We start from the raw sequence: 72,089 nt of genomic DNA, 5'->3' as shown, positions 1-72,089 counted from the left end.
AAGCAGGAAGGCCTCCGACATGTCCTGTGCGCTCTTCTCCCCACCCAGGGACCAATAATGATCAATGACCTGAAGCACTCTTCGCAAGTTTACCACAGAGGTACGCTTGAAAACAAAGCCTGTTTGGTCTGGGTGCAACAGATCTGGGAGTATCGACCTCAACCTATTCGCCATAATCTTAGTGAATAACTTGTAATCAGTGTTTACCAACAATATAGGTCTATAGGACTCCGGCATGGAATGATCCTTGCCAGGCTTGGGGATAAGGGTGATGTGCGCTGATGTGAAACTCTCCGAGGGGGTCGTTTCTGTGATAAGTAAGGCATTGTACAGTCAAGTGAGTGAATTAATGATCTGTGGTTGTAATGCTCTATAAAATTTGGCGGGTAAGCCGTCAGGGCCTGGAGCTTTAGCAGCAGGTAGGCTCTGCAGAGTGTATGCTAGTTCTTCTGAGGTTATAGGAGTGTTTAGTTTACTCAGTTGATCTGTAGAGACTTGAGGTAGATCTACCGCATGCCAGAATTTGGTCTGAGTGTCGTTGTGCATCTGGGCCTGTCGTGTGTACAGTTGAGCATAATATTGGGCAAATCCCTTCGCAATATCTTCAGGGTTAGTATGGGTCTTATTTTTCCATCTTAATGCCACAATTTTTGTTTTAAGCATCTGAGGTTTTGTCAGGGTTGCCAGCATTTTGCCAGCTCTATCACCATATCTATAAAATTTACCTGCAGATTTCAACAAACCCACCAAGGCCTGTTGTTTCGCAAATGCCTCTAGCTCCATTTTAATGGCTAGATAAGTGTCATATGAGGGTTTCAATCTATTCAATAGATACAGCTGATAAGCCTCTCCCAATTGCCTTTGCAGTGTTCTCTGTTTGTGTTGCGTATTGTGTTTAACCCTGGCAGCGTATGAGATTATGTGCCCTGCTAACACTGTTTTTGCCGTTTCCCAAAAGAGTTGAGTGTTGTCCGTGTGAGCTGCATTGTCTGTCATGTAGTCTGTCCATGAATGTTGTAAGAACTTAACAAAAGCTTCTGATTTAATAAGATGTGTAGGGAACCAGAGTATGTTTCTATTCATGCGTGGGCCAACTGCTCCTACAACTAGTTCAACTGGAGAATGATCTGATATCAATACAGGGAGTGCAGAATTATTAGGCAAATGAGTATTTTGACCACATCATCCTCTTTATGCATGTTGTCTTACTCCAAGCTGTATAGGCTCGAAAGCCTACTACCAATTAAGCATATTAGGTGATGTGCATCTCTGTAATGAGAAGGGGTGTGGTCTAATGACATCAACACCCTATATCAGGTGTGCATAATTATTAGGCAACTTCCTTTCCTTTGGCAAAATGGGTCAAAAGAAGGACTTGACAGGCTCAGAAAAGTCAAAAATAGTGAGATATCTTGCAGAGGGATGCAGCACTCTTAAAATTGCAAAGCTTCTGAAGCATGATCATCGAACAATCAAGCGTTTCATTCAAAATAGTCAACAGGGTCGCAAGAAGCGTGTGGAAAAACCAAGGCGCAAAATAACTGCCCATGAACTGAGAAAAGTCAAGCGTGCAGCTGCCAAGATGCCACTTGCCACCAGTTTGGCCATATTTCAGAGCTGCAACATCACTGGAGTGCCCAAAAGCACAAGGTGTGCAATACTCAGAGACATGGCCAAGGTAAGAAAGGCTGAAAGACGACCACCACTGAACAAGACACACAAGCTGAAACGTCAAGACTGGGCCAAGAAATATCTCAAGACTGATTTTTCTAAGGTTTTATGGACTGATGAAATGAGAGTGAGTCTTGATGGGCCAGATGGATGGGCCCGTGGCTGGATTGGTAAAGGGCAGAGAGCTCCAGTCCGACTCAGACGCCAGCAAGGTGGAGGTGGAGTACTGGTTTGGGCTGGTATCATCAAAGATGAGCTTGTGGGGCCTTTTCGGGTTGAGGATGGAGTCAAGCTCAACTCCCAGTCCTACTGCCAGTTTCTGGAAGACACCTTCTTCAAGCAGTGGTACAGGAAGAAGTCTGCATCCTTCAAGAAAAACTTGATTTTCATGCAGGACAATGCTCAATCACACGCATCCAAGTACTCCACAGCGTGGCTGGCAAGAAAGGGTATAAAAGAAGAAAATCTAATGACATGGCCTCCTTGTTCACCTGATCTGAACCCCATTGAGAACCTGTGGTCCATCATCAAATGTGAGATTTACAAGGAGGGAAAACAGTACACCTCTCTGAACAGTGTCTGGGAGGCTGTGGTTGCTGCTGCATGCAATGCTGATGGTGAACAGATCAAAACACTGACAGAATCCATGGATGGCAGGCTTTTGAATGTCCTTGCAAAGAAAGGTGGCTATATTGGTCACTGATTTGTTTTTGTTTTGTTTTTGAATGTCAGAAATGTATATTTGTGAATGTTGAGATGTTATATTGGTTTCACTGGTAAAAATAAATAATTGAAATGGGTATATATTTGTTTTTTGTTAAGTTGCCTAATAATTATGCACAGTAATAGTCACCTGCACACACAGATATCCCCCTAAAATAGCTATAACTAAAAACAAACTAAAAACTACTTCCAAAATTATTCAGCTTTGATATTAATTAGTTTTTTTGGGTTCATTGAGAACATGGTTGTTGTTCAATAATAAAATTAATCCTCAAAAATACAACTTGCCTAATAATTCTGCACTCCCTGTATGTCATGTATTTTACAATGGCTGACCTGATCCACAAGATTATTAGCTATCAGAAACAGATCTATTCTGGACAACGTGTGTTTAGCTTTAGATAGGCAGGCATAATCCCTGCCTTCAGGATGGAGAAGTCTCCAGATGTCGCATGCGCCCAAATCACTACTAAACAAGTCATATATTTTTGTTTCATATCTGGCTTTATAGTTTCATCTGGGGTCTTTAATGCTAAAAGTCTCCAACCATTGTCTGTCTAAATGGTGTGTGGGGGAAATGTTGAAGTCACCTCCTATTATTAACTTGGAGCCTATATATGGGGCTAGGTTTTTTATCAAGTCCTTCCAAAACCCTAGATTTCTATGGTTAGGGGCATATAGGTTGCAGAATACGTAATCAGTCGAGTTTACTCTAGCACAAACTATCATGCATCTATGGTTGGGGTCCAAGTGCGTGTGACCTATAGTGACCGAAATTCTCTTTCCAAATGCTATAGCCAACACACGACTAGCACTCGTGTGTGATAAGTAAATCACCTGACCTACCCAGTCCCTTTGTAATTTCTGGTGCTCGGTGTCAACTAGGTGTGTCTCTTGAAGTAGAGCAACGTCTGTACCCAGTTTTCTTAGATGAGTGAGGACAGTCTTACGTTTTATGGGGGAGTTAAGCCCTCCCACATTCCACGTCACTACCTTTAGCGCCATGTCTGCATTGTATAATCTAGATGAAAAATAGTATTAAAAAAAAAAGGGGGGGAAGAAGGGGTTAAGGGAGACATGGGGGTTAGGGTTGGGTACAGCTGAATATAGTTTGTAATGCAATCATTAAAACCACAAAAGGGATCCATCATGTGTAGCTCCCAGACTGCAAGGCAATATATAATTCCCCTTTCCTTAGTTCATCCCTGGTTTTCTGCTTTGCATTACGAGTGTATGCTACTCTCCCCTTTAGTGTAGAAACAATCATAGATTTCCTCCTCTCCTTCTCTTTGTTTAGCTTAAGTCCAGTGTAGCTGTGGCCTAACCCGCCAACAGAGGCCGTCCACCCAGTGAGGGTTTTATATGAAATGTTTTTAATCCCTATTTCTAGCATGTGGAATACACTAAGGATGAACAGTGATGCTGACTGCACCATTCTGCTAAACAACATGAGTCTAGTAGTCTCGGCTCCATTCTTAGCCTGGAAAATTACTGTACCCCTCACCCCATAGTAAAGTGGTTTTTCTCTCCAACCTAGTATTCTGATAATGTTGAAATTGAAACATAACTTTGGCATTGTGCAACCTCTGTGGGAAATTATTCTTTTGGTTTTTTTGAATCAACCCTTGATGTGAAAATTGTTCTACCAACAGTAACCTAAAGACAGTAAAGTGCAATAACCAAATCTTATTAACAAACAATACAATTAACATAACCTTGCATGTTATCTGTAGCCATACATCTTTGGATAAGTGAAGCAGCAGTAAAAACATATAACATTTCAAAATATAACATTTCAACATATAACATTTTAACATTACCCTGGAGGTCTGGACTGACCTCCACCTCCAGTCTCTCCACTTTGAAGTCCAGATATTTCTAACGTCCTCAAGGGTGTCCTTAAACATATAGCACCCAGCCATTTGTTGTGACATTTGGTGGTTCAATAACTAAAGATCCAAGAGTGAAGTCTGCTGACTCCAAACAAAGAGAAGGTGCATCCTCTCATGCTGGGTGTTGTTGCTGTTCCGTAGCCAGGTAGCTTTTTAGCGCTTGTGGTGAATGAAAAAATTTGACTCCATGGGGTGTTTGTAACCTAAGCTTCGCTGGATATAATAAGGCAACTTGTCTTCCCTGTTCATGCAACTGGGAACACATTGGGGCAAACTCTTTCCTTTGCTTTGATATCTCCATGGAAAACTCTTGGAAAAGAAGAAGCTTTGCATGACTTGTCTGGGTCTAGCCCTAGCCTGTTCCAGATCTCTTTCGGGTCCCACACGGTACGCCCTCTCAACATCAATTTGAAGAATGTCAGGGTGCAGCCCCAAGAGTTTGGGGAATGTCAGCACAGTAAATTCTAACAGATCCTTGCCTTTGATGGTCTCAGGCACTCCTACTATGCGCAGATTGTTGCGACGACTTCTGTTCTCCAAGTCGTCGATCCTGGAGAGTTTGTGTCTTGTTGACCAGCTGCTTGATTGTAGTGTCCGTGGCAGATTGCCTGTCTTCTACCTCTGAAATGCGATTTTCTGCTGTAGTCATTCTTGAAGAAAACTGTCTGACCTCGCAGGTCAGGGTATCTACTCCAGCCTGGAGTGAGTCCATCTTAGGAAGGAAGAAGGACTTCAATTCATGCAGTAGAGCTGAATGGTCCAGACCCTGAACCAATATCTGTTCAGGGGGGATGAGGGTTCTGTGTGCATCTCAGCTGAGTGTTTTTGCTGTTTTTTATTATCTGCATTTTTTTATCTATGTGACATGTCTGCAGCAGTGGCAGGAGAGAGTTTGTTAAAGAATTTGTCAACTTTCATCAGCCTTGATAGGGCAAGCCCTCTTATTATAATGCTTTCTAGGGCAGCGGTCAATGTAGAAGTTCAAGGTGGTAACCGGGGGGGGGGGGTGGGCGAGCTTCAGAGTGTGCAACCAGAACCGGCAAGACTGGTTGTCAGTGGGAAGAATTGTGCGGTTTAAATATTGTGATCGGACTTAGTGGGGTATTTTTCTGAATAGGTTAGGCTGTGGAAAGGCCGTAATAATGTAAAGTCAATGTAGAGAGGACTTAAGCATCTGCAGTTATAATTCACGCACCTGTACCCCCTATATCCAGGGGAGCAAAAAAAAAAAAAAACAACTGCACTGCCCAGGTGTGACCACAAACGTCACTTCTGTAGTGCCTCTATTTGTCTCTGTATCCCCTGATATAGGATGGGGTTATTTAGCGATTGTATCTTTGGGGATTAGGCTTAACCCACGTGGCTTTCCGTGACAAAAAATAATTCAGAAAAACCCAGAACTGTCTATTGTGTGTAGCAGACTAGAAGATTGTCCATTTTTCTGGCACCTGCAGTCCCTTTAACAGCAATGGGGACAGTGTAGTATGCGTGGGGAAATTAATTGTGGCTTACGTTTTTTCCTCTTTGCGGCCTTCCCGGTGTCAGTCTGATGGTCTCTCTTTCCGGAGCTCCGCTCCTCGATCTGCGATCAGAACTAGGGAGCCCAACCCCTCCACTCGAGTCTCTCACCCACTGTGAGTATGGCCTGCTTTTGTAGGTTCTGCCACTCCGGATATGTTATGAGGCTGTTAGGTATCTCGCCTGAGGGATAGTCTAAGATGGCGGCGTGGCGTAATGTAATATTTCCTTTGCTTGGAGCTCCCGGCTGCCAGATTGGATGGAGCAATCTGCACCCTGTTGTTAGAGGCCGGCGTTGGTATGTTCAACCCAGCAGGTTTTCAGAGTGGGGTTAGGCAGGAAAAGTATAATTTATGAGGTTTTTCTTAGCTCCGATATACAGAGCGCTTCAGAGATGTGACTGCCTAGGGAGACCCGCCCACCGGAAGTCTCTTAGTTATGAGTTTTATGTTACGGCGTTGTACCATAAAACTCTTAACTACTGACTTTTAAATGCGTTAGGACTCTTGACGGGGTAGGGTGTACGCTCACTTTTTGGCCTCCCAGGACAGACTCGTAATACCGGCGCTATGGAAGTCCCATAGAAAAAAAAGAATTTACAAAGTTTACGTAAGTTGTCTTGTGGTAAGGCCAAAAAAGTGTGCGGTAACCCTAAACCTTCAAGACTTGTAATACCAGCGGGCGTAAAAAAGCAGTGTTAGGACCTGTTAACGCTGCTTTTTTTACCCTAACGCACAACTCGTAATCTAGCCACAAGAAATTAAGCTTGTGAGAAGGTATCCATATTATAGATTCTAATGTGATATATGTTGGCAGAAATGCTTGTTCAACCTCTCTCAAACAAGCAAATTAAATGCAGACCCCATTAAGGGTTAGAGTACAAGTGAAGTGGTGTGCTAATGCTTGTATGCAAGCAATATAAGAATATTGCAGGCATTTTAATTAAATATCTATACATGAGTTGTAAAGACATAGCAACAAGAAAGAGTGCTAACCCCCTAGAAATAATAGAGAGTAATGATCTGTCCCCTCTGAGGAAGCATGACAGTGAAACACTGGGGTGATTGTGGATCTCGGCTATCATACCTAGATCTGTATCTGTGTTTAAGAAACAGGGAAAGATAATTGTAAAATAACTTCCGCTATAGAAGGAGTTTAGTTGAGAAAAATATATTATGGTTTCTGAATGTGTGTCATTTCAAAGATCAGAAGAATATTAACGGAAAATTATGATACAATCAGACCCTAGTTTTCAACTCGACTGTATCTTTACCTAACCTGTAGTATTATTCTCAGAGACTAATTACACCGTATTGACTATTACCCTACTAGTGGATATCAGGCTGCAGAGTTTAAGTGTTTTTAAATGTTGTGTCTGCATTTTGTATAATAAAGTAAGGATCTGAATAGTAATATTCAATTCACCTGGCTTTTATATAAGTCTTCATTAGTTCTTACTCTATTATTATTATTTCTAGGGGGTTAGCACCCTTTCTTGTTGCTGTCTCTTAGCAACTCATGTATAGATGAGTCTCCTCAATACAATCACCCCCCTATAGGTGCATACAGTAATTTGAAATATTATATTGTACCTACAGTAATAATTATTATTAATTCTGCTTCATTACCCCCTTTATTCTAATTTTAATTGACATGCCTATTACAAGTTGAAAGTAAATTTGTTTACTTGAGGGCAATCTAATTTAATGCAAGATGGGTTAGCAAGACTGAAAACTTTGCATAAATCGTTAGGAATAGAAAAAAAATTGCAAAAAAACACAACATAAATACATAAAAAAAATGGTTACACTCATATAAACACTATCTGATAAAAATTATTTATATAAATATTAATACATTTTTTAAAAGGGTTAAAAGGAATATGGTATATGAGCATGTATTTAACTGAAAAGGGCTATAATATATATATATATATATATATATATATATATATATATATATATATATATATATATATATATATGTCTAAATATAAATTCTATAATAATATTTAATTAGGTCTTTTACTGTGTATTTACTGTACATTTTTCACATGTTAATGTTGTTGTATACATACAGGAAAATTGTATTTTTATTTGAAATGCATATTTCTCTATATTCCTAATCCTATAGATATAGTGATATAGATATATATTTGACATTAGCATCACATATATATATATATATATATATATCAAAATGTATATTTAATAATAAAAAAAATATTTTTTTTTGTGAAGAACAAATACATGTAAAATAAGCATAACTAAATATTAGTACTAAAAAATTCAAAATAATTCATATATATATATATATATATATATATATATATATATTACATTATCTATAATTATTTTTAATATAGTGTGCCACTTCTAATATTCATAAATGTAGAATGCTGAAATATAAATTAAGGGGAGAGCCCCTCTTCTATTACTGACAAAATTTTTCAATAATCTAAGGGCCATTCTAGGAGTCCCAGATCTCCAAATAACCGGCTAGATTACGAGTCTTGTGTTAGAGTAAAAAAGCAGCGTTAAGCCTCATAACGCTGCTTTTTTACTACAGCTGGTATTACGAGTCTTGCAGATTAAGGGGCACCGCACACTTTTTTGGCCTTACCGCAAATCAACTTACGCAATTTGTGTATAGTCTATTTTCAATGGGACTTCCATAGCGCCGGTATTACAAGCTTGTCCTGGGAGGCCAAAAAGTGAGTGGTACAGCCTATACCATCAAGATTTGTAATGCATTCTAAAGTCAGTAGTTATGAGTTTTACAATACAACGCTGTAGCATAAAACTCATAACTAAAGTGCTAAAAAGTACACTAACACCCATAAACTACCTATTAACCACTAAATCGAGGCCCTCCCGCATCGCAAACACTAAAATAAAATTATTAACCCCTAATCTGCCACTCCAGACATCGCTGCCACCTACCTTCATTTATTAACCCCTAATCTGCCACCCCCAACATCGCCGCCACTATACTAAATTTATTAACCCCTAAACCTAAGTCTATCCCTAACCCTAACACCCCCTAACTTAAATATAAATAAAATAAATCTAAAACTAAAACTTACTATTAATAACTAAATAATTCCTATTAACAACTAAATACCTGTAAAATAAACCCTAAGCTAGCTACAATATAACTTATAGTTACATTGTATCAAGCTTAGGTTTTATTTGTATTTTACAGGCAAGTTTGTATTTATTTTAACTAGGTAGAATAGTTACTAAATAGTTATTAACTATTTAATAACTACCTAGCCAAAATAAATACAAATTGAGCTGTCAAATAAAACCTAACCTGTCTTACACTAACACCTAACCCTACAATTAAATACATTCCCTAAATTAAATACAATTAACTAAATTCAATACAATTACCTAAATTACAAAAAAAAAAACTAAATTACCGAAAATAAAGATAAATTACAAGATCTTTAAACTAATTACACCTAATCTAATAGCCCTATCAAAATACCCCCCCCCCAAAAACAAAAAAACAAACCCTAGCCTAAACTAAACTACCAATAGCCCTTAAAAGGGCCTTTTGCGGGGCATTGCCCCAAAGAAATCAGCTCTTTTACCTAAAAAAAAATACAAACAACCCCCCCAACAGTAAAACTCACCACCCACACAACAAACCCCCCAAATAAAACCCTAACTAAAAAAACCTAAGCTCCCCATTGCCCTGAAAAGGACATTTGGATGGGCATTGCCCTTAAAAGGGCATTTAGCTCTATTTCAGCCCAAACCCTAACCTAAAAATAAAACCCACCCAATAAACCCTTTAAAAAACCTAACACTAAACCCTGAAGATCCACTTACAGTTTTGAAGATCCGACATCCATCCTCAATGAAGCCGGGAGAATTCCTCATCGAAGTGGCAAGAAGTCCTTAACAAAGCTGGGAGAAGATTCGCCGATTCAGCCAATAGGATTTTTTTAACCTTAATTCCGATTGGCTAATAGTATTCTATCAGCCAATAGGAATCTTAGGGATGCCATCTTGGATGACGTCATTTAAAGAGAAATTCATTGTAGATAAAGCCGTCGATTGAAGAGGATGCTCCGCGCCGGATGTCTTGAAGATGGAGCCGCTCCACGCCTGAAGGATAAAGATAGAAGATGCCGTCTGGATGAAGACTTCTGCCCGTCTGGAGGACCACTTCTCCTGGCTTGGATGAAGACTTCTCCCGGCTTCATTGAGGACTTCTTGCCACTTCAAGGAGGACTTCTCCTGGCTTCGTTGAGGATGGATTTTGGATCTTCAAAACTGTAAGTGGATCTTCAGGGGTTAGTGTTAGGTTTTTTTAAGGGTTTATTGGGTGGGTTTTATTTTTAGGTTAGGGTTTGAGCTGCAATAGAGCTAAATGCCCTTTTAAGGGCAATGCCCATCCAAATGCCCTTTACAGGGCAATGGGGAGCTTAGGTTTTTTAGTTAGGGTTTTATTTGGGGAGTTGGTTCTGTGGGTGGTGGGTTTTACTGTTGGGGGGGTTGTTTGTATTTTTTTCAGGTAAAAGAGCTGATTTCTGATTTCTTTGGGGCAATGCCCCGCAAAAGGCCCTTTTAAGGGCTATTGGTAGTTTAGTTTAGGCTAGAGGTTTTTTTTATTTGGGGGGGGGCATTTTTATTTTGATAGGGCTATTAGATTAGGTGTAATTAGTTTAAAGATCTTGTAATTTGTTTTTTATTTACTGTAATTTAGTGTTTGTTTGTTTGTTTTTTGTAATTTAGCTAATTGTATTGAATTTAGTTAATTGTATTTAATTTAGGGAATGTATTTAATTGTAGTGTAAGATTATATGTTAGTGTAAAACAGGTAAGGTTTTATTTTACATGTCAATTTGTATTGATTTTAGCTAGGTAGTTATTAAATAGTTAATAAATATTTAATAACTATTCTACCTAGTTAAAATAAATACAAAATTGCCTGTAAAATAAAAATAAAACCTAAGCTACTGTAGATACAATGTAACTATTAGTTATACTGTAGCTAGCTTAGGGTTTATTTTACAGGTAAGTATTTAGTTTTAAATAGGAATTATTTAGTTATTAATAGTAAGTTTTATTTAGATTTATTTTCATTATATTTAAGTTAAGGGGTGTTAGGGTTAGTGTTAGACTTAGGTTTAGGGGTTAATAAATTTAGTATAGTGGTGGCGACGTTGGGGGCAGCAGATTAGGGGTTAATATATTAAGGTAGGTGGCAGCGATGTTAGGGGCAGGAGATTAGGGGTTAATAATATTTAACTAGTGTTTGCAATGCAGGAGTGCAGCGGTTTAGGGGTTAATATGTTTATTATAGTGGCGGCGATGTCGGGAGCGGCAGATTAGGGGTTAATAAGTATACTGTAGGTGTCAGCGATGTCTGGGACGGCAGATTAGGGGTTAATAATTGTAAGATTAGGGGTGTTTAGACTTGGGGTTCATGTTAGGGTGTTAGGTGTAAACATAAAATGTGTTTCCCCATAGGAATCAATGGGGCTGCGTTACTGAGTTTTAAGATGCTTTTTTGCAAGTGTTAGACTTTTTCTCAGCCAGCTCTCCCCATTGATGTCTATGGGGAAATCGTGCACGAGCACGTACAATCAGCTTACCACTTACTTAAGCAGCGCTGGTATTGGAGTGTGGTATGGAGCACAATTTTGCTCTACGCTCACTTCTTGCCTTTTAACGTTTGTAAAAACCTGTAATACCAGCGCTGTAGGAAAGTGAGCGGTGACAACAACGTGTAAATTAGTACCGCACCCCTCATAACGCAAAACTTTTAATCTAGCCAAATGTTAATAATTAGTATCTGTATCTTTTCCAGGATAGGAGCTGGGAGCCAGATTGGGAAAGCAACAAAATATAGTATTGTAATTTTAATAGCTGCCTGAAGTTGGCTTTTATTTAGAATGGGTGACAGCTCCTTCCCAAAGTTTCATGTTCAGTTACCTGCAAGTCATATAATAGGATAACAGACATTTAGGGCTAGATTTATTAAGCCCCTATGGCAGCAAGTTCTCTCAAGATCAATGAGCCAAACCTTGAGGTCACCAGACCGCTGCTTCCCTAACATCTACGCCACCTCTATTGTGGCGAAATTCAATCTCCTCGGTCGAGTTCGACCGAGGAGATTGACAGCTCCTGCCCGCGTGTGATTGGCTGTGCGCGGGCAGGGGGTGGGATTGCACGCGAGCGCAAAATTGCGCTTGTGTGCAATGTTAATTACTTGCGGGTAATTTCGCCCCGCAACAGGCGAGCTGAGGCATACAGGGGCACGTATACGCGCCCCTGTACACCTAAGTGTTGATAAATCTAGCCCTTAGGCTACTTTGGGTTGCTTAGATAGTTGTTGTTTAAATAGTTTTACTTATTGATGGCTTCACAATTGGAGGCCTACTTGTTAGTGGTAAGATAAATAATATTGTAATTAGAGTTGGATAGTAATTAGGAATGTCTAGTCATAGTTCATATTTAATAAAAAATAATCACTTTCTGTCTTTTTTTTTTATTCCAAAAAAGGGCAATAAAACATTATTAAAACTGTAAAGTCTTCTAAACTAGTGTAAGAGTACATCACTGGTTCTTTTTTTTTTTTAATTATAATTCTTTATTTTAAGTGTCAGGATAACATGTGTACATACAATCATTTAGCATTAGATATAATACACATCTGAACATTTGAAGTCAGGAGAAGGGAGAAAGAAACAAAGCAACATCAGAAAAACAAAAGAAAATGTATATCGACCTATTGATCTCTTTTCAATGCACAGATTACAAAAGATATTTTCCCTATCCTGACATTTTATAAATTATATTTTACATAAAATAGAAGCGGAACATCCAGCAATACTCATTATATTAAGGTCAGAGTATATATGAATTACAAAAAAAGAGTATATATGAATTACCAAAAACTCTCTCCTCAGCCTCTGCCCCGCGCCCCTGGTCACCCGACCTTGAGTGACAGGGAGGTATGATGCCAGAAGGCAGTGTGTAACTCTTCTAAGCCCTTCGGTACCCTGACTTTTCTATTGATCCAACCAATAGTAAGTAGCTCATTACCAAGTTACAGGGAATATCTCCCTTAGGATCAGGCTCTCAAAACATTCAGCTTTGTGAAACGATTTAGTAAGGATGTATTGTATAGAGATAGAGTATGACTGAATAATTTGTATCCATTTATTGAAAATGCGTTGTACTTGCTTGTTATGTATATTTGAAATGTTTTGTTGCTCGAAGATAATCTGTTGTTTCACTGCTTCCAAAAATAAACTAAAGGGTGGAAGTTTCCTGTGCTTCCAGTTTCTTAATATCAAGTTGCGGGCAACTAAAATGATAGTATTAATCAGGTCATAGTTCTGGTCCTCTGTATTAAGAAAAAAAATAGTTCTTGGCTCAAAAATGAAACAATGTTCTGGGATACACTTCCTTAACCAAAAATTTACCTTCTGCCAGAATTGGCTTATTTTTGGACAATACCAGAAACAATGGAGCAAATCTTCCCCAGTCCTGGAACATTTATAACAAAGACCTAACTGTCCAGATGTCCATATGGCTAGCCTGTTTGGGGAAATATAAGCATTATTTAGCAATTTTAAGTGAGATTCATGCCAGGAGGGACGGAGGGGAGCTTCAATCAACCATTTAATACCTTTACTAATGTGTTCGTAGTTGATTTCTTCAAAATGCTTCGACCAATGCAATACATACTGTTCAAGATTTAACTGGCCTTGTTTTGCCAATAGGATCTTATACAGTAATGAAATCGATTGATTTCCTTGCCTGTATAGGTTAATGTAGTCTCCGATTGTTTCGAAACATTCCGACCAAGTTCCTAACTGTAATTTCTTGTTTATGAAATGTCGTAACTGCAGGTAAGCGAAGAAACTTTTATTAGATAGATTATATTCAGCTGCAATACTCTCAAATGTTCTCATATTAAAGCTTTCATCAAGAAATTGTGCTATCTTAGTTAGACCTTTTTCAGCCCATCCCTAAATATCCTATACTGGCACCCAGGTAAAAATTCAAGGTTTCCTCTGACTGGTAAGAAGGCTGACATATGAAAATTAATCTTCAAACGATTACATAGTTGTTGCCATGCTTTGACCACATTATATAAGCTAATAATTGACTTGATATTAACTGGGAGCAATGAATATGTACAGTGTAGGATTGCTTTAATTAAAATCGGTTGTATAAGATTCTTTTCTATTCTTATATTAGTTAAATAGTCAGAGGATAAGAGCCAATCAACACCATAACGTGCTAGAATAGCAATATTGTATAGCTTTATATCGGGAAATGCTAACCCACCAAATTCCTTATGTTGGGCTAATTTTGTTATAGCGAGCATCTGCCTAGTCTTGTTCCAAAAAAATTTGGCAGATGCTTGGTTAAAAGTTCTAATATCTTTATCATTAATAAATAAGGGGAAATTATTCATGATATAGATTATCTGGGGGGACAAAATAGTTTTTATCATCATCACTTTCGCTGATAATGAAATTGGAAAAAGTGTCCAACGTTGTAACTTAGATGTTGTATGTGCGGAAAAAAAACTAAATATAGTATAGCAATTTTAATAGCTGCCTGAAGTTGGCTTTTATTTAGAATGGGTGACAGCAAGTTCCCAAAGTTTCATGTATAGTTACCTGCAAGTCATATAATAGGATAACAGACATTTGGGCTACATTGGGTTGCTTAGATGTGTTTAAATAGTTCTACTTATTGATGGCTTCACAATTGGGGGCCTACTTGTTAGTGGTAAGATAAATAATATTGTAATTAGAGTTGGATAGTAATTAGGAATGTCTAGTCATAGTTCATATTTAATAAAAAATAATCACTTTCTGTCTTTTTTATATTCCAAAAAAGGGCAATAAAACATTATTAAAACTGTAAAGTCTTCTAAACTAGTGTTAGAGTACATCACTGGTGCTTATATTTACTACATATAAACATAATTTTAGATATAAAGGGTTAAAAGGCACAGATGTTGCTAATTGTTCTCATTATAGAAAATATATGGCAGTGAGTAAACATACCAGTCATTTATCAGCAAACTAGTTCTTTAGATGCTGAAGATAATTGAAGATTTGATGTTTGTTGTAGATTTTTGATGAAGAATAAGAGAACAATTAGAATATACATAAGAGATATTTTGATCCAGGGTGGTAGATATTTATCAAATTAATCACTTGTGCAGGACACAACATCGAATTGATTGAACATTTGGTTGTCCATTATAATGTTGGGTTTATGATTGCATTAGTGAGATCAGGCATGTTTGGCACAAGTGACATACCTAAGCTGACACCATAGACATGTGGGTTCCTGATTAACATTTGTACTAATGGGTTAATAATTATCCTGAGACCTGTTAGTAGTATTAGTATTGTGATTTTAGGTTATTTTTTGCTAAATTCTATTCTGGGAGTTAAGTTGTTAGTCTGTTTTTTTTTTCTTAGGATTTCCCATAAATAAATCGTAAGCGGTGGCAGCTTATTTAGTTTGATTGGCAGTAAAGGGGAGTTTTGGGCAGACTGGAAAGTGTTGTTAACCCTTGCACCCACTGAACTAAGTCACAGGCTTGCCTGGAGTGACTAGACTGTGACAAATTAGTGAAAGTAGGAAGGGTTGATTAACTCTTTCTGTGCCAAACAAGTGACTGGCACAGGGTTGGTTAACCCTGGTCATCACAAATTGGTGGGCAGCGGTGTAGATATTTTTTTTTATTAGATTTTAGTGTTTTGTGGATTTGCTATTGTTAAAATCTCAGTACTAACAGAAATTGTGACTCTCACAATTTCCAAAGGCTAAAACTCAATGCATTATATAGTCACACATTGCAAACAGTCCCCTTCCCTTTTCTTTTCTATTTTATTTTTTACTATGGAGGCATACCAGCAGCAGACCAAGGGAATGATGGCACTGTTATGACAATAGAGAGAGATTTCCTCCGGTGGGAAAACAAAAGAGGGATTGATACAAGCTCTTTTGGACTATGTCAGCAGCCAGACTGCACAAGCTGAAGCCACAGGAGAGGTGTCTGCAGTTGTAGGCAGTGATTCATCAAGATCAGGAGATCCCTTGGACTGTTATTTGCAAACTGTTTTAAAGCATATGGGCTCAGCGAATCCAAGTTTGCGCTACTTGCCCAGGGAGAATGGAACTATCTATCTGTCTATCTATCTGTCTATCTATCTATCTATCTATCTATCTATCTATCTATCTATCTATCTATCCACACAGATACAGTATTTCGGGGCTGTACTGACCTTGTTAGGCGGGATCAAACTGATATACTTCAGGAAAGTTCTTCTCTGTGAAAAGCATTATTGGGCTAAAAGAAGCTACTCCCAGGTAGTAAAGGTGGTTATTGAGCTGTTGTTCGTTCCTGAGAGAGTGCTTCTCTTTCTGTATGTATTTAGGGAAAGATTACAAATATGGTGTGCTATTGTAAGTGTGAGGATTTTTTTGGGGCGTGAATCCACATTACAAGTGACACAGTGTTTAAATTACTGCAAATTTGTTTTCTGCAAACTCGCGGTAATTTACGCTTCACATATTTTGTATGGCCATTATAGAGCATCAATGTGTGCTCCTATTACAAGTAAATGTGATTGGTCAAAAACAATTGTATTTTACACTCAAATTTTTTGTGTGAACTCAAAAGTTAATGAAAAGGGTTTGGGTGGAGAATAAAAATTCACTAAGCATACCCCCCCAAATATTAAACGGACAGATTACGAGTTTTGCGTTAGGAGCTATGCAGTGCTAACGAGCAGTTTTTGTTTCTCACCGCTCACATACCTACAGCGCTGGCATTGCAGGTTTTTACAAACCAGGCGTTAAAAGGCAAGAAGTGAGAGTAGAGCAAAATTTAGCTCCATACCGCATTTCAATACCAGCGCTGCTTAAGTGAGCGGTGAGCTGGTTGTACGTGCTCGTGCACGATTTCCCCATAGACATCAATGGGGAGAGCCGGCTGAGAAAAAGTCTAACACCTGCAAAAAAGCAGCGTAAAACTCAGTAACGCAGCCCCATTGATTCCTATGGGGAAACACATTTTATGTTTACACCTAACATCCTGACATGAACCCCGAGTCTAAACACCCCTAATCTTACACTTATTAACCCCTAATCTGCCACCACTGACATCGCAGACACCTACATTATACTGATTAACCCTTAATCTGCCGCTCCGGGCATCCCCGCAACCTACATTATACTTATGAACCCCTAATCTGCTGCCCCCAACATCGCCGCCACCTACATTATATTTATTAACCCCTGATCTGCCAACCCCAATGTCGCCGCAACCTACGTCTAACCCTAACCCTAACACCCCCTAATTGAAATATAATTATAATAAATCTAAATAAAATTTCTATCATTAACTAAATTATTCCTATTTAAAATGAAATACTTACCTATAAAATAAACCCTAAGGTAGCTACAATATAACTAATAGTTACATTGTAGCTAGCTTAGGGTTTATTTTTATTTTACAGGCAAGTTTGTATTTATTTTAACTAGGAAGAATAGTTATTAAATAGTTATTAACTATTTAATTACTACCTAGCTAAAATAAATACAAATTGACCTGTTAAATAAAACCTAACCTAAGTTACAATAACACCTAACACTACACTACAATTAAATAAATTAACTAAATTAAATACAATTGAATAAATTAAATTAGCTAAATCACAAAAAACCCACTAAATTACAGAAAATAAAAACAAATTACAGATCTTTAAACTAATTACACATAATCTAATAGCCCTAACAAAATAAAAAAAGCCCCCCCCCAAAATAAAAAAACCCTAGCCTAAACTAAACTATCAATAGCCCTTAAAAGGGCCTTTTGCGGGGCATTGCCCAAAGTAATCAGCTCTTTTACCTGTAAAAAAAAAATACAAACAACCCCCCCAACAGTAAAACCCACCACCCACACAACCAAATCCACAAATAAAATACTAACTAAAAAAACCTAAGCTCCCCATTGCCCTGAAAAGTATAATGTAGGTGGCAGCAATGTTAAGGAGGGCAGATTGGGGGTTAATAATATTTAACTAGTGTTTGCGAGGCAGGAGAGCAGCGGTTTAGGGGTTTATATGTTTATTATAGTGGCGGCGATGTCTGGAGCGGCATATTAAGGGTTAAAAATTTTATTATAGTGTTTGCAATGCGGGAGGGCCTTGGTTTAGGGGTTAATAGGTAGTTTATGGGTGTTAGTGTACTTTTTAGCACTTTAGTTATGAGTTTTATGCTACAGCATTGTAGTGTAAAACTCATAACTACTGACTTCAGAATGTGTTACAAATCTTGGAGGTAGAGGGTGTACCGCTCACTTTTTGGCCTCCCAGGACAGACTCGTAATACCGGCTATGGAAGTCCCATAGAAAAAAGGGTTTACGAAGTTTAAGTAAGTCGTTTTGCGGTAAGGCCAAAGAAGTGTGCGGTGCCCCTAAACCTGCAAGACTCGTAATAGCAACGGTAGTGAAAAAGCAGCATTAGGACCTGTTAACGTTGCTTTTTCAGCTTAACCCAAAACTCGTAATCTAGCCGAATGTTTGTCCACCTACACTATCCACTACCTACACTGTTAAAACCTAAACCACCACAACCCTCCTACACTATTAACCCCTAAACCCCCACACCCCATCACAATTTACCCTGCTACACTATCAACCCCATAAACTGCCACACCTCCTATTGCAAATTACCTGCTAACCTATTTACCGCCTAACTGCCACAACCCCTTCCCAAACTACCCTCTAACCACCTATCGGCTCACTCCCCCCTAACCTGAGAAACCCTAATTTGGCGATTTAGTGGTTAATAAAGTAGGGGGCTTATTGTGATGGGGTTATTGCACGAGTGTAGGTGTTAGTTTTTTTTTAACATCGCTTCTCAATCGATTTCAATGGGTTTACTGTGATATCACAAATGCAATATCATCCAGTTAACTTTTTGTGGATGTCGGGTTACATGCAAGTGCAAATTTTTTACTTTTAACTTATAATAAATGACGCATGCAAAATTTTAACCTCTAGCAATATTAATGCTCAAGAGGGAGTGGTAATTACAGATCCACTTGTAATCTAATCTTAGTCTCCCTAATGGAAAAAGGGGATATATATATATTTCCCTCTCCACCACACGTTGCCCCACCCTCTACAGTAAAAATATATGCCCATTTTTTTAGTGATTGCTACAGTATTATGTAAATAAAAATTATGTGAATAAAAATAACACTGAATACCCCCTATTCTAGTTAATTATACACTCAATTTGGTTTGGATGTAGAAATTTAAGACATTAGTGTTGTTAGCAACAGAGGCAGAACTAATGCAGGAACCTAATTGCTGGAGGCCCATAGCAGCTGGGGGAGTAGAGAGAGCTAAAATGTAAACCTTTACTTGTATGCAATTCTTTTTTCCTGGTTCCTTGTTGGCTTTTTATTTTACTACTGGAAAGAGAAATATCAGACCTAATAGATGGGGTACTGCAGTCGCTGCACTATAAACCCCCAATAAGCAGACAGAATTATCTATCCACGTGTTAGCTGCATGCACCATTCAAGGATAGGCATGGTGTCCGTACATGGACACTGGTGTCCATGACTGGCCCTTGTAGTGTCTGCCACCCAATTTGCAGCATGGAGGGAGGAGTAGGACAGATGAATGCTGGTCCTGACTCCTCCTTGACGTATGCGGCACCACGTTTTGTGGGGATGGGTCCACGCCTGTGTGATGCAGCTATTTAGTGGAAAAGTAAGCAAGAGAGAGGCAAGAAGCAAGCTGCCTACAGTGCACCTGTGTCAACCACCCATGAGTCGTGACCCATCCAGATTCCATGATCTGTGAGGCAGCGTAGCTCTGGTGTCTGTGTGTAGAATACCCCTGCCTACTCTGACAAACCTTACCTAACCAACAGCTAGATTACAAGTTTGTGCGTTCATCTTTTAATGCTGAAAATATGGTATTTTCCGCGTTAAAACAGCACCGCAGCCATTACGAGTCTTGTCGATATAGATGTACCGCAAGCCTTTTAGCCTGTAAAGCAAACATCATTACCGCACTCGTAAAAATGACGTTTTATCATGGGTTTCCCATAGCGCTGGTATTACGAGTTTTGCGGTCAGGCTAAAATCTAAAGTCAGTAGTTATGAGTTTTACTCTACAAATCTGTAACATAAAACTCATAACTAAACTGCTACAAAGTACACTAAACACCCATAAACTACCTATTAACCCCTAAACCGAGGCCCTCCCGCATTGCAAATACTATAATAAATGTATTAACCCCTAATCTACTGCATACGACATCGCCGCCACTAAGAAAATATATTAACCCCTATTCCGCTGCTCCCCGACATCGTCACCACTATACTAAAGTTATTAACCCCTAAAACGCCACACTACATTACGGAAAATAACAAATTACATTTCCAAAAATAAAAAAGAATTACACCTAATCTAATAGCCCTATCAAAATAAAAAAGCCCACCCAAAATAAAAAAAACATAGCCTACAATAAACTACCAATGGCCCTTAAAGGGCCTTTTTGTAGGGCATTGCCCTAAGTTAAACAGCTCTTTTACCTTTTACCATCCCCCCAAAATAAAAAACCTAAATCTAAATAAATCTAAGCTACCCATTGCCCTGAAAAGGGCATTTGGATGGGCATTTCCCTTAAAAGGGCATTTAGCTCTTTTACATGCCCAAACCCTAATCTAAAAATAAAACCCACCCAAAAAAAAACTAACACTAACCCCCGATGTTTTTGTTTTTGAAGTCTCGCTTGAACGATCTTCATCCCGGAGGAGAATTCCTCATCCAGGCGACGAGAAGTCTTAATCCGGATGGCCTCTTCAATCTTCATCCCGGCGGTGAAGTCCACCTCCAAGCAGCTAGAAGTCTTCATCCAGGTGGCCTCGTCAATCTTCATCCAGACGGCATCTTCTATCTTGATCCTAGTGGCACAGAGTGGGTCTATCCTGAAGAAATCCGTCACGGAGCATCCTCCTCATACGGTCGCTGCCGTAGACTGAATCTTCAAAGCAAGGTACGTGATCCAAGATGGCGTCCCTTGCATTCCTATTGGCTGAAAAATTTGAATCAACCAATAGGAATTAGAGCTTCTAAAATCATATTGGGTGTTTAAATCAGCCAATTGGATTTAAGCTAATTCTATTGGATGATGAATCAATAGGAATGAGAGCTGTTTAAATCCTATTGGCTGTTCAAATCAGCCAATAGGATATAAGCAGCTCTCATTCTATTGGCTGATTCATCATCCAATAGAATTAGAGATGCTTAAATCCTATTGGCTGATTTGAACAGCCAATAGGATTTTAGCAGCTCTCATTCCTATTGGATGATTCAAAATTTTTAGCCAATAGGAATGCAAGGGACGCTATCTTGGATCTTGTACCTTGCATTCAAGATTTAGTATACGGTGGCAACCGTATGAAGAGGATGTTCCTCGCCGGATGTCTTCAGGATTGACCCACTCTGCTGCACCAGGATCAAGATAGAAGATGCTGCCTGGATGAAGATTGAAGAGGCCGTCTGGATGAAGACTTCTAACCACTTGGATGAGGACTTCTCCGCCGGAATGAAGATTGAAGAGGCCACCTGGATGAAGACTTCCCCGCTGGTATGAAGATCGTTCAAGCAGGACTTCAAAAACTGTAAGTAGATTGTCTTGGGGTTAGTGTTAGTTTTTTTTAAGGTTTTTTGCGTGGGTTTTATTTTTAGATTAGGGTTTGGGCAGTAAAAGAGCTAAATGCTCTTTTAAGGGCAATGCCCATTCAAATGCCCTTTCCAGGGCAATTGTTACCTTAGGTGTTTTAGATAGCTTTTTTATTTTGTGGGTTGGGGGGGGTGGGGTTTTTTAATATTAGTGGGTATTTGTATTTTTTTTTCACCAAAAGAGCTAATATCTTTAGGGCAATGCCCTACAAAAGACTCTTTTAAGGGCCATTGGTAATTTATTCTAGATTAGGTTTTTTATGTTGGAGTGTTTTTTTTTAATGGGTATTAGAATAGGAATACTTTTTATTATTTTTGATAATTTGTTTGTTATTTTGTGTAATGTATTTTTTTAGGGGGTGTTTGTTTTTCTTTTGTAGGAAAAGAGCCATTATCTTTAGGGCCATGCCCTACAAAAGGCCCTTTTAAGGCCCCCCAATGGGCCCTTAAAGGGCCCTTGGTAGTTTGGGGGGTGGGGGTTTGTAAACTGTTAGGGGGTGTTTTTTTTTTTAGTAAAATAGCTGTTTAACTTAGGGCAATGCCCTACAAAAGGCCCTTTTAAAGGCCCTGCAAAAGGCCCTTTTAAGGGCCCTTGATACTTTGGGGGGTGGGGGTTTGTATACTGTTAGGGGGTGTTTGTTTGTTTTTATAGCAAAAGAGCTGTTTAATGGCCCTTGATAGTTTATTTTAGATTAGGCTTTTTTATTTTTGGGTGGCTTTTTTTTTTAAAGGGTATTAGAATATGAATAATTTTAATTTTTTTGGATAATTTCATGTTTTTTTTTGTAATGGTAGTTTGGTAGTTTTTTTTATTTTTTGTAATGGTAGTTTTTTCTATTTTTTTACAATTTTAGGTTTTAGTCTCAGGTAGCTTAGGTTTTATTCCACAGGTAAGTTTGTATTTTTTTTAACTAGGTAGTTAGTAAATAGTTAATAACTATTTACTAACTAGTCTACCTAGATAAAATAAATACAAACTTACCTGTGAAATAAAACCTAAGCTACCTTACAGAAAAAAAAAACCCTACAATATAACTATTAGCTACATGTAACAAATATCTGAGAGTATCCTTTTAAGGCCACTACTGCAATGTTGTGTGCAAACCCAAGGGAACAAGGTTATGTCTTCTTGTTACTTTTCAAAAGGAAAATGCTAAGTCCATAAGCTGGTAGCAAACAGGTTGAATTTATGACGTATACAATCTGTGTTGGAGTAAACACTGTTGCTAAAATCCACAGACTAACATTTGTAAAGAGCTTGACAAAGTGTACGTTAGCTAATTCAAGCAAAATAGCTTAGAACTGTCAAAGACAAAAAGTTAGTAGAAACACTCATTCACCATTGGTCCTTAGAGTACAAAAGCGGAGAGTTATCAATCCACGAATCTCAGTCTTTAAACACATTCCGAAATTACATAAAGATCTTAAGTCTCCACCTGGAAGACCAATTATTTTGGGCATAGAAACCTTGGGAAAAAAATTGGGTGCCTTTATTGATGAGCATCTACAACCCATTGTATCCATTACTCCAGGACATGTTAGGGATACCAAACATCTTTTTAATATGTTGAAAGAAGTACCAATTAATAATAAATGTAACCTGGTCTCAATTGATGTCTCATCTCCCTATTCGTGCATCCCACACAATCAAGGACTTTTTGTCCTGTATCAAATGCTGAAAATGCTAACTAATTATGATGCTGAATATATGGGATTCTTAATTGAGACAACAGGATACCTTTTGGCACACAATTATTTTTTATTTATGGGTCAATTTTATTTACAGAAATGTGGCACGGCTATGCCCCCTCATATGCCAATTTATATTTAAGTTTTTTTAAACTGATAAAAGTTTACGCAGACACAAATCCATTTAAAACTTGTATACCTATTTCAGATATATAGACAACCTTCTACTAGTCTGGAGAGGCAGCACTACACAGTTACAAGAGTTCATGGATTACATACACAGTAATGATATGAATTTAAAATTCACACATAGTTACTCAAATACAGAATTGGCTTTTTTAGATGTATTACTTAAGATATCTACCAATAACTTTGAGACAGAAACATATCGCAAATTAAAAGCAGGAAATTCCATCCTAAGGGCCAATTCTCATCATCCTGAACATTTAAAAAGAGGAATCCCTAAGGTCCAATATATGCGTTTGCACAGAAATCATACCAATATTACTTACTTATAGACTGTTAGCAAGGGGGTATAAAAAGGATATCATCAATACCATATCATTGGAATTGTCACTTATGGATAGACATGACTTATTAAAAGATAAACCCCAAAACAAATCTAATTTCTCACAGGCCTCAGTTGTTTTTTCAACCACATATAGTAGACAATATCAACAAATATGCTCGATTGTGAGGAAGAATCTAGCTATACTTAAAAAAAGATAAACTCCTTGAAACAGACATGTTGAAAAATGTCAAATTTGTATCAAGAAAAGCCAATACATTTGGGGATGGTCTGAAAAGGCATTTTGATAAAAAAAAAACAGCTGATTCAAGTAGGACCTGGCTGGAACCAAAACTGGGCTTTTTCAAATGTGAACAAGACCATGTAAGTCTTGTGAATATGCTGATGTTGAAACCACTTTTTCTTCCAGCCAAACAGGAGATATTTTCAACATAAGACATAATTTAACGTGTAATTCTACTTTTGTAGTTTACTTGATAACTTGCAAAATTTGCAAAAAACAATACACAGGCCACACCTCCCGAATGCTCAAGGATAGAATAAGGGAAAATCTCTTATCATTCTCAGATGAGAAACCGAAAACACCAGTTGCTTAACATTTCAAATCTCATAATGCTAATCCATTGCAACATTTTTCTTTTAAAGCTATAGACCATATACCCAAATTGATAACAGGTGGCAATAGACATAGTGAACTTAATAAATGTAAAACCGATTGGATATTTACTTTACAGACAGGGGGCCCCTATGGGTATCAATGAAAAATCGAATATATAAAATTATTCACTGTTTAATTTGATGTATACATAAACCCAATATAGTAGTTAACCAACAACAAAGAGTCACATCAGTATCAATTCCTTATGAGTGTAGACTTTCTGAATTTGACTTGCTAAATGGTGGTACTTACACAAAGTAGCAACCTTGCAGAAATGGAAAAGTTGACATTTCTGTTGTGTAATGTCCCTTATGTATTGAGTTTTGATAAAAATAAAAATAAATGCGATCACACTAATGCACCATCTAGTGGGAGATTCAACATGGCATTTGGATCTCTCTGTGCCCATCGGTTTATTTTAAGATTGATAGTTTCCTTAGGGATTTACTAGTTGGCAAATATTTATGTCAACCAGTTTATGTAATTTTTTCTATATACAAGTAGCACAATACACTGATGTAATGAAAGTTATCTTCTGAATAAATATAGCAAGCTAAAGCTTCTTAAATTGACTATTGACACTAATTACATTTTTTGCACATTTTTTGCAATTTTTTTTATCTATATACAACAGTTTTATATTAAGTATAATGCCATAATGCCATACTTATGGCTGTGTTTTTATGATATGTAATTTTAAGTAAATTGCTGAATCACAGACAATATTGTCAATCACAACAGCAACACATTTACAATAAGAATACTATAGTATGCACCCCAGGTGTAACCCGTGAACACGGAGGAACTGAGTGCCCCATTGAAACAAATAGAATTAACTTTGATACTTTTTACTGTAAGTATCTGTACCAAAATATAACTGGATCGCTATAACACTGTTTTTTAAATAATTAATATAATCAGTAATATGATTTTATTTATTTACTTTGTTTTAAGCAAAATAGCAACCCCATGAGTATAGAGTACAGTTATATCTAGATCCAGGAGCTATTGAGAGGTTTAGTATCCCTTAGGTTTCAGTCGATTTCATTTCCAAGTTATTACTATGTCCTTAAGTTGCCACAATCCTTTGCTTAAACAGTATGTCCATTTCGATAAAATGCTCCCTTTTCATTAGATGCCATGGTAATGTATCATTTCACATTTGAAGTTATTCATGACAACTTGAATGTAACTAAGTTTAACGATCTCTGTATTAGGGTGTTTATACTGTATTCTTTATAAAATCAACTCTAATTCCGTTTATGGTTATCATACAGGTAGCTATAGTACATAAAGTGCCAAGATTTCTAAAGCAATGGTAAGGCTATAAATACAAGTCCTGCTCATTTATGATCTCTGTTTGCATAGTTCTTTTTCAAAAGTGTATATTTAACTCTGTTTTTTGTATCTGTTCTCTGTACATAGATTGTCTAAGTCCCATTTTTACATGTTAGGCTATGGCAATATAATTGATCACTGAGTTTTTTTTAAAATAGATCTCTATGATTAGCCGAATAGAATAGACACATGTTATTGGGCCAGTATAGCTTTTAACACCTGAACAGGTAACCTATCGCTATCCCTGACGAGGTGCTGTAACGGCACGAAAAGGTTGGATGTGAAAGTACTATGATGCTAGGTTGATTCTTTGTGGCCTATCTATCAAGCTCCAAAAGGAGCTTGATGGCCCGTGTTTCTGGCGAACAGGAAACGCAACAATTCAATCCAATCGAGTACGATTGGGTTGATTGATAGCTCCTTGCTGGCGGCCCATTGGCCACGAGTCTGCAAGGGGCAGTGTTGCACAGCAACTCTTGTGAGCTGCTGGTGCAATGTTAAATGCGGAGAGCGTATTGCTCTCCGCATTCAGCAATGTCTTGCGGACTTGATCCGCACTGTCGGATCAGGTCCGCAAGACATTTCTTAAATATGCCTCACTGGCTGTGATATTGTTACATTTTGATTCTTTGTATTGGAATATTTTTTTTTACTTGTGATATGAATAAAAGTAAATTTTTACTTTATTCACTACAGAGAATTCTCTGCTTGTTAACTATTAGTTATATCATAGCTAGCTTAGGTTTTATTTCACACGTATTTCGTTTTAAACAGTTATTATTTAGTTAATAATTGCAAGTTTAATTTAGCTATATTTTAATTATGTTAAAGTTAGGGGGTGTTAGGGTTACTTTAGGGTTAGGGTTAGGTTTAGGGGTTAATATAGTTTAATTTAGTAAGAGAGGAGTGAGGGATCCTACCGCTCCAGCACCATTGCTTCCTCCGTCCGGTGAATCCGGAAGTGTACAATAAAGCCGTCTAAGCTGCCCCTGGAGTGCCGTAGCCGGGTAGTGCTGAATCACATCACCAAGTAGTAAGTGAAGAGAAAAAATGGCAGACCAAGTTCAGTTGCAAATAAAATCACAATTTTATTGGAAATATAACACGGTAAATACCAATCCAAAGGTAGGGACAAAGTTAGATGTAACTCACAGTCAGGCATATGAATGGACACAGGCAGCTGTCTATATATGTATAGTTTAATTTAGGTTGTTGCGATGTGGGGGGCTGGCGGTTTAGGGTTAATAGGTTTATTTAGTGGTAGTGATGTTGGAGGCCAGAGGTTTAGGGACGATATTGGGGTGCGGCGGAATAGGGGTTAATAACTTTAGTATAGTGGCAGCAATATCGGGAGCAGCAGAATAGGGGTTAATACCTTTATCTAGGTGGCAGCGATATCGGGAGCAGCAGATTAGGGGTTAATAATTGTAGACAGGCATCTGTGATGTCAGGGGCAGCAGATTAGGGGTGTTTAGATGTGGGGTTTATGTCAGGGTGTTAGGTTTAAACCGTATTTTCTTTTTTTCCTATAGACATCAATGGGGCTGCGTTACAGAGCTTTTCTTTCCGTGATCGCAGGTGTTAGGTTTTTTTCTGACCCACTATGTCCATTGATCTCAGCTCTTGTTTTTGGTGCGGTATGGAGGTTAAAAACCCCATATCGCTTGCACAAGCCTAGTTTTTTAAAACTTGGAATGGCAGCGTTATAGGGGATTAAATAACGCCACTTTTGTTGCGTTTGTTAATTTCCCTATAGTGCTCAAAACTCATAGTTTAGGAGCAAGTAAGTTAAAAACCATGATGATCATGCGATTAACATTAAGGTGGGTGGGTTTGGTCAGGAGTTGCAGACTCTCAATACAATAAAAATAAAATCAAAGGTAAGCATTTTGAAAACATTTTATACCAGTATACCACAAGCAGTCTTTATATAAATGTTATTTTAAACTTGTTTGATTAGATTAATATTTTGTACTTAAACTAGACTAGGGGCGTCCAACGTGTGGCCGATCTGACAGCAAAATGCCGATCTCCTGACTTATAGAAACAAAGAATGTATTGGCAGATAGGAAACCATTCAGCCCATCTAGTCTGCCCAATTTTCTGAATACTTTCATTACTTCCTGGCCTTATCTTATATCTAGCATAGCCTTATGCCTATCTCATACATATTTAAACTCCTTCACTGTCTCTACCACTTCTGCTGGATGGCTATTCCTCCATGCATCCACTATCCTCTCAGAGAGAGTGTTTTTAATTTGAAGTGTAGCTTTGTGTCCTTCACTAAGGTCTGTACTTTGGAAAATATCCGCCACAGCTTTAGTCTCTGCCTATTTCTGGCACCATTCATGGTTGGGGCAGTTCAAAAAAGAAAACGCTCTCAGGCAAGCAAGCATTAGGTAACGCAGATGACTCCCACACGCATGGGGGGTGGGACTCTAAAACAATCCTTGCACCATGGCCCTCTGTTCATAACATGCTTTTCACGGTTCTATATCAAATGTGCATGTACATTCAATTATTTGTTAAGCAGCACCATTTGAAAATAGTTTTAGTTAGTAGAATTTTTTGGTGATTAAAAGAATTAGTTAACGCACAACATTTTCAAAATTTACCTCTTTACGAGATAACCAACTCAATTAGCATGTTTGCTTTTTATACATTATCTGTATGTTAATTATATCTTGCTTAGTAAATGCACAGTAAAATTGTAAAAAAACAAACAATTAAAACTTACATTTATATTGCATTCAACAGAGCAGTTACCCAGTAAACTTGTCTTAATAATCTTAAAGTGTGACTGCTAATTAGGTATAGTACGTGCAAACTCTACTGACCCTGCTTTAAAATAAAATTTTATTAAAAACAATATTTTCATTTTAAAAAACTTAGCTGATGTATGCCAGATACTCTCTAGCATGTAACGTCTGCACAAAGTCAGCTGTAATCAGTATTTTGTAATCAATATAAAAACCTAAGCAAAATATGGCTGTTACTTTGTTAAGCCTTAAAGAATGACTGTATTGTAGCCTTAGACATATTGAACAGGAAATTTATGCAGAAGAGTTTCACAAAGTGATCTTTTCAAATATTCTTCCATCTCACCTTCAGAATGGCATAATGGTAAATTGTATAGAATCTCATTATATTACTTTGAGAGTTTTTGCAATTTGCTGCTTAGTGTTACTACATATGTTAGTCTTAAAAACTAAATACATTTCACAGAGAACTTATCAGATCAAGAACACTTTCAATATCTTGTTAAACGTATGTTTAAGAATGAAAAATAACTATGTCTCCAGGGCTGCTTATAAAATAATATTAAACTACTGCTAAAATATGTTCTTAAAGGGACACTGAACCCAATTTTTTTCATTTGTGATTCAGATAGAGCATGCAATTTTAAGCAACTTCCTAATTTACTTCTGTTATCAAATTATCTTTATTCTCTTGGTATCTTTCTTTGAAAAGCAAGAATTTAAATTTAGATGCCAGCCCATTTTAGGTGAACAACCTGGGTTGTCCTTGCTGATTGGACAGCACCAATAAACAAATGCTGTCCATGGTCCTGAACCACAAATTTGCTGGCTAATTAGCTTAGATGCCTTCTTTTTCAAATAAAGATATCAAGAGAATGAAGAAAAATTGACAATAGAAGTAAATTAGAAAGTTGCCTAAAATTGCATGCTCTATCCGAATCATGAAAGAAAAAAATTGTGTTCAGTGTCCCTTTAAACACTTACACTAAGTGCTTCATTTAAAGGGACAGAAAACATGTTGTACTACAATTTTCGTCTGCAGTCTTGCAATAAATCAACATACCAGGCAAGCATGAAATTGTTTTGACTGAATTAAAGGGAAATAAACCCCCCAAAAATGTATTTGTGATAAAGACAGAGTATATCATTTAAAAAAAAAAGTTTCCATTGAACTTCTATTTTCAAATTAAATTAGCTTAATTGCCATGTAATTCTTTATTGAAAAGCTGCATAGGTAGGTAAAAGGAGCACTTCATGGCAAGAAATAGTGTTGCCATCTAGTGCCCTTGCAAATGGATAACATTTTCGAAACCTACTGTAATATAGTGCTCCAGAAATGTGCACACTCCTGAGCTTATGTCCCTGCTTTTTCAAAAAAGTTACTAAGAAAAGAAAGGAAATTTGATAATAGAGGTAAATTAGAGAGTTGTTTAAAATCGCATGCTCTGTCTGAATTATAAAAGAAAAAAAGGGGTTTTCATGTCCCCTTAAAGGGACACTGAACCAAATTTTTTTTCTTTCCTGATGCCAATAGAGCATGCAATTTTAAGCAACTTTCAAATTTACTCCTATTATCAAATTCTTTTCATTCTCTTGGTATCTTTATTTGAAATGCAAGAATTTAAGTTTAGATGCCGGCCCATTTTTGGTGAACACACTGTGTTGTTCTTGCTGATTGGTGGATAAATTCACCCACCAATAAACAAGTGGTTTCCATGGCTCTGAACCAAAAAATAGCTTAGATGCCTTCTTTTTCAAATAAAGAAAGCAAGAGAATGAAGAAAAATTGATAATAGGAGTAAATTAGAAAGTTGCTTAAATGTGCATGCTCTATCTGAATCAGGAAAGAAAAAAAAATGGGTTCAGTGTCCCTTTAAGCAAGATTGCCACTTTGCAAGAGTTTCAAGACCAGATGTGGGGGTCTCCTGGTTTCTTGTGTGATGCTGTTCTATGGTAGTGTAACCTGCTAAAAGTATATATCTAAATTGTCTTTTAGTTATCCAACTATTTGATTGCCTAATTATCTATTTATTTTTTTGGATCAAATTAGTATATGCTGCCTATACAAGTATTTGGTTCTTGCAATGTGTCCTACATATCTTGTAATATTAAAGAACACTCCAATTTATTTAAATGGGATTGCACAACAATAACTATAATTTTATTTTTCAACCGACACCTTTCTTATAGATTGATACTTTTGTTCTATTTCTAGCATTGGTAATATCTCTTTTCTATATTTAATATTTCAACTAGGGTCATTAAACATTCATCCATATATAATTCTCAACCACTCATGTATTCAACTCCCACCATAGTAAAATTATGTTTTAAAGTATGTAGGGCATTCAAGGTGATTTTATATTTTGCATACATTTGTGAAATATTTTGGGCTAGATTACAAGTGGAGCGCTAATTTATCATTATGGGCACACAATAAATAACCAGCCATTAAAAGAGCTTGCGGTAACAATTAGCATTTAAAAAATGAATCAGAGGTCAGACCTTTTTCATACGTCCCCAAATTGCTTCCAGAAAAATGTGTGTAGTGACTTATTTAATAAAATAAAAAATAGTCGCATTTTTAATTATTAAAAAAAAAAATTACACTAAGCAGTTTTTGGGGGCTAAAGTTGGCAGGTGTGGGGTGTTAGATAAAAAATGGCACTGAAAGTGCCTTTACATTGCTGTCTATAGGGACTGTGTGTTCTCTGTAAATATATATGTATATGCTTATATACATATATATTTATGTGTTACTATGTCTATACACATATTAACACATACATATATATTTATATATTCATATATCAGTTTCGGACTACAGTTAGTTTAATTTAACATTTTTATGGAGGACTTGCACTTCTAGGGGTCGATCCGATAAAAATTGTTGCCCGCAAAAGTCGGCGACGCCAATATTTGCGCGGGTTTTGTATCCTATATACGGCGTAACCTAGAAGTTACGCGCATATATTTCTGCCGTCGCCCGTAGTTTTTTGGGCCATAGGCAGGTATACCAGGCCCGCGCAGTTTGGTATCCAATATACAGCGTAAGGACTTACGTGGCGAAAATGGAGAAATCTTACTCCATTTTCACCTCGCCACAAAAAGCAGCCGTAAGAAGCCTTACGCTTACTATTGGAGCCCCGTAACTCCCTAAACTGGCTGCTAAATAAACCTAACACCTAACGCATGCGCAATGTCTATCTCCCTGTCAACCGCGATCTGCTAAATAAAACCTAACAACTAACGCATGCGCAATGTCTATCTCCCTGTCAACCGCGATCCCCCGCCGCAATCCCTAATAAAGTATTTAACCCCTAAACCGCCGCCATCTACATAAACTAACCCCCTACTGTGAGCCCCTAAAACCGCCACCATCTAACTGATCTATCCCCTAATGTGAACCCCTAAAACCGCCACCATCTAACTGATCTATCCCCTAATGTGAACCCCTTACACCGCCGCCATCTATATTAAAATTATTAACCCCTAATTTAATCTACCTACCCCGCCGCCAGCTATATTATCTATATTAACCCTAAGTATATTATAGTTAATATAGTTATTACATTATATATATTAACTATATTAACCCTAATTATATTAGGGTTAATACAGTTAATATAGTTACTATAGTATTTATATAAACTATATTAACTCTATCTAACCCTAACACCCCTAACTAAATTCTTATTAAATAAATCTAATTCATATTATAAACTAAAATATTCCTATTTAAATCTAAATACTTACCTATAAAATAAACTCTAAGATAGCTACAATGTAATTAATAATTACATTGTAGCTATGTTAGGGTTTATATTTATTTTACAGGTAAATTGTTAATTATTTTAACTAGGTATAATAGCTATTAAATAGTTATGAACTATTTAATAGCTACCTAGTTAAAATAATTACCCAATTACCTGTAAAATAAATCCTAACCTAAGTTACAAATACACCTACACTATCAATAAATTAAATAAACTACAAATATCTATCTAAAAATACAATTAAATAAACTAAACTAAATTACAAAAAAAAACAAACACTAAATTACAAAAAATTAAAAAAGATTACAAGATTTTTAAGCTAATTACACCTATTCTAAGCCCCCTAATAAAATAATAAAGCCCCCCAAAATAAAAAAATTCCCTACCCTATTCTAAATTAAAAAAAGTTCAAAGCTCTTTTACCTTACCAGCCCTTAAAAGGGCCTTTTGTGGGGGCATGCCCCAAAGAAAACTGCTCTTTTGCCTGAAAAAAAAAACCACAATATCACCCCCCAACATTACAACCCACCACCCACATACCTCTAATCTAACCCAAACCCCCCTTAAATAAACCTAACACTACCCCCCTGAAGATCTCCCTACCTTGTATTCACCCAGCCGGGCCGAACTCCTCATCCGATCCGGGCGATGTCTTCCAGCAATCGGCAGTGAAGTCTTCTTCCATCCGGACGATGTCTTCAAGCAAGCGGCAGAGAGTCTTCTTCCATCGGCGATGTCTTCAAGCAAATCGGCATCTTCAATCTTCTTTCTTCGCTCCTCCGCCATGGAGCATCCATCCGGCACGACGACTTCCCGACGAATGAGGTTCCTTTAAATGACGTCATCCAAGATGGCGTCCGTCGAATTCCGATCGGCTGATAGGATTCTATCAGTCAATCGGAATTAAGGTAGAAAAATCTGATTGGCTGATTGAATCAGCCAATCAGATTCAAGTTAAATCCGATTGGCTGAACCAATCATCCAATCGGATTGAACTTGAATCTGATTGGCTGATTTTTAGGTTTTGTAGGCTCCGGCAGTTTCTAACATGCCGTAAGTCACTGGCGACGCCAGAAATTTGTACTTGCGCAGATTTCTGGACATCGCTGGTTTGTCAGACTTACGGCACTTTAGCATCTGACGGCGCCATATATGGGATAGCTCGAGTTGCGAGCTGAAACTGCGGGCGACGCGGGTTCCCTCACTTGCGCCGCAAACTACGACGTTTATCGGATCGCGCCCCTGGTAATTGGCTGAAAATATTTTCCATGGTACAAACAATACTATAATACATAACTAGAATCAATAGGTTTAAACAAAATTACAAATATTATGCTTTGTCAATAACTGGTGTGCAAATATCTCTTGCACTATAGAACAACTGGTGTGCAAATCCAAAAACATTCCATTAGAAACAGAAGAACTCTCTAAAGATACATTGCTTAAAGGGACAGTGAACAGCGTGTAATTACAAACCATTTGTGTTGTGTTGCAAAAGAATAACATGTCTAAATATTTTGTAAGTTTTACTGCAATTATTTTTCAATAACATATTTTTGCGTGTCGGGTTTATTACTCGTATTACAAGTTGAAAGTAAACATGATCACTTGAGCGCAATGAAAGTTAACGCTCATCGGGTTAGCGAATCCTCAGAGCTCTGCTTAACTAATTTGAAAAAAAAAAAAGATTCACAAAACACATAAAAAATAGATTACAAATTATAGTTACACCATCTTATCAAATTATTCAAAAAATCACTGCACAAAAAAGTTATAAGGGGTCAAAGATGTGAGATCTCAGGTGTTAGAAAAAAAAGGCAGACAAAGGGTTTTAACATAGAGATACATACATATACATGTCTAAATATGTATATGTATGTTTATATGTGTTTACATATTATATGTGTTTACAGACATATATATATATATATATATATATATATATATATATATATATATATACATATAAAAACATAAATACATATGTACACACATAAGACATATACAACCCCAATTCCAAAAAAGTTGGGACAGTATGGAAAATGCAAAAAAAAAAAAAGATATTTGAAAATTCAATTTACCCTGTACTATATTGAAAACACATTATTAACACATTATTTGATGTTTTACTTTGTGAATTTAATGTTTTTCTTTAAACTATACACTTATTTCCAATCTGATGACTGCAACACACTTTAAAAAAGTTGGGACAGTCGACTATTTACCACTGTGTAACATCACCTTTTCTTTTAATAACGCTTAGGGCTCCATGTACTAAGCAGTCAGCGAGCTACCCGCAACAAATCTTGCGTCAAAACTCGCAAACTGATATGTACAAAGCCGTCAATTATGTTAAAACTCGCATCTTTAAAATTGCGAGCGTACTTATCCGCCAAACCTCGCTACCTCTCCATTTTTTTACTGTAATTAGACACATTTGACCACCAACTCGCCAAAAACGAATGTACTAAAAAATCTATTTGTACGCTCGCGTCAATCTCCGCCCCCACCTCGTTATTTTTGCCTCGCCACCTTTTAGGTGGCGGGCAAGGTACAAAACAATAGGAAAGCCACTCTAGACGCCAATCTATACATATATAAAAGGCAGTAATATCAGCATTGTACTTACATTGTTCATTTCAGCAGCTATGGAGAGAATTCTGTTTTTGTTTATTCTCCGTTTGATGCAAATCCGGGCTAGAAGACAGAATACTGGAAATGTCGCTAATCGAATGGTTAGAAGAAGGAGAGTTCGTGTCCCCCGTGTATTCCTTCCACGGGTTGGTTTGCACGGCATTTCTGACCGAGAGATCATACAAAGATTCCGGCTTGATCGTGAATCGATATTACACCTGTATAGAGAGATTGAAGATCATTTGGAGCCGATGACTGCTCGTTCACAAGCTATTCCGGGACTTCTGAAACTATTAGCTGCATTGCATTTTTTTGCAACAGGCTCCTTTCAGGCAGTTTCTAGCGTCATTATTGGAATGAGTCAATCTGCTTTTTCACGCCACTTATCCAAAGTAATAGGGGCTATGATGGTTATTTTTCATCGATATGTTTGTTTGCCATCTACCCCTGAAGAATGGCAATCTATCAAGTCAAATTTCTATAGGATGGCTGGGATGCCCAATGTCCTAGGTGCCATAGACTGCACCCATGTTGCTGTAAGACCACTTCAAGCTCGTGAGGAGATCTTTAGGAATAGAAAGCATTTCCATTCCTTGAATGTCCAGATGGTCTGTGACCCCAACATGAGGATTATCAGTGTCCGTTCTATCTTTCCTGGCTTCTGTCATGATTCTTACATCTTAAGGCAGACTGGCTTATACCGGAAGTTTGAGGACGGAAATATGCCTGACGGATGGCTTCTAGGTAAGCATAACTGGCGTCTAATTTGTCTCTCATTTCAATGTACAAAAATTGCGCCCAATTTGTTGACTGTAATCTGTATAGTTTAAATTTGTATTGTATAGTTCTGAATCTTTATAATTATTCTTATATTAATATTTATATTTTTATTATATCTTCTATTAGGAGATGGAGGGTACTCATGTACAGAATGGCTGTTGACTCCCTATAACAACCCACAGACCAGAAGTCAAGTACGTTTCAATGAAGCTCACCGATCTACCAGGGGGATTATTGAGAGGACTTTCGGTATTTTGAAAATGCGGTTTCGATGTCTTGATCGTTCTGGTGGTGCTATGCAGTATGCACCAGAGAAAGTTGCAAAAATTATATTGGTTTGCTGCATACTGCACAATATTGCAATTAAAAGAGGCTGTCCATTAGAAGATGAAGATCCAATAGATGCTGATGATTTACCAGAAGAAATATGTGTAGAACAAGCTAATAGGCGTGGAAATGCAACAAGGGACATGGTTTCAGAACAATATTTTGAAGATTAAAGTTTCAGTTGATCAATAAAAAACTTTCTTTATTAACATGTCTCCATTTTTTTTTTAAGAATTAAGGTTATTAAAAATCACTCATGATAAACAGTTAAATACATAACAGTTGTTGCTCTTCAATTATCAAAGGTTTCAAATAAATCAAGTTTATGATCAAAGTTATTACAGACAATATATTATAGGTAATACATTGTCTTTGTGACATCACACTAGTGTCTACAGCTGCTCTCACTCTTTTACATAATGTGATTAGTGTAATGTAATCCCTCCATAGCTGATGCTAATTCATTTTATTGTGTCATTGAATTGTAGCTGTAACAAGCGACAGTATATTCAACAGTGCTTTATGTTATCAGATAGGATTTTTGAGTTAAAAAAGACTTGCTAATTTGATTTGTTTTATTCTAACCTCAATTTTTAACAGCTACTAGGTTTTCCCATATTCAAATAAATACCTTAAGTGCTTACTCTTAACACTTATTTTCTTAACCTTTATAATATATTTTTCCATTCAAGATTTGTTAAAAGAATAGTGGCATATAGAAAATAATGGCAAATAAATTATTTTATTACAAAATTACAATCTTTAAACATTATATATTAACAATTGTAAACCAAAGTAACTTGTAATACATATAAACACATCTGAAAAAAAAGAAATTGTTTAGAAACAAAATAACAATTGTAAACCAAAATAAATTTTAATACATATAAACACATATGAAACAAAGAAAATGTTTATAAAAAAATAACAATTGTAAACCAAAGTACATTTTAATACATATAAACACATCTTAAAAAAATTAAATGTTTAGAAACAAATTAAAAATTGTAAACCAAAATAAATTTTAATACATATAAACACATCTGAAACAAAGAAAATGTTTAGAAACAAAATAACAATTGTAAACCAAAGTAAATTTTAATACATATCAACACATCTGAAACAAAAAAAAAAGTACTCAGAGTTGTCTTGAAGATCATGTTAAACAAAAAAATTCTAAAATTAGGGCAACTTTGGGAATGTTAATGGAGCAAGTAGATTTTTTATACCGTAAATATGTTATTTGATTTCATTTTTTGTTTTGTCATGATGATTGTCAGAAGAATGACAATTAATAACTGAGAAAAACTTTTGTGTTGAAGAATCAAAACTTATTTTGAATTTATGTAAATAAACTTTTTTTTGGGCTTAAAAAAAATTTGTCTTTATTAAATAATAACATTTTAAACTTAAAGAACACAAAAAATAACTTATTAAACAATATATCGATGAAAAAAAATGAACAGTGACTAATATAGTGTTATAAATAATAAATTAAATGTTCACTCCAGACGTGGCCTCTTTGGGTCTGTTGTACCCTCCCTTTCACTGACAATAGCCAACAGAGATTGTAATGTCCTTTCACTGATGGTTAAAGCTCTGTTAATTTGCTGGTTTTTCTCTTCATCCATCCGCCTCTGCCACTGGAACATTTCTCTTTGCAGCTGTAATTTCTGCATTTCAATCTCATTCCTTTGCATTTCTATTTCAACATTTTTTTCGGACAGAGCAGCCCAGCGGTCAATATTAGTGTTAATCATATTTTGAAGTTCTCTGTGGTCCTCTCTGTATTGCCTTGCAAGTGTCAACATTTCCCTCAATGCAACATCGGCCAATAGTCCTTCTGCCGGTGTATTGTCAATATTTAGACCACCTGTTTGCAGTGCAATTGGTGGTGCCTGTGTTTCAACAGGTTCCTCAAGGTTTTCTGGTGTGTGAATTTCATCTGGTTGCGCATCTCCAAAATCTTCAAGAATATCTGGAGTCTCACTTCCATCATGCCCTCCTGGTGGTTCATCTTGAATGGGATTTTCCACTATCGGCATGAGATTGATAGTGATCTCCCTTGATGAGTTTTCTTCTTCTAGATCAAGACATAACAAATTGTTAGTAAATAAAAATAAAATGTTCTAAAAACACTTGCAGAAATAGAATAGAAGGAGAGAGCAGATACAACCGTCATACACCAATTTAAGTTATATTATATATATATACATATGTGATACATACCATCAAATAATGGAGATGAATGTCCAGTCAATCGCTGGAAAAGACGTCCCAAATCACCTATAAAAAAATAAATAACATAAAAATAAATAAATAAATAAAATAAAAAGGTTTTTTAGTCAATGTAACCATATATTCAAACGCTATTACATTCAGTGAAATTTCTATTTTGAAAATTATTAATGGAAATGTACTTTGCAATTAACTGGACACTGAAGTAAAACTAATATTTTTGAGAATAAGATATATAGCATGGAATTTCAATCAACTTTCTTATGTAATACTATGATCAATTCTCAAAAAGAAAATAATGATAAATTTTAAAACCATTAGAAAGTTGCTTAAAATTGCATGCATGCTCTACACGAATCCTCATTTAAAAAAAATTTGTACAGTGTCCCTTTCATGAAAATCTATGATCATTGCTATTTGTCCTTCAAATTACATTCCATCTGTAAAAGATCTTGAACTAGAATATGTCAATAATGACATTTGACATTTAAAAAAATAATAAAAAAAAATAAAAATTGAGAGATAAAAGAGATAAAACACACAACATTGAAATTATTCATTTGTAAAGTACTTACCAGTTGCTCTACCAACACCAGTTTCTGGAGTGCTGGTCCTTAGATCAGGAAGTGTGTCCGCCGAGGAAGTTGTGTGTGTAACATTAGATGTGGAGCGTATTAATTGTCCATGTGTAAAACTGGCCGAAGGTCTGGAAACAGCTGAACTGGGTGGTCTGTAAACCGCAGAAGATGAAGTAGAACAAGTGGGCACTTCGTTACTCCTCACAGGCTCTGCTTGTGTTGTTGGCGTCGCTTTAAAAAAAATAAAAAATAAGTTAGGTTTATTTTTATTTCTAGTTGAAACTGAAAGCTAAAAGTGTTAATAATAATAATTACAGCAATGAATGCAGGCTCAATCATTAAAGGGACATGCCAATCACATTTTTTTATGATTTTGAAAGAGAATGCAGTTATAAACATCTTTATAATTTACTTATATTAGCTAATTTGTTTTATTCTCTTGACATTCTTTGTTTAAAAGCATTTGATTGCTGCACAAAGAAGCCTCGTGTGATTGGCTCAACATGTGTATTTATTTTTCTTCAACTAAGAATATATAGAAAATGAAGCCAAAGAAATAAAGAAAGTAATTTGTAATGTTGTTTAAATTTCAATTCTCTATCTGAATCAGATAGAGGTTGGGTTTAGTGGCCCTTTAAAGGGACATGAACAAATTTAATTTCCTTTACAAATTGCATAAGAAAATGCTTTTTAAAAAATATTTAATTGTATTATGTTTTTGCCTTCATTGGATTTTTATACTTTGATGAAAAGCAAATCTATACAGGCACAGTAAATGATCATTGGTTGATGCACATAGATGGTTCATGTGACTGCGTCAACTATGTGCATAGCTATATCTGAAAAAAGTATATGTTTATAAAGCGGAGAACAATTTTGAAAGATGTTAAAAATAATATTGTATAGTCAAATAACGCAACATGGAAGTCAATAGATCAGAAATGGAAGAAGGCATGTGATCTGGGGTTAGTCTCATGATTAATGTCGGACATACAACAATATTATTTTAATAGTTTCCAATTACATTATTTCTATTGTCATTATCTCTTTAAGGTTTCTATGCAATACTGGTTTGAAAATAAACACATGGGTGTTATCTTTAGGGATCACTATATTAATAATCAACAAATCTTTAGTTCCGTTAGACCTTTAAAAAAAAAAGCAGTATAACAACCCTATTATTGTACAATCCCTTATACATATATGCGACACAAATGATTACAGTATTTGGGGCCTAAATGGCTTGTACAATCCCTTATACATATATGCAACATAAATGATTACAGTATTTGGGGCCTAAATGGCTTGTACAATCCCTTATACATATATGCGACGTAAATGATTACAGTATTTGGGGCCTAAATGGCCTATATAGATTCGGATACTGAAGCGTAAGAAGTCAGATAATGTTATTTTAAAGAAATATATATTGGAGACAATGACCTATCATAATTTAAAAAAAAAACATTTACATCAACTATGTTGTACATTTACCTCTTAAATCACTGTCACAATAATCCGTTATGCCAGTGATGATCTCTGGTCCCAGACGCTGAACAAGCTTCTGCTCATAGTCATTGAGGTCGGCCACATATGCTGGTCCACCTCCGGTAGCACGTGCCAAATTTTTTTCTCTGGCCAATTTAGCTTTGGCGAAGCGTTTAATGTCGTTGTAACGCTTCTTCAGCTGATCGACATCCTTTTTTCCTGGACCCTGGGCACTAACAGCGTCGATGATCCTTTGCCAGATCTGCTTCCTCCTAGAAAAATTTGAACAAATAATCATAAGAGTCAATAATCATGTCAATCAAAACGACGTTTTGCTGATGAGAAAAGTGAGGATTCTTGGATTTTGAAGCGGTTTCAAATCCAGATGAAGCCATATCGAAATTGTAAATAAAGATCACAAAAACGAGCGCTCTGTAATTACTCTCCAAAAATTTTGGAACAATAATAAAGTTGTTTAGAAAAGTTGTACATTTATAGGAGCAAAATTCTATTCCCGCGACTACTATGACGTTCATTACACCTTACATGTCACGTGTTAACAATTGGCCAGACAATTCAACTGAAAGTTAAGTACATCAGCTTAGTCACGGCGAGCGAGGCGTCAAATTTATCAATATTCCACCACTGCTCGCGGCGGGCTAGACGTGTCTATTTATTGTGGGATTATTAGTACATAGCTACAGCGGACACCATTTCGCCCGCGGCGAGTAACGGCGAGTTTAGCCGCGTCTAAAATGACGGATGAATTGACGGCTTAGTACATGGAGCCCTTAGGCTCCAGTTGGTTAAGTTAAGCAAGTGGAATTTTCCTCATTCATCCATTATGCATGTCTTCAGTTGTGCAGCTGTACAGGGCCTTCATTGCCTTATTTTATGCTTCATAATGCAACACACATTCTCAGTCAGAGACAGTTCAGGACTACAGGCAAGTTATGCTAGCACCCGCACTCTCTGCTTACGCAACAATGTGCTTGTAATCCAAGCAGAATGTGGTGTGGCGTTGTCCTGCTGAAAAATACAGGGATGTCCCTGGAAAAGACGACATCTGGATGGCAGCATATGTTTCTCAAAAATGTATACATATCTTTCTGCATTAATGTCACATTTATGCAAGTTACCCATGCCATGGGCATTGACACACCCCATACAATGACAGACGCTTTTAGACCTGATGTTGATAACAGTTTGGTTGGTCCTTTTCCTCTTCGGCCTGGAGAACATGACGGCTGTTGTTTTTTCAAAAACTATTTAAAATGTTAACTCATTGGACCACAAAACACAATTCCACTATGCTACTGTCCATCTTAGAAAAGACCAAGCCCAGAGAAGTCGGCAACAACATAGTGTTGACGTATGGCTTCTGTTTTGCAAAGTAAAGCCTTAACTTCCATCTGTGGATGCAGTGGAGAATGGTGTTGACTGACAAAGGTTTACCAAAGTATTCCCGAGTACATGTCAGGATATCCATTACAGACTCATTATGGTTTTTGAGACAGTGACGTCTGAGGGATCGGATATCATGCACATTCAGAAGCGGTTTTCGGCCTTGCCCTGCATCATGAGTTGACCCGATTCCTTGAACCTTTTAATTATATTGTGCACTGTAGAAGGTGAAATGCCCAAATCTTACCAATTTGTCTTTGGGGAATGTTGTTCTCAAAGTGCTGTATTATTCGCTGACGCATCTGTTGGCAGATTGGCTAGGCTAGACCCATCCTTGCTCTTGAAGGGCTAGGCCTTTTTGGAGGCTCCTTATATACTATGATTATACAATTGCCTCATCTGTTTCACATCACCATCTTATTTCAACTTGTCACATCGCTATTAGTCCTAAATTGCCCCTGTCCCAACTTTTTTGGAACGGGTTGCAGTCATCAGATTTGAAATTAGTGTATATTTTCAAAAATACAATAAATTGACAAAGTAAAACATTAAATAATGTATAAATAATGTGTTTAAATTTAATACAGGGTGAACGCCCTCTAGTTTTGAAAAACTGTCAAAATGCATTCACATAAGAGGCGGCCTTCAAGGTCTAAGAAATTAGCATATGAGCCTACCTAGGTTTAGCTTTTGACTAAGAATACCAAGAGAACAAAGCAAAATTAGTGATAAAAGTAAATTGGAAAGGTGTTTAAAATTACTTGCCCTATTTGAATCATGAAAGTTTATTTTGGACTTGAATGTCTCTTTAAGAGTTGCGTATAAATTTATGTCTATTGAACAAATAATATTTTCTAAAAATGTCAAGTAGCTTCAGAGAGGTCTTTGAGTTGTGGCCACTGTTTTTACCCGCCCATCAGATGCCCCAAGCACGCCACTGAGGACACAAGATCTTTGGCACAAATTATTTCTGCTTTTTTTCCCCAGGGATTGCATACAGGAATTACTTCCCTAAGTGAGATACATAGCTGTAAAGGGAAAATGTACCTTTAGAAAAAAACTTGAAGAAAATCTTACGGCTAGATTACGAGTCCCAACGCTGCATTTTAACACCCGCTGGTATTACGAGTCTTGAAGGTACAGGTGTACCACTCACTTTTTTGGCCAGACTCGGAAATACCGCAAATTAAATAATGTATAAATAATGTGTTTAAATTTAATACAGGGTGAATTGATGGCAGAAAAGGTTATCGTGTTACTTTTTGCACGCATCGAGTTAGCGCGTGAGTGATAACTTTTTACTTTCAAGTTGTAATACAAGCGCAACCCCACGCAGGCAAAAAAATTACTTCTAGCGCAGTTAGCGTGCGAGCAAAATCACTAAATAATACTCCACTTGTAATTTGGCCCTAAATTGCAGTCCTCTATGTATCATCTGTTGTAGATGGTATCGATCGAGTGTCCATTTATTGAGTTTGAACATGGTCTCTTAGAGTTTAAGTTGTTCCATCTCAAAAAAATAAATCACCTAGTGTAGAGTTTGTTCTGTTAATTGAAAAGATGTTCTCAAATTCATCACTATTTATGTCTTCATCAAAGGCTTGATCCAATGAGTAGTAAGATAATACTGAGCTCGATTGATCCTTTATAATATTATAAGTTCAAGGAAAAATATCGAATTGAGACAAAAGGTTTTGATGAGAGTTCCAATTGATCTATCAATGGTTTGTTGTTAGAGAACTGCATAGAAAGAAGAAGACTTATATAATGGGATAACACTCTGAGGCACGTTGGGAGGTATTGCTGATGCTGTTGTTTAGTTTAAACGCTCTTCATACATTTGTCTCAGGATTTAACTACGTGTATAAGAAGTGTTAACATTAAATAAGAGAATTTCATGTTATTAGGCAGCTATAATAATGAGGGAGGTTGAATCATTATAATCTCTATAAATTATCAACTGGTTTCCATGTTAATCATTGTATATACTGGAAACAAAGGAGAAGAGTGAGTGCCTCTTTCTTTAAGAGCAATCATAAATGTTCAACATTACACAGGTAAATAGTTACTTTCAATGCAAATGGTATCTATCAGCAGATGATCTAGCCCAATGCATGGCTTACTCCCTAACTAGGTATACATTTTTATTCCTCATTAGCCAGCCATTTATGCAGCCATTTATTGGCATTACTTGGTATATTTTGCATTTTTAATGATGATTTTGTGTTTAGGAAGTAAAGAAAATATTGCTCTCAGAATAATGAATAACTATACAGGGAGTGCAGAATTATTAGGCAAGTTGTATTTTTGAGGATTAATTTTATTATTGAACAACAACCATGTTCTCAATGAACCCAAAAAACTCATTAATATCAAAGCTGAATAGTTTTGGAAGTAGTTTTTAGTTTGTTTTTAGTTATAGCTATTTTAGGGGGTTTTCTGTGTGTGCAGGTGACTATTACTGTGCATAATTATTAGGCAACTTAACAAAAAACAAATATGTACCCATTTCAATTATTTATTTTTACCAGTGAAACCAATATAACATCTCAACATTCACAAATATACATTTCTGACATTCAAAAACAAAACAAAAACAAATCAGTGACCAATATAGTCACCTTTCTTTGCAAGGACACTCAAAAGCCTGCCATCCATGGATTCTGTCAGTGTTTTGATCTGTTCACCATCAACATTGTGTGCAGCAGCAACCACAGCCTCCCAGACACTGTTCAGAGAGGTGTACTGTTTTCCCTCCTTGTAAATCTCACTTTTGATGATGGAACACAGGTTCTCAATGGGGTTCAGATCAGGTGAACAAGGAGGCCATGTCATTAGATTTTCTTCTTTTATACCCTTTCTTGCCAGCCACACTGTGGAGTACTTGGACGCGTGTGATTGAGCATTGTCCTGCATGAAAATCATGTTTTTCTTGAAGGATGCAGACTTCTTCCTGTACCACTGCTTGAAGAAGGTGTTTTCCAGAAACTGGCAGTAGGACTGGGAGTTGAGCTTGACTCCATCCTCAACCCGAAAAGGCCCCACAAGCTCATCTTTGATGATACCAGCCCAAACCAGTACTCCACCTCCACCTTGCTGGCGTCTGAGTCGGACTGGAGCTCTCTGCCCTTTACCAATCCAGCCACGGGCCCATCCATCTGGCCCATCAAGACTCACTCTCATTTCATCAGTCCATAAAACCTTAGAAAAATCAGTCTTGAGATATTTCTTGGCCCAGTCTTGACGTTTCAGCTTGTGTGTCTTGTTCAGTGGTGGTCGTCTTTCAGCCTTTCTTACCTTGGCCATGTCTCTGATTATTGCACACCTTGTGCTTTTGGGCACTCCAGTGATGTTGCAGCTCTGAAATATGGCCAAACTGGTGGCAAGTGGCATCTTGGCAGCTGCACGCTTGACTTTTCTCAGTTCATGGGCAGTTATTTTGCGCCTTGTTTTTTCTACACGCTTCTTGCGACCCTGTTGACTATTTTGAATGAAACGCTTGATTGTTCGATGATCATGCTTCAGAAACTTTGCAATTTTAAGAGTGCTGCATCCCTCTGCAAGATATCTCACTATTTTTTACTTTTCTGAGCCTGTCAAGTCCTTCTTTTGACCCATTTTGCCAAAGGAAAGGAAGTTGCCTAATAATTATGCACACCTGATATTGGGTGTTGATGTCATTAGACCACACCCCTTATCATTACAGAGATGCACATCACCTAATATGCTTAATTGGTAGTAGGCTTTCGAGCCTATACAGCTTGGAGTAAGACAACATGCATAAAGAGGATGATGTGGTCAAAATACTCATTTGCCTAATAATTCTGCACTCACTGTATAGGGTCAGATTACGGGTGGAATGCTATCGGTAGCACTAGGAGCACAAATGCGATTGCGAGATTTCAGTGTTTTTAACGCTCAAATCCATATTACAAGTGTCGCAATGTTAAAGTGACTGTGAATTCGTTTGCGCAAACTTGCGTTAATGTACGCTCTCCATATTTTCTATGGGTATCATTTAGTAATATACGCTCATTTTACAAGTTGAAAGTAAATGCAACTGTTCAAATGCAAATGCATTTACCACTTAATCTTTTGAACGTAGGAAACAGTTGCCCTAAACAACCCTATTAACCCCAAACTGCCATCCCCACACAGCAAACTACTTCTTTACACCATTAATCCTTAAACTGCCATACCCCCACCACAAAGTAAAGCACTACACTATTAACCCAGACAGGGCCGTACTGGGACCAAAAATAAGCCCGGGCATTTTAGGGAAAAGAGGCCCACTCCCCCCCCCCCCCCCTGTTCATCATTTCTTATTTAACCGTATACCAAACATGGTAAGTATAATACTTGTTTAAGTGAGAAAAACATTTAAAATTTCCAACACTCACACAACCTCACTATAACATCTGGCCAACCTGGCCTGCAGTGCTAATAGGGTTGCCACCTTTTCCTAAAAAAAAAATACCTTGTATCTAAGCCTCTGCAGACTGCCCCCTTATTTCAGTTCTTTGGACAGAACTTAATTTTAGCCAATCAGTGCTTACTCATAAATAACTTCATGTGTGTGAGCTCAATGTTATCTATATGACACACATGAACTAACGCCCTCTAGTTTTGAAAAACTGTCAAAATGCATTCACATAAGAGGCGGCCTTCAAGGTCTAAGAAATTAGCATATGAGCCTACCTAGGTTTAGCTTTTGACTAAGAATACCAAGAGAACAAAGCAAAATTTGTGATAAAAGTAAATTGGAAAGGTGTTTAAAATTTCTTGCCCTATTTGAATCATGAAAGTTTATTTTGGACTTGAATGTCTCTTTAAGAGTTGTGTATAAATTTATGTCTATTGAACAAATAATATTTTCTAAAAATGTCAAGTAGCTTCAGAGAGGTCTTTGAGTTGTGGCCACTGTTTTTACCCGCCCATCAGATGCCCCAAGCACGCCACTGAGGACACAAGATCTTTGGCACAAATTATTTCTGCTTTTTTTCCCCAGGGGTTGCACACAGGAATTACTTCCCTAAGTGAGATACATAGCTGTAAAGGGAAAATGTACCTTTAGAAAAAAACTTGAAGAAAATCTTACGGCTAGATTACGAGTCCCAACGCTGCATTTTAACGCCCGCTGGTATTACGAGTCTTGAAGGTACAGGTGTACCGCTCACTTTTTTTGGCCAGACTAGGAAATACCGCAAATTAAATAATGTATAAATAATGTGTTTAAATTTAATACAGGGTGAATTGATGGCAGAAAAGGTTATCGTGTTACTTTTTGCACGCATCGGGTTAGTGCGTGAGTAATAACTTTTTACTTTCAAGTTGTAATACAAGCGCAACCCGACGCAGGCAAAAAAATTACTTCTAGCGCAGTTAGCGTGCGAGCAAAATCACTAAATAATACTCCACTTGTAATCTGGCCCTAAATTGCAGTCCTCTATGTATCATCTGTTGTAGATGGTATCGATCGAGTGTCCATTTATTGAGTTTGAACATGGTCTCTTAGAGTTTAAGTTGTTCCATCTCAAAAAAATAAATCACCTAGTGTAGAATTTGTTCTGTTAATTGAAAAGATGTTCTCAAATTCATCACTATTTATGTCTTCATCAAAGGCTTGATCCAATGAGTAGTAAGATAATACTGAGCTCGATTGATCCTTTATAATATTATAAGTTCAAGGAAAAATATCGAATTGAGACAAAAGGTTTTGATGAGAGTTCCATTTGATCTATCAATGGTTTGTTGTTAGAGAACTGCATAGAAGGAAGAAGACTTATATAATGGGATAACACTCTGAGGCACGTTGGGAGGTATTGCTGATGCTGTTGTTTAGTTTAAACGCTCTTCATACATTTGTCTCAGGATTTAACTAGGGAAAATGTACCTTTAGAAAAAAGCTTGAAGAAAATCTTACGGCTAGATTACGAGTCCCAACGCTGCATTTTAACGCCCGCTGGTATTACGAGTCTTGAAGGTACAGGTGTACCGCTCACTTTTTTGGCCAGACTCAGAAATACCGCAAATCCACTTACGTCAATTGTGTATCCTATATTTTCAATGGGACTTGCATAGCGCCGGTATTACAACTCTTCTAAAAAGTGAGCGGTACAGCCTCTCCTGTCAAGCCTGGTACCGCATTTAAAAGTCAGTAGTTAAGATCTTCACACTACCGTAGCATAAAACTCTTAACTAAAGTGCTAAAAAGTACACTAAGACCCATAAACTACCTATTAACTACTAAACCGAGCCCCCCCTCACATCGCAAACAATAAAATAAATATTTTAACCCCTAATCTGCAGAACCGGACATTGCCGCCACTATAATAAATATATTAACCCCTAAACCACCGCACTCCACATCGCAAACACTAGTTAAATATTATTAACCCCTAATCTGCCGGCCCTAACATCGCCGACACCTACCTACATTTATTAACCCCTAATCTGCCGCCCCTAACGTCGCTTCCACTATAATAAAGTTATTAACCCCTAAACCTAAGTCTAACCCTAACACCCCCTAACTTAAATATAATTTAAATAAATCTAAATAAAATTACTACAATTAACTAAATTATTCCTATTTAAAACTAAATACTTACCTATAAAATAAACCTTAAGATAGCTACAATATAACTAATAGTTACATTGTAGCTATCTTAGGGTTTATTTTTATTTTACAGGCAACTTTGTATTTATTTTAACTAGGTACAACAGTTATTAAATAGTTATTAGCTATTTAATAACTACCTAGTTAAAATAAAGACAAAAGTACCTGTAAAATAAAACCTAACCTAAGTTACACTAACACCTAACACTACACTATAATTAAATTAATTACCTAAACTAAATACAATTAATTACAATTAAATAAAATTATCTAAAGTACGAAAAAAACAAAAACTAAATTACAGAAAATAATAAAATAATTACAAGATTTTTAAACTAATTACACCTACTCTAATCCTCCTAACAAAATAAAAAAGCCTCCCAAAATAAAAAAGCCCTACCCTACATTAAATCACAAATAGCCCTTAAAAGGGCCTTTTGCGGGGCATTGCCCCAAAGTAATCAGCTCTTTTACCTGTAAAAAAAATTAAAAATCCCCCCCCCAACATTAAAACCCACCACCCACACAACCCTACTCTAAAACCCACCCACTCACCCCTTAAAAATACCTAACACTAACCCCTTGAAGATCACCCTACCGTGAGACATCTTCACCCAATCGGGCAGAAGTGGTCCTCCAGACAGTCAGAAGTCTTCATCCAAGCTGGGCAGAAGAGGTCCTCCAGGCGGGCAGAAGTCTTCATTCAGGCGGCATCTTCTATCTTCATCCATCCGGCGCGGAGCTGCTCCATCTTCAAGACATCCGACGCGGAGCATCCTCTTCATCCGACGTCTTCTTGAACAATGACGGTTCCTTTAAGTGACGTCATCCAAGATGGCGTCCCTTCAATTCCGATTGGCTGATAGAATTCTATCAGCCAATTGGGATTAAGGTAGTAAAAATCCTATTGACTGATTCAATCATCCAATAGGATTGAGCTTGCATTCTATTGGCTGATTGGAACAGCCAATAGAATGCAAGCTCAATCCTATTGACTGATTGGATCAGCCAATAGGATTGAAGTTCAATCCTATTGGCTGATTGCATATGCCAATATCAGCCAATAGGATTTTTTCTACCTTAATTCCGATTGGCTGATAAAATTCTATCAGCCAATCGGAATTGAAGGGACGCCATCTTGGATGACGTCATTTAAATGAGCCTTCATTCAGTCGTATGTCTTGAAGATGGATCCGCTCTGCGCTGGATGGATGAAGATAGAAGATGCCGTCTGGATGAAGACTTCTGCCCTTCTGGAGGACCAATTCTACCCGGTTGGATGAAGACTTCTGCCCGTCTGGATGACCACTTCTGCCCGGTTGGGTGAAGACGTCTCACGGAAGGGTGATCTTCAAGGGGTTAGTGTTAGTTTTTTTAACGGGGGATTGGGTGGGTTTTAGAGTAGGGTTGGTTGTGTGGGTGGTGGGTTTTAATGTTGGGGGGTATTTGTACTTTTTTTAACAGGTAAAAGAGCTGATTACTTTGGGGCAATGCCCCGCAAAAGGCCCTTTTAAGGGCTATTTGTAATTTAGTGTAGGGCAGGGCTTTTTTTTATTTTGGGGGGCTTTTTTATTTTGTTAGGGGGATTAAAGTAGGTGTAATTAGTTTAAAAATCTTGTAATTATTTTATTATTTTCCATAATTTAGTTTTTGTATTTTTCGTACTTTAGATAATTTTATTTAATTGTAATTAATTGTATTTAGTTTAGGTAATTAATTTAATTATAGTGTAGTGTTAGGTGTTAGTGTAACTTAGGTTAGGTTTTATTTTACAGATACTTTTGTCTTTATTTTAACTAGGTAGTTATTAAATAGTTAATAACTATTTAATAACTATTGTACCTAGTTAAAATAAATACAAAGTTGCCTGTAAAATAAAAATAAACCCTGAGCTAGCTACAATGTAACTATTAGTTATATTGTAGCTAGCTTAGGGTTTATTTTATAGGTTTTTAGTTTCAAATAGCAATTATTTAGCTAATTGTAGTAATTTTATTTAGATTTATTTAAATTATATTTAAGTTAGGGGGTGTTAGGGTTAGGGTTAGACTTAGATTTAGGGGTTAAATCATAGTGGTGGCGACGTTGGGGGCGGCAGTTTAGGTGTTAAAAAGTGTAGGTAGGTTGCGGCGACATAGGGGATGGCAGATTAGGGGTTAATAAATAAAATGTAGGTGGCGGCGATGTTGGGAGCAGCAGATTAGGGGTTCATAAGTATAATGTAGGTGGCGTCGGTGTACGGAGTTGCAGATTAGGGGTTAATAATATAATGCAGGTGTCTGCGATGTCGGGGGCGGCAGATTAGGGGTTAATAAGTGTAAGATTAGGGGTGTTTAGACTCGGGGTTTTTGTTAGTGTGTTAGGTGTAGACATAAATGTTATTTCCCCTTAGGAATCAATGGGGCTGCGTTAGGAGCTTTACGCTGCTTTTTTGCAGGTGTTAGGTTTTATGGATGAGTTTCACTGTCTGTAAGTGAGCGGTGAGCATAAACTGCTTGTTAGCACTGCACCCCTGATAACGCAAAACTCGTAATCTAGGTGTTAGTTTGCGCTGAAAGATCTCCATGTAAATGTCTTTTTTAATTATAACCTAAACAAGCAATGATGCTCAAACACCCCCACATTTTAACTGTGCTACTTACTTGGAATGTTTAAATATACACTTTAACTTTTCTATAGTAAATGTATATAAACAGAAAGAAATGCAGCATATTCTAACGTGTTTCTGTAAGCAAACAACATTAATTGTAAAATTGTTGTCTGCTTATATAATATGTTTAAATGCGGCTGTTGCATCAGAACTAGCAGGCTAACAGCATGTATTAATTACGTTTTTTATAGTGTTTTTTTACCGCACTACAAAAAATGTGTTCCTCTTAAAATAAAAAAATTAGAATCAGTTTTATTTCAGGAAATTTAGGTTAATTAACTACAATGACCAGGACTCTAGCAGCTTTTTGAAATTGTTTGCTCTGTTTCGTTACGTTACTAGACAGGCATTAATATATAGAAAACAAAACGTTTGTTTGTAGAGATGACTGTGAAATAAAATTTGTCTGGCAAACTCCTTAAGACATCTCTACAAACAAATGTGTTGTTTTTTTATATATTAATGCCTGTCTAGTAACGTAACAAAACAGAGAAGGCAAACAATTTCAAAAAGCAGCTAGAATCCTGGAAATTGTAGTTAACCTAAATTTCCTGAAATAAAACTGATTCTAATTTTGATATTTTTAGAGGAACACATTTGTTGTAGTGCACAGAGTATGGTAAAAAAAAACTATCTGAGGCGGTAAAAGACTGGGCGTGCAAAACTGGAGTCAAACAGGGAATAACCCCACCCCTTCCACCTGGGCATCCAGGAGACTTACAGTCAAAACTTATTACTTTACTGGGTGGTTATTAGCTTCCCTATAGTCCCCCTGGCTAGTGCAGCGCCTATTTACCTCCTCACTCTGATCTCTTCTTCTCTGACAGGTCCAGGCAGCAGCGCAGCAGTACAGATCAGGGGTGCGGTTGGGGGCTGGCCCGCTCTGCAGAAGACTCTGCTTTTCTGACTGCCTTTGCTCCGCCTCTGGTCTCAGTCTCTTGTTCAGCCTCAGTCCCAGCAGGTCTTAACCTTGCCCCACAGGGGGCCCCCAACAGAGCAGAGGGCAGACCGTTCTACCTGAATGGTCCTTACTTACTCATGCTGACTTCTCTCTCAGTGAGGAGGGTCAGGGTAAGAAGGGACTGCTCAGGCTAAGGAAATAGGACCAGGTAGATTGACACTGTCACACACACTGACTGTGGACGTGCCGTGTGTGCCCGCCCGGAAACCAGCCTCAGAGCTCATTCTCCAGCCGGCTCCTAGTATACTGCACTCCCCTGCCTGGCTGAAATGATCCAGCCCCACATGTCAGGACTTCCGACTTAACATGTAATCTGCGGTCCAACAGCTGCACGCCGGCACCAAACAAAAACTCACCATTCATGTGACAATAATATGTGTATGTAGGGGCAAACTAAGACAGGCTGTGCCACATTAAAAGCAGTCAGCAGTAATAGTGGGCAGGGCTATGGTAACCGGCAGCCCACCGGGCAAATGCCCGGTATGCCCTATGGCCAGTCCGGACCTGAACCCAGAAACTGCCAGCCCCACCGCAAAGTAAAGCAATACACTATTAAACCCTAAACCACCAGCCCCCCACTGCAAAATAACCTGATAACATCTAAACCCAAAATTAGAAAAAGAAGTTCGATCCCAATATCCGTAATGTAAAAAATAGCATTTATTTTTCAAATTTTAAAATACAAACATGATACACACACAAGAGGAGTATCAGGTTTTACGCGTTTCGGCTGGTGCCGTACTCATAAACCTGATTAGGCACAGGTGAGTGCCCGCTTAAAAAGGTAACAGAAGAGATGGTTATTGGTTGGTGTTCAACACACCCCTATTAACCATCAAAGTACTGAGAGCACACAATCAATTAATTATATCACACTTTAGATAAAATGGGAAAATGGGAAAAAACATATACATGTAATTTAAGGTCTGGTATTTGGTAACAAGATAGAAGGGTGATGAATGGCCAGTACATACAGGTTTAGATCTACATGTATGCTGCTAAGCATATTTTCAATATTTTGAATATAGGAAAAACCAGCATGTTATTGCTATGTTGCAGAATGAAAAGGCATATTAAATGACAAAAACAAAGATGTAGGAATAATAAAACAACATTACATTAAGTGCATGTACATTTGATAAACTGGACCCATTGGTATTTAGAAACAATGGGTACATTCTATTCCAACATTGTTTTGAACATAAGCCACTGTATAAGACACACAGGATCAAAATGGGATAATAAATATCAAGGTAGCTTTTCTGACCATTTTGTTTAAACTTACACTGATTATTTATAAATAAGCCCTTTTATTTATTATTTAGACTATTTTTAATAATCAAGCAGAAGAAGATAATACATAACTCTTCTCATGTCCCTATAAGATTATAAATCAATTGTTCAGATTAGTGCATATTATTTTAAAGAAAATATATTATATTAGTGTAGTATTGGTGTTTTTATTCTGAGCTAGCCCTCTCGTGAATTTTTTTTTTTTCCCCTATATTCTAAAGATATTAGTTTGTAAGAGGTGTACCGGATCATGAAGCCAATCATTATTTCCAAGGGTTTATGATATCAAACTCAGAATTAAATCCACGTGGTATCTGAGTATTTAGCTTCATGATCCAGTACACCTCCTGCCTGGCCAAAATTTCATCCTCGTTCCCTCCTCTGGGAGGCAAATTGATGGTTTTAAATGCCTCGCCATCTGAAAGATTTGGTGTCCTTGCCGTGCACCTCAATAAAGTGTTGTGAGAGTGCCGAACATGGTTTATCATATTTGATATAACCAAGATGCTCTCTAATCCTTGTCCGGACCTCCCTACTAGTCATTCCAACATACTGTTTGGAGTGTTCCTCACACTCTATGAGGTATACGACATAGACACTTGAGCATTTAATGCATCCCTTGGACAAAAACTTGTCCTCGGTTGAGCATGAAAAAAAGTCTTTGCCTTCAACAACGGTGTCGCAGGCCTTACACCTGTCGTCCCCACATTTGTAAGTGCCATTGACTTGTAACCAGGAACTTTTCTTCCATTTTTTAGATGGTAAAAGACTAGGGGACAGAAGGTTACCCAAAGACAGATTTTTTTGAATAAACACATCTGAACCCTTTTTCTACAGTTGTTTTTAAATGTACATTGCCCAAAAGGATAGGAAAGTATTTCCTAATGATGTTACATACAGCAGAATAGTCTGAGGAATATTGAGTAATGAAAGTGAGTGGTCTGTCTTGCTCTTTCACTTTACGCCGTTGGTTATTTGGATTTCTTTCTCCAAATAACCAACAGCGTAAAGTGAAAGAGCAAGACAGACCACTCACTGTGAATACGCCTATTATACATTAATCAGCTAACAAGGGTTAATACACAGTATTATTCTTTTTCTCAACATCTAAACCCCTTAACCTAACTCCCTCTAAGTTAACACAAAATAGACTAACCTTTACCAAAAAAACTAACTACTATAAAAAAATAAAAACACCTGTGAAAGTAAGACAAAAACTAATCTTACTTTTTAAAATGCCTACCATTACAATTAATATTTAAAAAAACTAAAATTACTATTACAATAGAAAAAATATAATATATTACCATATAATATATTACCAAAAAAATAAAATACATTACTTTTTTAAAAAAATAACTAACATTACAAAAAAGAGAAACTCTTAACATTACAAAAAAAACTAACATTGCACAAAAAAACACACTAACCTTACAAAAAAAATAACAAGCAAATTACCAAAAATAAAGAGTTATGCCTGTTCTAATACCCTAAACACTCCAAAATAGCCCTTAAAATGTCCTTTTGTAGGGCATTGCCCTAAAGTGATCAACCTCTTTTTGTGAAAAAAACAAAACAAAAACAAAAAACACCTTCTAACATTACTCACCCCACACCCCCCAAAAAAGAAACTACTACAAAAAGTGCCCTGAAAAGGGTAGCTGACTGGGCATTATATATATATATATACAAAAATAAACCTTGTTTGGGTATTTGTCTTTTTACAGCAGTATTTTTACTGCAACAAACTAGTACTCCACACACTGATGCTGGCATTGGCTTGTTTATTTACAGACAATTGGCAGAACAACATTTTTAACATAAACAGAACAAAAACAAATCCTTGCACTACAGCACATACTAAACAGTATAAAACAGCCCTTACATCTATGGATTATTTAGAATTTTTTACAGTATCTATAATAAATTTCAATAATTATTAATAATAATTATTAATTTTTTAAATATTTATATTTACTATTTCAATCACGTGTCTTAAGATAACTAATTATTCAAGTGCACTAACCCGACACCACGTCACACCTAAAACGAAACACAAAATGTATTAAGCATGTTTTATATTCCTATGTTCTTCACATTCATGGCATAGATTCAACAAGGTGTTGGAAACATTTCTCAGAGATTTTGGTCAATACTGACAAGATAGCATCATGCAGTTGTTGCAGATTTGTTGGCTGCACATCCATGATGCGATTCTCCCATTCCACCACATCCCAAAAGTGCTCTATTGGATTGAGATCTGGTGAATATGGAGGCCATTGGAGTACAGTGAACTCATTTAGAAACCATTTTGAGATGATTTGTGCTTTGTGACATGGTGCATTATCCTGCTGGAAGTAGCCATCAGAAGATGGGTACACTGTAGTCATAAAACGATGGACATGGTCAGCAACAATACTTAGCTAGGCGTGGTGTTTAAAAGATGCATAATTGCTACTAAGAAGCCAAAAGTGTGCCAAGAAAATATCACCCACACCATTACATCACCACCAGCCTGGACCATTGATACAAGGCAGGATGGATCTATGCTTTCATGTTGTTTATGCCAAATTCTGATCCTACCATCTGAATGTCCTAGCTGGAATTGAGACTCATCAGACCAGGCAATGTTTTTAAAATCTTTCAATTTTGGTGAGCCTGTGCGAATTGTAACCTCAGTTTCATATTCTTAGCTGATAGGAGTGGCACCCTGTGTGGTCTTCTGCTGCTGTAGCCCATCTGCTTCAAGGTTCGACGTGTTGTGCATTCAGAGATGGTATTCTGCATACCTTGGTTGTAACGAGTAGTTATTTGAGTTACTGTTGATATCTATCATCTCAAACTAGTCTGCCCATTCTCCTCTGACATCAACAAGGCATTGTTGTCCCCACAACTGCCACTCACTGGATATTTTCTCTTTTTTGGACCATTCTCTTTAAACCCAAAAGATGGTTGTGCCTGAATATTCCAGTAGATCAGCAGTTTTTGAAATGCTCAGACCAGCCCGTCTGCTACCAACAAACATGCCATGTTCAAAGTCACATAATGTAAGGCAGCACCCTGTCTGACAGGGGGTAGATTATTCTCTACTTCTATTATAAGCCTGATATCTAATCTTTACTTGCATATGCCACACAGTCTCACACCAGACCTGAATTCTATGGATGTTAATATCAGAATTCGGTTATGCTCATTGACTGTGGGATGATGATATAGTCATATGTACAAGGCAACAGGTAAGTATGTAAGTAGAATACTGTACAAGAGAATTCATATAGCTAGTAGCTCGGTTGAAGAGAGCTGACATCTAGCTTAATGATTGTAGTAAACAAAGGTATTGGTTTAGAAACAGTTTGGTTCAGAACTAATCTGAAATAGCAGGTTAGAGCGACAGTTCATTAATCTACGTAGCACTTATATGTAGCTTCAGTTGATATATGTACAATAATGAGGCTGGTTAGCTAGGAGCAGCAGTTCATATGCAGCGTAGCACAAACAGGGAAGTAGCAGGTGACGTGTATAACACAATGCAGGTTAATTGTTAGTATATGCAATTCATGAGACAACATAGAACAAACGTGGTAGCAGGAGTAGCAATGAGAACACAAGCTGGTATGATTGCTAGTAGCAGTGATACATGTGAGGCTTCATTCATGCGGCGTATAACTGAAGATATAAATATATATATTTACATTGATGAATCACTTCATAATAGCCACACTTCATGAGTAGAGTAATTCATAAGGAAGCAACAGCAATTAATTATATATATATATATATATATATATATATATATATATACAAAACACGGAAGGGAACTGCACTCTCATATCGGACCGGGTACACATCCAATGACCCTGCAACATGCTCAGCCCTGGGTGCCACTGGCACTCACAGGAAGCTGTGCTGTCCCCAGAGCCACAAACTGCTTGTGGCTCTGGGGACAGCACAGCTTCCTGTGAGTGCCAGTGGCACCCAGGGCTGAGCATGTTGCAGGGTCATAGGATGTGTACCCGGTCCGGTATGAGAGTGCAGTTCCCTTCCGTGTTTTGTATATGTCTAGGGTGATTACATATTCCTGTGCACCCTTTTTTTGTTTTCAGTTTGTTTGGATTTGAAAGCTTGCATTGTGTGGCTGTTTTAGGGTCTCAGGTATTGGAGAGGACCTTGACGTGGTACCTGAGCTTGTCCCATTTGGCCAGATGCGGTGACTAACCTTTCCAGTTTTGCTTTTAAATCTTAGCTGAGAGCTTGTAAGTGAGTGCTGGGTTTTCTCTCGGCTAGATTTGGAGTTTTGTCGGTAACGACCCGAAAAACTAACGCCGGCTTTTTTCTGGCATAAAAATATAAAAATAACTCTGGTATTGGCTGATTCCATCAGCCAATCAGAATATTCCTACCTTAATTCCGATTGGCTAATAGAATCCTATCAGCCAATCGGAATTCGAGGGACGCCATCTTGGATGACGTCCCTTAAAGGAACCGTCATTCGTCGTTAGTCCGTCGGGCCAGCAAGATGTTCCGTGTCGGAGGTCTGCAAGATGGATCCGGAAGAAAGAAGATTGAAGATGCCGTTGATAGAAGACTTCATCCGGATCATGGACCTCTTCAGCTCCCGCTTGGATGAAGACTTCAGCCGGATCATGGACCTCTTCAGCCCCCCGCTTGGGCTTGGATCAGGACATCGGAGGAGCTCTTCTGGACAGATCGTTGAACCCGGTGAGGTGAAGACAAGGTAGGAAGATCTTCAGGGGCTTAGTGTTAGGTTTATTTAAGGGGGGTTTGGGTTAGATTAGGGGTATGTGGGTGGTGGGTTGTAATGTTGGGGGGCTTGGGTATTGTATTTTTTTTTTACAGGCAAAAGAGCTGAACTTCTTGGGGCATGCCCCGCAAAGGGCCCTGTTCAGGGCTGGTAAGGTAAAAGAGCTTTGAACTTTAGTTATTTAGAATAGGGTAGGGCATTTTTTTATTTTGGGGGGCTTTGTTATTTTATTAGGGGGCTTAGAGTAGGTGTAATTAGTTTAAAATTGTTGTAATATTTTTCTTATGTTTGTAAATATTTTTTTATTTTTTGTAACTTAGTTCTTTTTTATTTTTTGTACTTTAGCAAGTTTATTTAATTGTATTTATTTGTAGGAATTGTATTTAATTAATTTATTGATAGTGTAGTGTTAGGTTAATTGTAGGTAATTGTAGGTAGTTTATTTAATTAATTTATTGATAGTATAGTGTTAGGTTTAATTGTAACTTAGATTAGGATATCTTTTACAGGTAAATTTGTAATTATTTTAACTATTTTAGCTATTAAATAGTTCTTAACTATTTAATAGCTATTGTACCTGGTTAAAATAAATACAAAGTTACCTGTAAAATAAATATTAATCCTAAAATAGCTATAATATAATTATAATTTATATTGTAGCTATATTAGGATTTATTTTACAGGTAAGTATTTAGCTTTAAATAGGAATAATTTATTTAATAAGAGTTAATTTATTTCGTTAGATTTAAATTATATTTAACTTAGGGGGGTGTTAGTGTTAGGGTTAGACTTAGCTTTAGGGGTTAATACATTTATTAGAATAGCGGTGAGCTCCGGTCGGCAGATTAGGGGTTAATAATTGAAGTTAGGTGTCGGCGATGTTAGGGAGGGCAGATTAGGGGTTAATACTATTTATTATAGGGTTAGTGAGGCGGATTAGGGGTTAATAACTTTATTATAGTAGCGCTCAGGTCCGGTCGGCAGATTAGGGGTTAATAAGTGTAGGCAGGTGGAGGCGACATTGAGGGGGGCAGATTAGGGGTTAATAAATATAATATAGGGGTCGGCAGTGTTAGGGGCAACAGATTAGGGGTACATAAGGATAACGTAGGTGGCGGCGCTTTGCGGTCGGCAGATTAGGGGTTAATAAGTGTAGGTAGGTGGAGGCGACATTGTGGGGGGCAGGTTAGGGGTTAATAAATATAATACAGGGGTCGACGGTGTTAGGGGCAGCAGATTAGGGGTACATAAGGATAACGTAGGTAGCGGTCGGCAGATTAGGGGTTAAAAAAAATTATTCGAGTGTCGGCGATGTGGGGGGACCTCGGTTTAGGGGTGCATAGGTAGTTTATGGGTGTTAGTGTACTTTAGAGCACAGTAGTTAAGAGCTTTATAAACCGGCGTTAGCCCAGAAAGCTCTTAACTACTGACTTTTTTCCTGCGGCTGGAGTTTTGTCGTTAGATCTCTAACGCTCACTTCAGAAACGACTCTAAATACCGGAGTTAGAAAGATCCCATTGAAAAGATAGGATACACAATTTACGTAAGGGGATCTGCGGTATGGAAAAGTTGCGGCTGAAAAGTGAGCGTTAGACCCTATTTTGAGTGACTCCAAATACCGGCGGTAGCCTAAAACCAGCGTTAGGAGCCTCTAACGCTGGTTTTCACGGCTAATGCCAAACTCCAAATCTAGGTCTCTGTGTGTTGTATTAATTTGTTTTTTTAATTTTCCCTATGGTTCTTGCACCCAGACCTGTCTGGGGTTAACTGCTTGTGGTTCTGGGGACAGCACAGCTTCCTGTGAGTGCCAGTGACACCCAGGGCTGAGCATGTTGCAGGGTCATAGGATGTGTACCCGGTCCGGTATGAGAGTGCAGTTCCCTTCCGTGTTTTGTATATGTCTAGGGTGATTACATATTCCTGTGCACCCTTTTTTTTTTTCAGTTTGTTTGGATTTGAAAGCTTGCATTGTGTGGCTGTTTTAGGGTCTCAGGTATTGGAGAGGACCTTGACGTGATACCTGAGCTTGTCCCATTTGGCCAGATGCCGGTGACTAACCTTTCCAGTTTTGCTTTTAAATCTTAGCTGAGAGCTTGTAAGTGAGTGCTGGGTTTTCTCTGTGTGTTATATATATATATATATATATATATATATATATATAAGCAGGCTCACAGTGGTTTACGGCAGTATGTCATATGTATTAGCGAAGTTGGTATAGCAATAGCAGCAATGGTAAATAGCAGCCTTGTGTTTCCTAACGTAGCAGGTTGATACATATACATATATAGTAACCAGCCACTTGGAGTGAGTCACAATATATATATGCGGTAGGTAGAAAAGTTAGTTGCTGTGATACAGCGTTACCGGAATTCCACAGGAGCTGGCTTGAGGGAGAGCGTCCGGTGCTGCTGGCCTGGGAGTGCAGGATGACGTCAGCGAACTCCCGCAGTGCCGGAACAGGGCGGTTTGACCAGCGACACTGAAGGTTAGAGGTACAAACCTCCTCCGGAGAGAGAGAGAGAGAGAGAGAGAGAGAGAGTATGACTGAGGGCTTGCAGGGGTCTTCCTGGTTCTAAGTCAGGGGAGAAGCGGAGTGCTCAGGTAGAGCGCAAATAGAAGGGATCACCTAGATGGCTAGATTCGGAAGTAACACTTCCTGTAACGGAACTTCATTACCTAGCAATGAGTCCTAAGAGGAGGGGCCTTATATAGGGCTCATATGCTATGTCTTAAAGGAACAGGCCATAAGCATGACACATAAATCCCTTTTTTCCACATTCTGATGCTCGGTTTGAACTTCAGCAAGTCATATTCACTATGTCTAGATGCTTAATTGCATTGAGTTGCTGTCATGTGATTGGCTGATTAGCAATTTGTGTTACCAAGCAATTGAACAGGTGTACCTAAAAAAGTGGCCGGTGAGTGTATGTGTATACAGTATATATATATATATATATATATATATATATATATATATATATATATATATATATATATATATATATATATATATATATAATAATGTTAATGTAAAATATATATCTAAAGGAATAGATATAGAGGTATATGTATGTACTATTATATATAGAGATATGTATGTAAAATAAACATATTCATGTATGTGAGGAACATTGAAATTTTAAATATTTATAGTAAATACAAAGTAAGACACATTAAATATTATTATAGAATTATATATATATATATATATATATATATATATATGTATATATACATATATATACACAACATATTAAATTTTAATATGAAATCATTATATATATATATACTGTATATATATATATATACCTGTATATGTAGGCAAAAAAAACTAACATTAATGCCTAGAGTTTAAATTCTTAATCAAACGTTAGAAACCAAGTAAATTCCCAACTTAAACTGTGCCCACTCTGGGTGCTTTGCATGACATCATCAGTGATATTATTAATTACATCACACATGACATTGTTCGCACAAAATCTAGCATGCCACATGTAATCTAGCCCTATATATAAAAATCTCAAGAGGTTTACTGTCCCTTTCAAAAGGGGGACTCTTACGACCAGATTACGAGTTTTGCATTATGAGCTGTGCGGTGCTAACGTGCAGTTTTTTCTCACCGCTCACTTACCTGCAGCGCTGGTATTACAGGTTTTTACAAACCCGGCGTTAAAAGGCAAGAAGTGAGCGTAGAGCAAAATTGTGCTCCACACTGCACTCCAATACCAGCACTGCTTAAGTCAGCGGTGAGCTGGTCGTACGTGCTTGTGCACGATTTCCCCATAGACATCAATGGGGAGAGCCGGCTGAGAAAAAGCCTAACACGTGCCGTAACGCAGCCCCATTGATTCCTATGGGGAAACTAAAGTTATGTTTACACCTAACACCCTAACATGATCCCCGAGTCTAAACACCCCTAATCTTACACTTATTAACCCCTAATCTGCCACCCTCGACAACGCCAACACCTACATTATACGTATTAACCCCTAATCTGCCGCTCCGGACATCGCCACCACCTGCATTATATTTATTAACCCTTAATCTGCTGCCCCCAACATCGCTGAAACCTACATTATATTAATTAACCCCTAATCTCCCTCCCCCAATGTCGCCGCAACCTACCTACATTTATTAACCCCTAATCTGCCACCACCAATGTCGCCGCCACTATTCTAAATTTATTAACCCTTAAACCTAAGTCTAACCCTAACCCTAACACCCCCTAACTTAAATATAATTTAAATAAATCTAAATAAAATTACTATCATTAACTAAATTATTCCTATTTAAAACTAAAAATTTACCTATAAAATAAACCCTAAGCTAGCTACAATATTACTAATAGTTACATTGTAGCTAGCTTAGGGTTTATTTTATACAGGGAGTGCAGAATTATTAGGCAAATTAGTATTTTGACCACATCATCCTCTTTATGCATGTTGTCTTACTCCAAGCTGTATAGGCTCGAAAGCCTACTACCAATTAAGCATATTAGGTGATGTGCATCTCTGTAATGAGAAGGGGTGTGGTCTAATGACATCAACACCCTATATCAGGTGTGCATAATTATTAGGCAACTTCCTTTCCTTTGGCAAAATGGGTCAAAAGAAGGACTTGACAGGCTCATAAAAGTAAAAAATAGTGAGATATCTTGCAGAGGGATGCAGCACTCTTAAAATTGCAAAGCTTCTGAAGCGTGATCATCGAACAATCAAGCGTTTCATTCAAAATAGTCAACAGGGTCACAAGAAGCGTGTGGAAAAACCAAGGCACAAAATAACTGCCCATGAACTGAGAAAAGTCAAGCGTGCAGCTGCCAAGATGCCGCTTGCCACCAGTTTGGCCATATTTCAGAGCTGCAACATCACTGGAGTGCCCAAAAGCACAAGGTGTGCAATACTCAGAGACATGGCCAAGGTAAGAAAGGCTGAAAGACGACCACCACTGAACAAGACACACAAGCTGAAACGTCAAGACTGGGCCAAGAAATATCTCAAGACTGATTTTTCTAAGGTTTTATGGACTGATGAAATGAGAGTGAGTCTTGATGGGCCAGATGGATGGGCCCGTGGCTGGATTGGTAAAGGGCAGAGAGCTCCAGTCCAACTCAGACGCCAGCAAGGTGGAGGTGGAGTACTGGTTTGGGCTGGTATCATCAAAGATGAGCTTGTGGGGCCTTTTCGGGTTGAGGATGGAGTCAAGCTCAACTCCCTTTCCTACTGCCAGTTTCTGGAAGACACCTTCTTCAAGCAGTGGTACAGGAAGAAGTCTGCATCCTTCAAGAAAAACATGATTTTCATGCAAGACAATGCTCCATCACATGCGTCTAAGTACTCCACAGCGTGGCTGGCAAGAAAGGGTATAAAAGAAGAAAATCTAATGACATGGCCTCCTTGTTCACCTGATCTGAACCCCATTGAGAACCTGTGGTCCATCATCAAATGTGAGATTTACAAGGAGGGAAAACAGTACACCTCTTTGAACAGTGTCTGGAAGGCTGTGGTTGCTGCTGCACGCAATGTTGATGGTGAACAGATCTAAACACTGACAGAATCCATGGATGGCAGGCTTTTGAGTGTCCTTGCAAAGAAAGGTGGCTATATTGGTCACTGATTTGTTTTTGTTTTGTTTTTGAATGTCAGAAATGTATATTTGTGAATGTTGAGATGTTATATTGGTTTCACTGGTAAAAATAAATAATTGAAATGGGTATATATTTGTTTTTTGTTAAGTTGCCTAATAATTATGCACAGTAATAGTCACCTGCACACACAGATATCCCCCTAAAATAGCTATAACTAAAAGCAAACTAAAAACTACTTCCAAAACTATTCAGCTTTGATATTAATGAGTTTTTTGGGTTCATTGAGAACATGGTTGCTGTTCAATAATAAAATTAATCCTCAAAAATATAACTTGCCTAATAATTCTGCACTCCCTGTAGGTAAGTATTTAGTTTTAAATAGGAATAATTTAGATTTATTTTAATTATATTTAAGTTAGGGGAGTGTTAAGGTTAGGGTTAGACTTAGTTTTAGGGGTTAATAAATTTAGGACAGTGGCGGTGACGTTGGGTGCGGCAGATTAGGGGTTAATAAATGTAGGTAGGTTGCGGTGACATTGGGGGAGGGAGATTAGGGGTTAATAAATATAATGTAGGTGTCGGCGATGTTGGGGGCAGCAGATTGTGGTTAGTAAATAATGTAGGTGGCGGCTATGTCTGGAGCGGAAGATTAGGGGTTAATAAGTATAATGTAGGTAGCGGCGATGTTGGGGCTGGCAGATTAGGGGTTAATAATATGTAACTAGTGTTTGCAAGGTGGGAGTGCGGTGCTTTAGGGGTTAATATGTTTATTATAGTGTTTGCAATGCGGGAGGGCCTCGGTTTAGGGGTTAATAGGTAGTTTATGGGTGTTAGTGTACTTTTTAGCACTTTAGTTATAAGTTTTATGCTACAGCGTTGTAGTGTAAAACTCATAACTACTGACTTTATAATGCGTTAGGAATCTTGGAGCTAGAGGGTGTACCGCTCACTTTTTGGCCCCCCAGGACAAACTCGTAATACCAGCTCTATGGGAGTCCCATAGAAAAAAGGGTTTACGAACTTTACGTAAGTCGGTTTGCGGTAAGGACAAAAAAGTTTGCGGTGCCCCTAAACCTGCAAGACTCGTAATAGTAGCGGTAGTGAAAAAGCAGCGTTATGACCTGCTTTTTCAGTTTACCGCAAAACTCGTAATCTAGCAGTTAGTCTTTATAAGTTATTTATTTATGTTATGTACAAAATGCAAGTAGTCATAGTGCCAGATTACAAGTGGAGCACTAATTAATGCTCCTGCTCAAGCATTAACTGCACTAGAAGTAACATTTTTGTGCTCATGGGGTTATGCTCGTATTATGATTTAAAAGTAAACATAACATAAATAATGAATATTTCACATTCCAATGTTCTTCACAAAGAAGAATATGTTCTATCTATCCATATATAAATATTTCTACATACAGTATATATGATGATTTTTGTAAAATATATATCTATACCTATATACATATATATATATATATATATATATATATATATATATATAGATGATATATCATGTATTTAGTGTTAATTGATCAATTTTATATTTTTTGTTTCCATCTTTCGAATGGAAAGTATTCCTGTTTCTCTTTTCTTGATTCAATATATTATTAGGTTGTAATAATGAATTAAGAAAAGAGAAACAGGAATACTTTCCATTCGAAAGTTGGAAACAAAAAATATGAAATTGATCATTTAAATACATGTAACACTAAATACGTGATATATTTCCTGGTCTGTAGTTGCAATTTATGTTATATAGGAAAAACTACTAGATTATTAGGACTAGGTTATATGAACATATCTACAATAGAAAAAAAGGTTCAACCAAACATTCTGTTTCCCTACATTGTAAAGAAAAACAAAATAAACATCCCAGGGGACTGATTTTTACGTGTATTAGAAAAATGGATAATCATTGGAGAGGAATAAACAGGGATAATGAACTTTCTAAGTAGAAATGAAGTGGATTTTTGAACTCAACACTTTGGTACCATATGGCCTAAATGTTGGGTTTGAACTATGCCATTTCCAGATGCAATAATGTTTGATATATGACGGTTTGTATCTTTCAGGTTTATATAAAATGTATTTTTCTATTTCTCTGTCTTTTAATGATCATAAGACTTAGTCAAAGTTTTGTATATAAATTGCATAAGTTATGTGTATATGTTTATTAATTTTGTTTGTAGATATATATTCATAAGTGTTATATATTATACTGAATTTTCCTTGATACGTAAAATAGAAATATCCTTAGGGTATATATGATCATTTATTTGATGGAATATAATCTGAAATGCTTGTTTTGCACAATAACTGTATCCTATTGGCTCGAGCCTGTTTAAAAGAAGACCAATAGGACCACTAGATAATCACCCTTGAAAAAGCCATGGGGTTGTGGCAAAACGTACGTTGGGTAGCACGTGAATACAGTGACATCTCAGTGAAGGGCTTTTCTCAGTGTACAGAGTGGTAACTTAACGGATACATTGTTTGATTCAAAACAATCCCTTACCTTCCTCTTTGGAGACTTTGGATACAATCTTTGTTGTTACATATTTCCTTTGTAGCCCTTAGTGACTTACAGTCCTGTTAATCATTTATGCCTAACAATATATTTTTATACTTTTAATAAATGAACATTCCATACAGCGGTTCTGGATCTTTGTTTCTACTTGTGGCTTCCCTGATAGCCGATATAAGGTCTGCTAATATATCAGGAGCTGATATTAGCTCTTGAAAATTGTGAGTACACATCTATCAAGCTAATTAACATGTGTTATATACAGTATCACACTATATTTGTGTTCTTTATCTCTTTGAGACATGATCACAGATTCTGACAACATTGTTTTCACCAACACAGGGAGAGCTGAGCCTGACAGCTTTGTGAATCAGGATTGCACAATACTTCAGCTTAAGATAGCTCAAGGTTATTTGGCACACATTTTTTATTATTTGTTTAATGTTACAATATTGCACCATAATTTGTCTCTTTTTATTTTGGAGATAACACGACTTTGAAATTCCACGTTGTTGACGCACAATATCCTTTTTATTACATTTATAGGTATTGATATATACAGATATATAGGAATATCTATTTATAAATAAATAGAACATATTCTGCAATGTGTAGAACATTGGAATGTGAAATATTTACAGTAAATACACAGTATAAAATTTATTAAATATGAATGTTGGATAAATATGCTTTTTCATATTTTCATCTTCTTGACTGCAAAGGGCTCCAATGCACTAATATATATATATATATATATATATATATATATATATATATATATATATATATATATATATATATATATATATATATATACGTATGTATTTATGTGTTTATATTTGTATATACTGTATGTTATAAATGTTCAAAAAGTAGAGCCGGTTTTGAGACTAATAATGTCTATGCCCACACTTGAAAAGGTCCAAAGTACTACCGTCATTCATAAACTCCCTCCCATACCAGTACAAATTGGTACCTGCTTACCCGATGCCAAGCGCAAGCCGTCTGTACTCCTGGCACAACCGCTATGGTGGAGAGGGGTTCTGTTATCCTTACTGTGTAAATCAAGCAGTTCCGCTTGTCCCCTTCTGACCTTCTCAACGTTTGGCTCTCTGAACTGGCTCATGGGCACTTAGAGTGACCTCCTCACAATGGGAGGAGTTGAATGACAGGGAAGAAACGGTCCACTGTATGAAGGGACTGGATCAACTGGATACAAGTAAGTGCAAAAAATGGACGATCCACTCCTTCTGTAGTCTTTTAAAAGTAAACTTTTATTTGTTCTGTTTAAAACAACATAGCAAAGCTTCCAAATAGAAGAACAAGGTGGGTGCAGCACTTGGGCTTACGTGTTACGGCTAGGTAGCTGTAATCATAGCCTATAGTGCTGTGCCTGACACTCCAATTTAAAGTAAAGAAACTGAACCCATTGGCTCTTGTTAAAACATTAATTAAATTAATAAATGCCCACTTTAACCCTTTAAATGCCTGCCCTGAAGCGAGTTAAAAATTAAGTTACCATATCATATTATGTTTTATGTTTATACACAAATGCCCTACATTCAATTACCATATCATATGTAGTTATATGTTTATACACAAATGCCCTCCCTACATTCCAGTCGGGACACTTATTTCATTGCTTATGCTATTAAACCTTTGGATTGGTAACTGAAAACGAGGTACATGCTAATGCTAAACTACCTATATCACATTTGCTAGATACATGTAAGCATCAAATGAACATTAAATATATATTTGCAGCTGTATATACATTGTATCAAAAAACAAAAGAGAAAAAGAAAAAAAGATTTTGAAGCATGATTAAAAATAAAAAATAAAAATTAAACTTAAATACCAGACTTTCACAAAAGGGAAGACAATGGTGATGACAGTCACCATTAGCAGACAGAGACCATTAATGGAAATATGTGTATTATGTTCTTAATGACCAAGTTGCTCTCCACTAGTAAAACTCTGAATGCAATTGGACCCTGTTCAGGATACATCAGGGAACCAGGGGTGTCCCAAGAATTTTACTCCCAATAATTAATCATATTGTATCTTGAGTTTATGCTCTGTGGTACCTTGGGGTCCACCTTAAAAATCCCAAAAATGTCACGCTTTGCCAGTAGCTGATCAAGATTTCCACCCCTCTTGGGCAACAACACTTTTTCTATGTATTTTGTGCAACCTTTTATTTTTATGAAACAGTTAACTAGAGCTCTGAAGTCATGGTAATCATTCTAGATTAATCACAATTATGCTCAAGCGACTGTGTTTACTTTTAACTCATAATACCAGCGGTAAGCATGACGAGCACAAACACCTGCAATAAACCCCTTATCACTTGCGTGCAAATGTTTGCAATCCACTTGTAATCTTGCCCATAGAAGGTTGGCACTATGACAATGTTATAAAATCTAGAGTTACAGGAAATATATCTCCAGGTGCAAACAACTACCATATAGTTTATTTAAACAAAAATTAATAAGAGGAAAAAAATATATATATAAATATCAAAAGTACACAAACTCCTAAAATAACAGTTTATTAATTTACTATTAAAAATACTTTATTATAATCTCCACTTAATTGTTGTCAATGAATTATCACTCATCATAAAGGCGCCAAATTATCAATGTCCGACAAGATATGCTGTAGCATATCATGTCCGACAGACATCGCTGAATGCCGAAAGCGATTTAACATTTCACAAGCAGTTCTGGTGAACTGCTTGTGCAATGCCTTTTCCTGCAGATTTGCGGCCAATTAATAGCTAGCAGGGGGTGATGATCAACCCGTTCGTATAGGATAGGGCGGATTGATGTCCGCAGCCTCAGAGGCAGCGGACCAGTTAAGGAGCAGTGGTCTTAAAATCGGTGCTTAACAACTGCTGTTTCCAGCGAGCCTGAAGGCTTGCATGGAAACAAAGGCATCAGGGGCCATTTGGCTCTTTATAATTCGGCCCCCATATGTTAATTTTTCTTGTTTAATGCCCCTCAGCAGTTTACATTGTTTTCTTGCCTTGTGCTTCTTAAATATAAAATATAAATTTATGGGTATAGATTTAGTTTCCAAAAATTGGAGGGGACCTCCATAATGAAGTCCTAAAAAGAGAAGGGAAGTGGATTTTCCAACTAGGTACCCTGACCCCACAAGGCTTAAATTTAGAATTGGACTTGAATTGTTATTTAAAATATTGATCTCTAAATAGCTAAGTTTTAGTTGATGTTTTCTCTAATTTGAACTTAATTTTAAACTTAAACTAAGTTAATTAAATATTAAAGAGGTATCTCAAATTAATATCCAAATTTGAGGAGTATACAATCGTGATAAGTGTATATATGAGGGTTGTGTATATGTGCACGTATGGATTCAAGTGTGTATACAGGGAGTGCAGAATTATTAGGCAAGTTGTATTTTTGAGGATTAATTTTATTATTGAACAACAACCATGTTCTCAATGAACCCAAAAAACTCATTAATATCAAAGCTGAATAGTTTTGGAAGTAGTTTTTAGTTTGTTTTTAGTTATAGCTATTTTAGGGGGATATGTGTGTGTGCAGGTGACTATTACTGTGCATAATTATTAGGCAACTTAACAAAAAACAAATATATACCCATTTCAATTATTTATTTTTACCAGTGAAACCAATATAACATCTCAACATTCACAAATATACATTTCTGACATTCAAAAACAAATCAGTGACCAATATAGCCACCTTTCTTTGCAAGGACACTCAAAAGCCTGCCATCCATGGATTCTGTCAGTGTTTTGATCTGTTCACCATCAACATTGCGTGCAGCAGCAACCACAGCCTCCCAGGCACTGTTCAGAGAGGTGTACTGTTTTCCCTCCTTGTAAATCTCACATTTGATGATGGACCACAGGTTCTCAATGGGGTTCAGATCAGGTGAACAAGGAGGCCATGTCATTAGATTTTCTCTTTTATACCCTTTCTTGCCAGCCACGCTGTGGAGTACTTGGACGCGTGTGATGGAGCATTGTCCTGCATGAAAATCATGTTTTTCTTGAAGGATGCAGACTTCTTCCTGTACCACTGCTTGAAGAAGGTGTCTTCCAGAAACTGGCAGTAGGACTGGGAGTTGAGCTTGACTCCATCCTCAAGCCAAAAAGGCCCCACAAGCTCATCTTTGATGATACCAGCCCAAACCAGTACTCCACCTCCACCGTGCTGGAGTCGGACTGGAGCTCTCTGCCCTTTACCAATCCAGCCACGGGCCCATCCATCTGGCCCATCAAGACTCACTCTCATTTCATCAGTCCATAAAACCTTAGAAAAATCAGTCTTGAGATATTTCTTGGCCCAGTCTTGATGTTTCAGCTTGTGTGTCTTGTTCAGTGGTGGTCGTCTTTCAGCCTTTCTTACCTTGGCCATGTCTCTGAGTATTGCACACCTTGTGCTTTTGGGCACTCCAGTGATGTTGCAGCTCTGAAATATGGCCAAACTGGTGGCAAGTGGCATCTTGGCAGCTGCACGCTTGACTTTTCTCAGTTCATGGGCAGTTATTTTGCGCCACACGCTTCTTGCGACCCTGTTGACTATTTTTAATGAAACGCTTGATTGTTCGATGATCACGCTTCAGAAGCTTTGCAATTTTAAGAGTGCTGCATCCCTCTGCAAGATATCTCACTATTTTTGACTTTTCTGAGCCTGTCAAGTCCTTCTTTTGACCCATTTTGCCAAAGGAAAGGAAGTTGCCTAATAATTATGCACACCTGATATAGGGTGTTGATGTCATTAGACCACACCCCTTCTCATTACAGAGATGCACATCACCTAATATGCTTAATTGGTAGTAGGCTTTCGAGCCTATACAGCTTGGAGTAAGACAACATGCATAAAGAGGATGATGTAGTCAAAATACTCATTTGCCTAATAATTCTACACTCCCTGTATATATGCATGTTTATATATATATATATATATATATATATATATATATATATATATATATATAATTTTAGCATGATCAATTTTAATAAAATGTCAGTTTAATAAAATGTTAGTTTTTAAATCTTTTAAAATCTTTTAAAATATAAAACCTTAATCAACTATAAAATCTTAATCAACTAGTTCCTCTTACCCCATTCTATTTATTGTTTCTATTATGATCTATATAATCCATGAAATAAACTCCAGCTTAAATAACAGCTATTTAAAGTTTATTGAATTTTTCCCAGTTTGCTGCATATGTTTTTATCATTAGAAAGATGTACCTTTTAGAACTCTTTAAGGATATTGTTAACCATCTGTACTTTAAAGTAGATAACTTATATTTGATGTGTTTCAACATATTGTCCTTTTAAACATATTGCCTTTTTAAACATATTGCTTTTTTAACATATGTGCTCTTTATATATGACTTGCTGCAAGTGTTTTCATTATTTATTAAGCATCATTTCTATTGCATAATACACCTTTATAGTTTGCAATATGGACCTCTATTATATGTTGGACATTGTGTATACACTTTGGTGAACTAGAAAAAATGGGTGCAAATATCGCTTTAAGATGAGCAAATAAATATCATCATCCCATTCACAGCAGTATTGAGTTTGAGAAAGGCTGCGTACAGCCGAAACGCGTTACTCTTTTACTGGTCCACTTGGGCTTCCGTAGCCCCATTGAACTGATTGCCGCAACATCTTCCTGAGCTGTGTGATTGGGTTTCTCCAGGAAAGCATAGAATTGCTCAGAAGTTGCCGCCCGGACTGACAACAAACGCAAGGGGATCACCATTTGGCTTCCGGTGTAAGTATTAGTAAACACCTTGCCAAATTGATCTTATTTTGTGTTTGTAAAAGGATCTTTCTTGTCCTTTCTTCTCGCCTCCATTCTGCAGTTTTGCCAACTCTGCAACCTTTGAAAAATAGGAAATCGCTAACCTTGCTAA

This window comes from Bombina bombina, chromosome 1, assembly GCF_027579735.1.
Source record: "Bombina bombina isolate aBomBom1 chromosome 1, aBomBom1.pri, whole genome shotgun sequence".
NCBI classification, from domain to species: Eukaryota; Metazoa; Chordata; class Amphibia; order Anura; family Bombinatoridae; genus Bombina; species Bombina bombina.
Note: the sequence above shows the minus strand (reverse complement) of the source record.